At 58.2% G+C, this 67,486-nt stretch overlaps 4 protein-coding genes across 5 annotated transcripts; all 4 read left to right on the top strand.

Moving 5' to 3' along the window:
- The first annotated feature begins 9,900 nt into the window (after positions 1–9,900).
- On the top strand, positions 9,901–25,293 carry CSRP1 (cysteine and glycine rich protein 1). Its single transcript, XM_082296364.1, has 6 exons — positions 9,901–10,063; positions 16,690–16,802; positions 21,044–21,212; positions 21,583–21,709; positions 23,465–23,558; positions 23,852–25,293. Exons 2-6 carry the CDS (start codon positions 16,691–16,693, stop codon positions 23,926–23,928), a joined length of 579 nt encoding a protein of 192 aa, XP_082152490.1. The 5' UTR covers positions 9,901–10,063; position 16,690; the 3' UTR covers positions 23,929–25,293.
- Positions 25,294–29,491: 4,198 nt separating this feature from the next.
- PHLDA3 (pleckstrin homology like domain family A member 3) lies at positions 29,492–30,808 on the top strand. Its single transcript, XM_082296346.1, has 2 exons — positions 29,492–29,999; positions 30,371–30,808. Exons 1-2 carry the CDS (start codon positions 29,648–29,650, stop codon positions 30,490–30,492), a joined length of 474 nt encoding a protein of 157 aa, XP_082152472.1. The 5' UTR covers positions 29,492–29,647; the 3' UTR covers positions 30,493–30,808.
- Positions 30,809–40,139: 9,331 nt separating this feature from the next.
- TNNI1 (troponin I1, slow skeletal type) lies at positions 40,140–46,960 on the top strand. 2 transcript variants are annotated; one of them, XM_082295975.1, is made up of 8 exons: positions 40,140–40,176; positions 42,649–42,681; positions 43,490–43,531; positions 44,049–44,180; positions 44,267–44,356; positions 44,825–45,001; positions 46,256–46,366; positions 46,682–46,960. In XM_082295975.1, exons 4-7 carry the CDS (start codon positions 44,055–44,057, stop codon positions 46,361–46,363), a joined length of 501 nt encoding a protein of 166 aa, XP_082152101.1. In that variant the 5' UTR covers positions 40,140–40,176; positions 42,649–42,681; positions 43,490–43,531; positions 44,049–44,054; the 3' UTR covers positions 46,364–46,366; positions 46,682–46,960. The 2 variants fall into 2 exon arrangements, with proteins under 2 accessions (XP_082152101.1, XP_082152100.1); XM_082295974.1 differs by having other exon boundaries at positions 46,679–46,960.
- Positions 46,961–54,653: 7,693 nt separating this feature from the next.
- LAD1 (ladinin 1) lies at positions 54,654–63,931 on the top strand (the record flags this gene model as incomplete). Its single annotated transcript, XM_082296095.1, has 9 exons — positions 54,654–54,691; positions 57,784–57,924; positions 59,172–59,667; positions 60,078–60,221; positions 60,933–60,982; positions 61,777–61,849; positions 62,178–62,309; positions 62,637–62,726; positions 63,833–63,931. 9 exons carry the CDS (start codon positions 54,654–54,656, stop codon positions 63,929–63,931), a joined length of 1,263 nt encoding a protein of 420 aa, XP_082152221.1.
- Positions 63,932–67,486: the final 3,555 nt, after the last annotated feature.

Below are 67,486 nucleotides of genomic sequence, written 5' to 3'. Positions count from 1 at the left end.
CAGAGAAACTACAATAAGCCAGCAGCCTCTTTTGCCCACCCTTTGCCTCCTTTAGAAGGGACCCACGGCTCTCTGTGAATCTGCGAGTCCTCACGTAGGCAGGAACCGTTCCCATCGTGCCACTTCCTGGCTGGAACAGCTGAGACACTGATCTTCTGTACCTGTTAGCCACAGCTGATTCATTTTGTACCAAAGGACCAATTGCACACATCAGTCTCTGTCTCTTTCCTCTGCTCACTTCTTCTTCTCGTTGAAATAGATTGGAAGGCAGACTAAACAGCGCCAGTCCCTGCCTTGTTGTGTGGGTCAGTTAAAGGTGGCTAAGCTTAAGTTTGCCAAGGTCAAGTCTGTGAAGGGCCTTCCTTGGCCTTCATGTTGTTTTAAAACTTGGCAAGTGCCTCATTCTGCCTTCATGTTCTCAGGCTTGCGACTCAAAGGATGATCTCGAACTTCCTGGGAATGCTGGTGTTTGTCCCACACGGGGACACAAGTGGCTCAACCAACCTTCCCCTAAAGCTGCTGAGCCAAGTGGGGCAGCACAAAAGTTTTGCTGGCAGTGCTGTGCCTGGCTCAGTTCCCAGGTTGTTCCTGCAGCAGAGAAAGCCCCTGGAATCTGGTGTTTGTGAGGAACAGCAGCACTGATGCTGGATTGCAATGGTCAGGTGGCAACTGCTGCCCCAGCCAAAGGAGAGACAAAATTCTGTTTTCCCACTGCTGCTCAGGACAGAGGAATCTGCTGCCAGCAGGAGGACAGGATCTTTCGGGGAGGAACCAGCCAACAGCTCCAGAGGAGCCAAAAAGACTTTTCTGGCCCCGCTCCAAGCAGAGCCACAACAGCCCCAGGAAAACAACGCCAATGCCGCTGCCCCGTGGCAGCGAGTCTCCTTCCATCTGGACCCTGCCTTGTCCCAAGGACTGCACTGAGCACAGACTTGGCCCTGGTGCAGCGCCACAAGAAGCAGGACAAGCCAGGGAGGCGCTTCCCAGAGCTGGGGGAGCTTTGGGATTGTGGCCAGTCCAATCCACTTCCACTCTCAGCACAGCCAAGGTGTGCGAGCCAAGGGATGCACAAGAGTTCAGCAGGTCCAGCAAGGGCTCCAGTGGCTCTGGCCTTTCCTGCTTTGAGGAAAAGCAGCTGGAAGTTTTCACTTACCAGTAGAATTTCAAGAGCAGGAAGAATTCCCAGCTTGGCCAAGCTTTGTAAAAATGCCTCTCTGTTCTGGTGGAACATGACAGAAAAGGCACAGAAGTCCTTCACAAAGGTCACCTGTTGCATAGGAAAAAGAATTTCAGGTGTCTTGGAGTCAGACAACTCTCTGAAAGGAGGAAAGGGTTGCAATTTCTAGCAGAGGGGGAGCCCAGGGTTGGTGTGACCTTCCTGGAGAGTGGTCTTCTTCTCGTGGTGTCTCCTCCAAGCTTTGCCAACATCAACCAAGCAAAGCCACGGAACGGAAACACAGAGAAAGAAGAAATTCCTCAGCTGGCCTTGACCTCAGAAAGAAAGACGGTGATACAGAAATAAAGTTCTCTGGGATGCTGGAGCATTCTGGGAAGAAAGCAGAGCTTGAAGTCGAGGGTGTTGTCTCTGTGCTGGTCCTTTCTCCACAAGGAAATCCTGATTCACATCAAAGACATCAGAGCTTACATTGCCAGAAATATTTCTCAGAGTGAGGACTTAAATGAAGACTGAGCTGCACTGGCAAGGATTGCTGGGTTCCAGAAAGACTTCAAGGACTACAGAAGGCCTCGAGAACAGTTCTCCTTTTCCTCCTTCACCCCTCTCCTTTCAAGCCTTGGAGGAAGCTCCACGAGCACTGACTCACCAGTTCCCATCGCTGGTGGGCACCTGTAGCTCCAGCTGTTAATTGGGCCAGAACTTCCAACCAGAATTTCTGGTCTTTCTGCGGAACACACAAAAGGAACACAACTGACAGGGGCCTCTGGAAAGGCAGAACTTCCATCTTGAGAGGATCCTCCCCTGCCACAAGCCCAAGTCTCCACCCCTCTGTTCATTGCAGCCCAAGAAAGGCCAACACCAGAGCGCACAGATCCCGCAGGATCCCTCCTTCCCAGGGCACTGTGTCAGCAGTGCCTGTGTGCAGCAGAAGCAGGGCCAGAAGCCCAGAGCCCCAGGGGAAGCTGAGCTCAGGGGAGGCTCCCGAAAAGTGCAACTCCCAAGAGCCAGCCGAGACACAGCTTGTCCCGTGCAGCACCTGCCCCGCTCCCCCTGCCCTGACAACATCCCACAGCGATCCCTTTCCCTCCTGTGCAGCTGCAGCCCTGCAAAGCATCTTTCCAGGCCCCCCAGGCACGGGGGAGCAGATGAACAGGTTCCCAGCTGGCTGCAGCCACGGCCTGGTTGCCCTTCCTCGCACTCAAAGCAGCTCCCCCCTTGCAGACGCTCTGCTTTGCGCTTCTGCCCCAGCCTTGGCTTGGCACAGTCACAGCCTCTGCTCCCATGAGAGACTTCAGGACCTCCAGGACAAGAGCTCCCTTCTGGCCAAGCATTTCAGTTCCCCCATTGCTCAAGCCTCCAGAGGGACAAGAAAACCAGCCTGAACATCATCATCATCATCTAACGCGGGGTTTGGTGCTCGAGGCACCAACTCTGGCATGCCCCAGGTGAGAGGGAGTCCAGCTGTGTTACTTCCACACATTGCTGAAGCGGCTTCGAAGTCAGGAAAAGGGCTGCTTGCTTTACAGCATTCAGGACTGGCCCTGGTGTATTTTGAGCCTGGTTCTGTGGCTTGTACAATAACCCCTCACCGGTAAAGTGATCCATAGAAACCCCGGTGTTTTTTGTATCCCGAAGTAAAATCGGGAGGACCTCTCCCAGTTGCTTTCTCCAACCTTCTTCTCACATTTGAAACTCGGATGGGGAAAGGAAGCAGGAGAAAATGCTTTTGAGGTCATGTGGCACAATCACTGTACTGGTGAGAGTCATCTTAAGAAGGTTCTTAAAATACTGATTCTCCCTCCCAAATTCTTTCTGGGCTTTGCAAAGCTCTTTGAGCCCTGCAGCATCAGAAGGCTTCCATGTGGGATTATTGCCTGCTCTGTCACAGGTAACAGGAGCAGCGAAGGGATAGGACGGGGCTGAGGGGACTCCCAGGCCCGATTTCAAGATGGCGTCGGTTCTGGTGTTTTCCCCGTGGGAACCAGGAAGTTCTCCACAGGGGGCGGGGCCGGAGGACCAGGAGGAGCGGCCACGGGATGGGCGGGGATTCCTGACAGCGGGCGGGACCCAAAGTGTGGGAGGAGCCCAGCGACGTCACATCTGGGGATAGGAAAGGGTTGGGGTGGGCGGGAAAAAGGGATTGTGGGAAGAAGAAGGGGGGGAGGGGTGAACTGTGCCATGCGGTCGGCGCCATTGTTCGGACACGTGGAGTGGGGGGGCAATGGCAAACAGCATTTAGAACAGTTTTCTGGGCTTACAACTGGGGAAGAGGGTGCAGGATACGGGGTTTGGGAAGGGGTTCAGGCAGCCTGGCCAGGGCTATCCCGACAGGGTGGCTGAAAAGACCGAGAAGGGTCAGGGAGAAGGTCGCAACTCTGTGTCTGTTGGCGTATCACCCCATTCACTTTTTCCAACGAAAGGGGAAGCGGGATAAGGAGCAGGAGGGGAGGAAGGAGGGTTACAGGAAGAACTGCGGGGGGGGGGGGGGGCGTTGTGCTTTTCTTTTACTTTCCGGTGCATTTTATGCAAGTCCCAAAGGACTAGAACTAGAGGAAACAATTTTTCTCCAGAGGAGTCTCCCTTTCACTTTAAATCAGTAATCTTATCCCCCACAGCCTTCAAGAAGGCAGGAGATTTTAAATTTGTAGGAGATACTTGAGGAAGGTAAAAGAAAAGCCAGCGAACAAACTGTTTTAACAGACCCTTAGAAAATTCAAAACCACTAACTTGAAGGGATTTCACAACTTGGAGAAAAACGTCTCTTTGGGGCTGAGACAGTTTTGATCCCATCTCTCTCTCTCAGCACTTCTTCCACCCGCCACCCGCAAAATAAAAAAAGAAACAAAGTGTAAGGGACTGCGGATACTCACACAACTTGTAGAACTGAGGGGACACATGCCAGCAGCCCCCCAGTAGCCACCAGGAGAGGACCACCTGAAGGCTGCACAGGGACTTTTCCCAGGGCCTTCAGGGACAGGATGGGGGGAATTGCTTGAAGCTGAGGGAAGGCAGGTTTCAGTGAGGTCTTGGGAAGACATTCTTGCCTTGAAGAAGGCTGGGCACTGGGCCAGGTTGCCCAGAGAGGTGGTGGACTCACCAGGCCTGGAGGTGTGCAGTGGGCTGACTGTACCCACCAGAGCCGCTCTGTTTCTGCCCTCTGCATGTGGACGGGGCAGAGGAAATAGCACCAAGGATCCCTGGGAAATTCAGTTCTTGAGGAAATTTGGCGGGAGTCCATCTGGTGGGAAACAGCTCCCCACAACCTGCTGCCACGTGGGTCACTCTTCCTCAGGGTCAGGCCTTCAGGCCCCTCCTGCTCCACGGGAGCAGGCCCCTCCTGTCCCCCACGGGCTCCCAAGGCCTTGCAGCAAACCTGCTCCAGCGTGCAGGCCCCCTCCTGCACGGCTCTGCGGGTCCCTGCCAGGACCCTGCTCCAGCAGGGGCTTCCCAGGGGCTCACAGCCTCTCTCGGGCATCCCCCTGCTCCAGCGTGCGGGGCTCCTGCAGGGGCTGCAGGGGGATCTCTGCCCCCCGTGCCCTCCATGGGCTGCAGGGGCACAGCTGCCTCTGCATGGGCTGCACCACGGGCAGCGGGGCAAGCTGCACCTGGCACAGCTTGTCCTAAACTTCTGCACAGCCCCTTTCTCTGGGAAACTCTGTGCTAAATCCCAGCAGTCAGGGATTCACAAGGCAGGGCTTGGGGTGCCCTTAGCCCTAACTAAGCCCCCTGCCCACAGGCTGGTACTGCCCGTGCACCAGCACCCCCGAGTCCTTCCCCTCAGGGAACGCCACCGGCTTTGGATGAGGTCTGAACAATATTTTTGATGCCTTGATTGGTTTTGGTCACTGCTTTGGGCACCTCTGGCCCCAGCTCACTGTCCCAGGACACTCTTTGGCTGGACCTTCTGGTGTGAGCATTCCCACGTGCCCCCGTGGCAGAGCCCGGCCCATTTCAGCCGCACCGTGCGTGCAGAACTCGCTGAGTGCTTTGGAAATGAGCCTGGAGGGGGTGGAACTGCCAGGTGGAATTGGGCCTGCCTGGGGAAGCTGGAGCCGTGCAGAGCAGAGGGTGCCAGCCCTTCCCACTGCCACATCCCGCCGTGGCACAACTCGAGCTGGTGCTGGGAGCCACGGCACTGCCCGGCCGGGACGCAGGGAATTGCACAATCACAGAGCCCTTGTGGCTGGAAAAGCTCTCTGAGAGTGTCGAGTCCAACCGTGCCTCCAGCGCTGCCACGTTCAGCACTAACCCATGTCCCTGAGTGCCACATCCGCATCTGCCACGTGAAAAGGGATTTTCTTTACTGTTAGTGTAGGGAGATTTACTTGACCCTCAGTGTTTAATTTGTCTCTCAGTGCCCCAGCAAAGCCGAGACCCTTGTGCCCGAGCAGTCTGTCAGCGTCCCGTTAGGGGGAGCCTTCCCCGAGCCATCCTGCTGGATCGGAGGCTGGTTCCACTGACTTACTCCAGCATAAGGAAGGGCACTCGGCAACTCTTCCCACTTTTTGACTCCTCAGGGGCTCTTCCTCTTTATCCGAGTATATTCCCTGCTGCTGGCGACTCCAGGGAAGGACTCACTCTCAGAGTTTACAGAATAATTCTCTTTATTGATATAAAACTGTGACAGGTTACAGTTCGAGGACTGTCTGGGATAGGATCTGTCAGTGATAGGATCTGACTGCATAAACGTGTTCAAAGCAATCCCCAGACAAGCCTTAATCCCCAATTAAACATTCCGTGTGCACAGAGTACAGTTCTTACCCAATAGGTCCTGACAGGGAAGAAGGCAGGTTCAGCCCATCAACTGAGCCCCGCAGTTACCATGGAGTCTTCCCTCGCTTTGCCCCCATTCTCAACTTACTTTTTAAATTCGTCCTATTTAGGTGGAACTTGAGTGACTCAAGTCATGCAGACCTTTATGTAAAAGGTGTAAAATTCTTTTGCTTTGCTTTTAAAGGTAAAGTCACAAAGATCACCCCAGTGAGAGGTGGTTATATGGGGGGGGGGGGGGGGGTGCGAGACCTTTGGCATGGAGGGGTGTGTTAACGATACAATTAGACTTTAATGAACCATGTTCATCAGAGGAGAGCATTTTCACCCCAGTTGCTGGCTCGGCAGCAGGACATCTCCTCCTCCCTGTCCTGGCTGGCAGGTGCTCAGCAGTTTCGAAGCTCCAATCACCATCGAGTTTTCTCTAATACCCAACCTGAACCTCCCCTGGGGCAACTTGAGGTCGCTTCCTCTTGTCCTGTCCCTTGTTCCCTGGGAGAAGAGGCTGACCGTCCCCTGGCTGTAAGTCCCTAAACAGAAGACTGCTCTCCTGCATCCCTGGGCTCTGCTGGGTGCTGCTGGAGAGATGGGAAAGCTGCAGCAGGTGAGAGGCAGAGGGACAGCCCCAGGCAGCCCCAAGTTACAGAGCCCAAGAGACACCACTCTGCCACTGGGGAGACACTGGGAGGTGATCTGGGATGGGCTTTGGGCTCTCTGCACTCCCAAAAGGGGCAGAGAGTGTCCCTCTGTCACACAAGGCCAGAGTGCCAGTGCTGGCAGGAGCCAGGCCTGGGCCCCGCTCCCTCTGCAATGGGGTCCTTCACAAGCCTGGTCCCCTTCAGAGCAAAGACCAGAGATGGAGTTTGCAGCAGTGGAATTGGGGGATACAGGGATCCTTTCTGAAGCTGACAGGCAGCTTTTAATCCACCTGCTCTGCCTCTTCTGGAGAAAAGAAACAGGAGTAGGAGAGCCTCTGAAACCTGGCAGCCCCTGCCTTGCTCCTGTGGGATGGAGGCTGGAGGGGGCAGGTCTGCCCAAGTCTGCTGCAGGTTGGCATCTGCAGCACCATCTCCTGCACCCTGGATTAGGCACAGCCTCTGACCCATCTGGCAGAGGTTTCCCAGCCCCCAGGGAAAGGATGCTCATCTCCAAATGCTGCGGTGACATCAGCTCTGGGATATGTCTCCAGTGCTCTACAAGGCCTCAGGGAAACCTGTGGGAGATCCCTGGCCACCAGGAGCAGCTGCAGTGGGTGATGTTTTGGTTGACAGCTGTTTAACATGAGTGGCCAGTGTGCCCAAGTGGGCAAAGAGGCCAGTGGCATCCTGGCTTGCACCAGCCACGGTGTGGCCAGCAGGACCAGTGCCTGTCCCTCTGTGCTGGCACTGCTGAGGCACCTCCAGTCCTGGAGGAAGTCTGGGGGCCCTTATGGCAAGAGAGACATTGAGGGGCTGGAGCGTGTCCAGAGAAGGGAACGGGGCTGGGGAAGGGTCTGGAGTCCCAGGAGCGGCTGAGGGAGCTGGGGGGGCTCAGCCTGGAGAAAAGAAGGCTCTGGGGGGAGCCTCTCCTTTTCTACAACTACCTGACAGCAGGTTGGAACAAGGGGGAGGCCTGGCTCTTCTCCCAAGTAGGAGGCAACAGGACAAGAGGAAATGGCCTCAAGTTGTGCCAGGAAATTCTTAGCCCAGGGTTCACAGCAAAATTCCTGTGGAATCTGGTGCCAAAGCTTTCCAGGTCCAAAGGAAGCAGCTCCCTGCTGCACTCCGTCCTCCTCCCTTCCTGCCAGTTTCAGCTGCACAATCCCAGCAGCTGCAGCAGCCTGGGCTCCCCAGCTCCTGCCAGCAGAGTGCTGGCCCCCGGCGAGCCACGGTGCCTCAGGAGAGGAGTGGGAGTGGGAAGGGTCCCTGGGCCCCAGAGAGCTCCTCGTGCCAGCTGCCTGTTCCTCAGTGCCCACTTCCATTTGTCGAGGAGAAAAAGGCCAGCCCAGGCCAGAGAAATTCAATGGGAGCCTTTGCCAAGGGCACCCTGGCCTCCGTTGACAATCCTGTCCATGGCCACTGCCATCAGGAGCACTGGAGCATCCAGCTTCTCTCCAGCCTCACCTGCTGCAAGGGCTGGCAGATCCTCGCGGAGCACAGGGGCTCCCAGGGCAGCAGCTCAGGGTGGGAAGCTGTTTAGCCACCAGCAAAACTGTTCTGTTCTCCTGCTTCCCCTCCAGGAGCTTCCTGTGGAGCTGCTCCTGGAAAGGACAGCCTTTTGCTGGCCTCCAGGTTCGGGCAACAGAACACTGATGGATGGAATCTTCTTGGAGTCTTCCAAGACACTAAAAATGCCTAAGAAAGGGAAGATTCTTTCCCTGCCTGGTGCCACCTGGTTCCTGTCCCCGTGTGGGGTTTGCTGGGATGAGGGAGGGTGTCCCACTCCCCTCCCTGCCCTCCTCCACAGGCAGTGCCAGAGTGCCAGAGGGGGACAGATGCCGGGCGGTGTTTCCCAAGGGGAGGGAGAGCAGAAGTTTGTACCCCAGCAAGCAGCAAATCAGGCAGGGATCAGCAGACACCCAAAATCCAGCTGGGATGTGGGGTCCTGCCAGGGTGCTGAGCACGGAGCAGTGAGCAGGGTCAGACAGAACATTCAGTGTGGGGTCAGGCTGCAGGGCCCACACATGGACCACCCTTGGCTTCCAGGGTGTGAACAGTGTCCCCTGGAGCCCTGGAATTGTTTGTCACAAGGTCCTGGGCCTTCCTGAGCTCCTGTACTGCCCTGGCATAGAAACACACAGGAAAAAGGGAAAAGCAGCTTTGCAGCCCTGCAGCCACACTTTCTGTAGGCTGCTCTGGAAATGTTTGGGCTCAGAGGGACACGTGTGAGGGTACAGAGGGTCTGTGGGACATCAAGGAGGGGCAGCAGTGTCTCTGCTCCTGCAGTGCTTTGGCCTCTTCACTTCTCAGAGCTCTCCCTTCACAGGGAGCCAGACCCTCCCTATCCTCCAGCTGTGCTGGGAGTGCTTCCCCAACACCTCTGCAGCCCTTCCCGTGCAGTTTGGGGCTGGGCATATTTCTCCCCCTCTGACTGCACCCAGAGCAGCGTTGCTGGGGGGGGGGGGGGGGGGGTTCCCATGGGAACCATTGCCAGAGAGTCTCTCTTCACTCCCCTGCTCTGCAATTTGTCATGAGAGAGTCACAATCCCAGCCTGGGTTGGGTTGGAAGGCACCTGAAAGCCCATCTTGTCCCACCCCTGCCATGGGCAGGGACACCTTCCACTATCCCAGGTTACTCCGAGCCCCATCCAACCTGGCCTTGGACACTTCCAGGGCTGGGAAAGCCACAGCTTCTCTGGGCAACCTGTGCCGGAGCCTCACCACCCCTATTGTACAACAATTCTTGCTTATGTCTCATAAGCTCCATTTTGTCTGTGGAAAAGCTGCAGTAAGGTCTCCCTGGAGCCTCCTCTTCTCCAGGTGAACACCCCCAGCTCTCCCAGCCTGGCTCCAGAGCAGAGGGAGTCCCACACTCAGAGCAGCTCCGTGGCCTCCCCTGGACTCGCTGCAGCAGCTCCAGGTCCTTCCCGTGCTGGAACCCAGGGCTGGAGGCAGCTCTGCAGGTGGGGGCTCAGCTGAGGGGGCACAGGGGCAGAATCCCCCCCTGCCCTGCTGCCCACGCTGGGGGCTCAGCCCAGCACACGGGGGGGTTCTGGGCTGCCAGAGCACGTGGCCGGGGCACGCTGAGCTTCTCAGCCACCAGCACCCCCACGTCCTTCTCGCCAGGGCTGCTCTCAGTTCATTCTCCGATCTGCCCCGGAGGCTCCTTCTCCCGGAGGTGGGATGGGGGTCCCGGGCAGCGTCAGGAGGTGCCGGGCGCTGTCGGGGCCGGCCCGGCCGTGCCGTCCTCCCCAGCCCCGTGACATCAGTCCGGCCGCCGAGCGCCGCCGCCCCGCGACCCGCCCTGCCCCGCCAGCGACAAAAGCGCCGAGCGGCCGCCGGCCCCGGCGCGGCTCCCGACAGCGGCACCGGGACAGGGACCAGCATCGGCACCGGAACCGGCACGGAACCCAGCACCGGCACCGACCCCGGACTGACACCGGCACCGCCCCCGGCACCGTCCCCGGCTCGGCCGCAGGTGGGTGCGGAGCGGGGGCGCCGCCGGGTCCCGCCAGGCGCAGCGGAGCCGCCTCCCCGCTCGTTCCCGGCGCTGCCGCTCTCCCAGCCCGGCGCTACCTCCATCCCTCTCTCCCTCCCTCCATCCCCCCAGGCTGCCCCATCCCCGCCGCCCACAAGCCGGCAGCGGGGCAGATGCGCGGCTGGAGAGGGGCACAGCCCCCCCCGTGTGCCCGTGGGGTGGGCACGGGAGCGGTGGGACCCCCTGAGGCTGCTCCAGTGCCAGAGCACCGCGCACATGGCGGGATGCGGAAGCCGAATCTCTTTCATCCGATCGACTGCACTCAGTAAAGCTCATTTCCAGGGAGCCTGAGGCAGCTCAGCTGTGGGCTCAGCTCACTTCCCGGAGGAGATTTGGGCTGCCGTGCACCAGGCTGGGCACACGCTCGAGCACAGCTCCAGGTGCTGCTTTGCAGCCCTCAGAGCCCCAGCCCGTGGCAGGGGATTCAGGAGCACTGGGCAAAAGCCGTGGCTGCTGCAAAGTCCCTGGATCAGATCTTCTGTCTCCCTGTGTGAGAAGGGGCTGGTGCTAAAACAGTGTGAGGGGTGGGTGAGGCTGGCTTTGGGCGCTGCTCCTCCTGGCTCCAGAGCTTGGGGAAGGGTGAGAGGAGAAGGCCTCCAAGGAGCAAGTGTGGTCATTTGGTCTGTTCCTGCTGGAGCAGAGGAGCCTGAGCTCAGAGCTCCCCGGGCTCTGCAGCTTCCTCCCGAGGGGTAGCAGAGGGACAGCTTCAATCTCTGCTCTCTGTGAGCAGGGACAGGAGCCAGGGAAGGGCTGGAGCTGTGTCGGGAGAGGGTCAGGCTGGAGATCAGGAAAAGGTTCTTTCCCCCGAGGGTGCTGGGGCACTGCCCAGGCTCCCCAGGGAATGAATGGGCACAGCCCCAAGGCTGCCAGAGTTCCAGGAGCGTTTGGCCAAGGCTCTCTGGGATGCACAGGGTGGGATTGTTGGGGTGTCTGTGCAGGGCCAGGGGCTGGATGTGATCCTCATGGGTCAGTTCCAGCTCAGGACGTCCCATTATTCTGCTGGGGGTGAGGCTGGCAAGGTGCAGTGGTGTGGGTGAGCACTGGGCCCTGGGGAGGGTTCAGCCCTTCCCAAGGAGCTCGGGGCCGCTGCTGCACAGACAGCTCAGGGCTGTGCTGCTCCCGTGGGTCACGGGCTCTGTGCCAGCCTCTGCTGTGCCCTGCATCAGGGCCTGTCCAGCCGGGATGGCAGTGCCTGAGCGCTGCCTCAGAGCAGCTGAGCTCGGCTCCTGCTCCTGGGAGGCTGCACCAAGTGGGGAGGACGCGACCAACTGGGGCATTTCAGGGCTTTGGGGGAGCTCAGGTGAGCTGGGTCAGGTGATGGATCTTGATCCCTGTGGGAGTCAGGAGCTTTCCTAAGCGTCCCTGAAAATGCTGCTGCTTTTGTTCTGGATCCAGTTGGGATCTTCATGAAGGACCCTGCTTCCAAGGAACCTTTGTAAGCCAAGCTTGGGAGCAGTGTGTGCGTAGGCAGAGGCCCGTGGCTGTGGGAGCCATCAGGCTGGTGGCTCAGCACCGTGCTGGCCTCTCTTAGGCCTCTTTTCTCCACAGCTGACCTGAGGCTGCCTTGGCAGCAGAATAATTTGTGATTGCTGATGGAGTCAAGCCTGACTGCTCTTGGAGTCATAGAGTAGATGACCCCCATGTGAGCATCACTCTGGAGCTCAGAGCCTCCTGACTTCCTCCCCTCCTATCCCAGCAAAGCCCTCAGAGGCATCTGATGTGATCCAGCTGCATCTGCCAGGGCAGTTCTGTGATTTCTCCCTGGTACTCCCCAGCGTTTTTCCATGACTCTGCGCTCACCAGCCTCAGGTCCCTGTTCTCTTGCTCACCAGTTCAACATCACTGGGTCACACGTGACCTTCGCTTATCCTTGTTTACACTGTTGGTGGCCCATGGACTCCTCACGTTACTGCTCCTCCCAGCTCATGACACAGCAGGGGACAAGGGGACAGTTCTCGCTTGCCCCTTGTAGGGCTATTCCCACCTGTGCCCAGGTGATAGGAAAGCTGCTCTGTGACACTTCCTGTTTGCCTGGGGCAGAGTCCCCCGTGGGTCCGACTGCAGGTCCCGGTGCTGAACCCCTGGTGCCATGTCCCGGGGCTTTCCCAGGGGATGTTCCCTGGTGTGTCCCTGGGAGCTGGTTCCTCTCTGCTCTGCCCATGTCTCATCTGTTTGGGTCCCTCCTGCTTCAAATTTCTGCCCATTTTATGGTCGTGCCAGCTGCTCTGTAAACTGGAAGGCACTACTCAGACCCCCGGGCCTGGGGCTCCTGCTGTGTCCTCCTCCCCTTTGACTCTGCCAGGGCATGAATTAATTCTGCCTGCACTGCTGTGAACATCCCTAGGAGTGAATTTTGTGCAGCACTGATGGTGCTCATCTGTCATTCACTTGTTTTAATGCTCTCATTGGGAAAAAAAACACCCCTTTTTTATGGGCCAGCACGAACCTGCTGTTCCTCAGTGATCTCCAAGCACAAAGTGATTGCTCTGCAATTAATTACTGTAGAATTTTAGTAGGGCACAGACACGGGACGGTTTTCCAGCTCTTGCAGAAGTTTGGATGGTTGGGTTGACATCCTGGTGGCCTGCAGGGATGTTCCTCAGAGTGTGACGGGGTAGGACCTGCCCTGCCCTGAGTGCTCCCATGGCCATGGAGCTGCATCCACACAGCCACGGGCGCTGCTCCAGCTCCAGCAGTTCCCACCCAGCTGCTCTCAGAAGGGCAGGGTGGAGGATGGCAGCTTCCAGGGGCAGTCACAGGAACACACTGACCTTTCAACCCACTCAAAAACCATGATGACTGTGTTTCTGCTGCTTGATGGCTGCATCTGCTCACTCCTTCCCATTACAGCCAGTGATGACATCCCAAAGCACCAGTACATACTGGTTCCATACTGGTTCATGCCTGGTTGTTCAGTGTAGCTTACACTGCCTCCCAGACTGGTGCAACACAGTACCTCAGGTGAGTCTGAGCCCAGATTTCACAGAACCACAGACAGTTTGGGGTTGGAAGCTACCTCAAAGATTACCCAGTGCCACCCCCTGCCACAGGCAGGGGCACCTTCCACTATCTCAGGTTGCTCCAAGCCCCGTTCAAGCTGGTCTTGTCTGGAGAGCTGGACTGCTGCAACATCAGACTCTGGAACTGGGGTTGATCTCCAGCAAAGGTCGGCTTTGGGTGGTTCTGCACAAACCTCCCCTGTGTCTGTGCTCCTCACAGTGCAGCTGCTGCTAAAGGATGGGATCTTGGTTTCAGGGGCCTCTTCCCTTATCTGTAGTGGATGATGGAGTGGCTCCAGGGCCAAGCCCTGCTTGGCACTGAGGGTGGTGTTTGTAGGGCTCTGGACATGTTTGCTGGGAGTTGTGCTCCATGGACTGTGGAGCTGCAGGGGGGAAGGAGAATAATCTTGTTTTTTTGGCAGCCCTGGGTGGCCCCGTGCCTGTGCTCAGTGAGGTCATTGGCTGCAGGACTGTCACCTCCTGTTCCTTATTTTGCACGGGGACCAGAGTGACCTGGAGAAGTGTGACTGTGGTCACCGAGTGTTGCAACTGGGCAAAATATGCAAAGTATTCTGAAAATAATGCTGAAAGGATTGCAAACACTGTGACATATCTTAAAGTGGCCATTCCTTAGGGAATTGGGAGGATGGATCTGTCTGGATGGCAGCTGTGAGGACTTTGTTGGTCAGGTCCAGGCACCCAGAGCAGGGTTTTCTATTCCTTTTTTTGCTGCTGATGCCAGCCTATAGCACAAACTGCTCATTGGTCTCTGTGTGGCCTGCTGGGCTCTCAGCATGTGGGGGGTGTGTTGTGGACTAACAGGGAATTTTTAGCAATGTAAATCTTATCTCAGGCTTTCTCTGTGTCCAGCTGTGAGCCCTCATATGGATCCCCAAGACAAACTGATTTCCATGGTCTCTCCCCTCAGAAAACCCATCCTGGTGGGTGCTAGGAGGTTTTGCTGGGATGTGGCTTTGCTGGGGCTATGTTTGTGCTTCATGGTGAGAGTCACCTGCTCAAATCACCTGGCATCATTTAAACTGAGTGGAGGCACCTGCAGCCTTCCCATGGTGGATTGAGGAAAATCAGCAGCAAGAGGGTTTGGACCCCTCTTGTGGCAAATGTCAGATGAACTTCACCCAGCAGCAGTTTTTCTCCTCTTTTAGGCTTCCAGGCAGCTCAGGGGAAGGTGTCCCCTCTGCTAATGTCTTGGTTTGGTCAGGGGTGCCCTGATGTTCAGGACAAACAAAGCCTTTTCCTTTGCTGCTGCTGCTGCTCTGAGGGGAACAAAATGTGCTGTGGAAGCAAAGGGGAGCAGCTGGTCCCAAACCGTGGGGGACACTTGTGGATGGGCTGGCAAGAGGCTGCCCCCAAAACAAGGCCTGGGGAATCCAAGCGGTGGGGTCTGCCAGTTGTGGTGGTTGGAAAGGGCTGGGGGACCCAGAAAAATTGTAGCCAGAGATGTGTAATTCCTGATGCAGGGGCTGAAGGGGCTCGTGGGCTCCCACGCCATGTGGGGCTCAGTGGCTGGCAGGGGGTGCTGCTGGGTGTTTCTGCCCTCCAAGGAAACTCCTGAACCAGGTCACGCCCTCCTCCTAATCCAGGGGAAAAAACCAGGCTCTGGAGAGAAACGGCCTGTGTCCTTTTAAGGCAATCCAAGGGCTGGGACTGGAAGAACCAGGCTGGGAGGGATTTGGCACAGCGGGAAGCCCAGCCTGCGGGGCCTTTGGAAAAGAGACTTCCCAGCTGCTCTGATCACACCCCAAACACAGCTCCCAGGAACCAGCACAGCCTCTCCAGCCCCTGCTCCTGGCGCTCTCCACTTCTCTGTCTGTCTGTCTGTCCTGCACTGAGACCCTCTTGGCATCTTGGCATCTGGGAGCTGTGGCTGGGATAAAGTGGGGTCAGCAAGTCAGCTCTGACCCCTGTCCTGGTAACCAGGCTAGGATCAGTTTCCCTTTTCCTGACAAAATCCTCTCACACAGGGAAGATCTCGAGTACCCCATGACCTGGGAGGTGCAGGGATCTTGCTGTGCCTGTGAGCCCTTCATGCTCCCCAGCTCTGTCTGATGTTTGTACAACCCCCAGTCCTGCTGGGTTTAGCACCCACCTCCCCATCTGGGAGAGCCACTGAGACTGGAGGCCCAGGGATGGGGCCTCAGCTGCCTGAGGTGCCCCAGGGGATTGAATCTGCTGCAGGGGAGGGCTCCAAGGCTCCCGGTGTGCCCCGGCAGACCCAGGTCCCTTATCTCCACACAGCTGAGCTGAGGGAGGTGATGAGATCCTACACATGTGGTGGGCTGGCAAATCTTGTACTCTGAAGATGGGGTTTGGTTTTTGGGGACCTTGTCCTGCTGCTTTAGCTGTTCAGGGGTCAGGAAGCACATGGCAACTTCTGCTGCCTGTCCCCAGGTGAGAGCAGGATGGAGAATTACAGAGGTGTTGATGGAAAGAGGGCCCTGGAGACCTCTCAAGCTGCAGCTTGTGCCTATTGACCTTTCTTGTATCATTGGGCCTCTCCAAAAAGTGTTTTATTGTCTTTGTAGCAACCCCGGGTTGCTGTTTGATCCTCCTTAGCTTCCTCTTGGCCACACTCAATGAGCCTGGCTCCCTCAGAATCTCCTTGCAGGGCTTTATTGTGTGAGTCTTGAGGTTTATGTTAACTTGGTCTTCACAAGTGTCAAGGCCTCTTGGGACTGGAGCTTTGCTCGTGTAAGCAACCCAGTATTTTGGGGTTATCTGCAAATCCAGGGACCTCTTGATGGTGTCTCATCAGACACCATCTGCCGCAGTTCAGGAAAGAGAAACAGAAGCCTTTATAGCCTGCTGAGGAGCTGGATGGTGGCTTAGGCTGGTGCCCAGGTCTTTGCCCTGCACTGTGTTCTTGATGTCAGATTCTCCAGGCTCCGTGACTCTGCCTGCAGTCCTGGAGGAGACTGAGACACCGGAGTGCAGGGGGTGCCTGGGAGGGGTTGGCCCCGCAAGGCAGGAGCTGATGGTGCTGTGGGACACGGTGCCAGAGCCTGGGGTTTGGTGGGGTCAGGGGTCAGCCCTGACTGTCCCCTGCCCTGCAGTGGCTGAGATGGAGGAGTTGGTCAGGGCAGAGAAGCTGGGGCTGTGTCCAGGGGGGTGACAGCTGTCACTCCAGCACCAAGGTTCTGTCACAGTCCCCCGGCCGTGGCATGGGGTGATAGCAGGGCTGTGACCTGAGGAGGTGCCTGGGTAACTCCGTGAGCGCCGTCTCCCAGCATTGTCCTGCTTCCTCCCTTTTCCTGGCACTGACAGGGGCTGTGAGGTCTCATGGCTCCAGGACAGGGATTTCTGCTGCTCCTGGCACACAGGACCCATGGTCCCTGGGAGGCAGCTCGCACTGCTGGGTGCTGGCTCCCTGAGTTCTGCTGATTCTGCTCATTGCCAGCCCTGCAGTCTGGGCACCCTGCAAACACAGCAGGTGCTCTCTGCACATGGGATGTGGGAAAGCTGCTGGAGCACCGCTGCCTGCTCCAGCTGCCCCATCCCGGCCCCGCAGAGCTCTGCCCTTGTTCCTGACTGTGCTTTCCCCTGCAGGATGCCAAACTGGGGAGGAGGGAAGAAGTGTGGGGTGTGCCAGAAGGCCGTGTACTTCGCTGAGGAGGTGCAGTGTGAAGGCAACAGCTTCCACAAGTCCTGCTTCTTGTGCAGTGAGTATCACCCCTTCCCTGACCCCCTCTCTGCTTCCTGGGTGTGGGCTCCTCGGGATCTCTCCAGACCCCCTGGCGTGGCAGGAACACGGATCATCCCAGGACACAGGGGCTGTCCAAGCTGTCGGGGCTGACCTCAGCCAGCACCCATACAAAGACTTAGTCTGTCCCTACTCTAGGGAAAGGCCAGGCTGGGTCCTCTGGTCTGTGTGCAGATGTTTAGGATTGGAGCATGAGGCAGAGCCTCTCCCAGCAGTGGTGGCAGGAGGTGGCACATCCTATGCAATGCTCGGAGGTGGTGCTTTAGCCTTCTAAGTGGCTTTGCCACAAAAGGTGGTTGAGCCTGGGGAACTGGTGTGGAATCTCCTCATGTCTGAGGGATGATGGGAAGGAGATGTGGTCCTGTCCTGGCCCTTGTGCTGATGGAAAGCCTCCTGAGAAGTGCTGAAGCATCACCCCCAGCCTATCTGCAGATCCACTCTTGCTGAGGGTGTCTCTGGCATATGTTTGGACCAAACATACACAAGTGTAAAGTGCTCCTCCAGGGAGGGGCAGCAGAACAGGATCTGGCTGGGAGTGATGCAGTGCTGAGCTCCCTTCCTCTGCCCCTCTACAGGATCCTACAAATTCTGCTGGGATCCTGCTGCAAGTCCCCAGACACCCTTCCCTGCCTTTGGAGATCGCAGGGCTGGTGGTGTTACAGTGCTGAGAGCAGCTCCTTAAACCTGGGGCATCCAGAGGGGCTGCAGGACCTTTCAGGCAAAAGATGAGCACTGTCCTCAGCCTGTGTGGTACCAGATTACTGTCCCCTGTCCCTGGAGACTGCCACGTATCAGAACCAGTGATTCTCCTGTGCCCACAGGAGATAGGGCTTGGAGCAGCCTGGTCTAGTGTGAGGTGTCCCTGCCCATGGCAGGGGGTGGGACAAGATGAGTTTTAAGGTCCCTTCCCACCCAAACCTCTCTGGAATCCTGTGGACAGGAGCACACTTGCTGCCTGTGTCTGCTGATGGCTCCTTGAGATGTTGCCTCTGCCACAGAACAGCAGAAGTGCACCTCCAGAGTGGCCCCACTGAGGTTTAATGTTTCCTCAGCTGGTCCCAGTGCCCTGGTCCCAGTGTCACCATCCCATTGCAGCAGGGAGCGCAGCTGGGATCTTTTCCATAGGAGCAGCAAGCAGAGCTGGCATCTGGAAACAGGCACACCCTGGAACTGACCTCTTCCAGCAGCGAAACACCAGTGTCCTCATTGGATGGTCCCTGCCATGCTCCTGTGTCCCCCTGGCCTGGCTGCTGGATACTTCTTGTCCAGCCTGCCTGGGATGCAGCACATACAGCTGGATTCAGATGTGGGAGAGGGAGAGAGAGACTTCTGCTGTGCCTGTGCTCCCTGCAGTGTGGAGGGTGGCCAGCGTGGCCAGGAGCTCCCATATGTGGGAGTTTCCAGGCTGGAAACTTGCTTTGGCTGGTAGGGCTCCACAGGGGAGTTGTAGAGAGGCTTTTCCTGGGCAGGAAGGGGGTGGCAGGCTGGGTTCTTATGGCAGCTGCTCTGCAGAAGGAAATCCTGTTTGTTCTGTGGCCTCAGATAAGGAGGGTGGGGAATATTGCCCTCGCCCCCTATGCACACAGCTGGTTTGCCAGGAAAAGCTGCTGCCATGGGATGCTGGCACCCAGAGAGCAGGGCAGGCCTCCAGGAGCCACGAAATGAGGCTAAAGGCATTGCTTCCAGGTGGGAACACGTGGCCAGAGTGAGGAAGAAGGTCACCCTGTGTGTGTTCATGGAAGCAAGTGCCCAGGCAGCGCTCCTGGGCTCAGGGCTGCTGTCCCTGGCTTTTGTTACGCCACTCCACATGTACCCAGCAGCTCTGTCTGTCCTGGCCGTGGCTCCCCAGCTCAGGCTGTGGCTCATGTGCCAGCCCACCGTGCAGCCCACTGTTCCCAGTCCGTGCCACAGGCTGTGGGTGGTGCTCCTGAGCTCCTGCATTCCCAGCCTGTTCCCCAGTGCTGCATTTGGGCCCCATCAAGGAACTTGAAACCATTATCTTTAGGGGAGAATAACAAATACTTCAACCAGATCTGCCAAAAACATCATCTAAAAGGAGCCAAGCCTACCACAGTGCATTAGAGCTCAGGGAGCAACTTGGTGATTGACTCCTGGCCCTGATCCAGCTGCCTGGGTAGTGCAGGAGAATGAGCTGGAATGAGCCCCTTGGCCTTGGAAAGCAGAGGCAGCTCTTGCCTAATTGTTTTGTGGAGCAGCTCAGCTGCTCTTAGAAAAACAAAGGGTCCTTAACTCTGTGAGTGCAGGGCACTGGAATTTCTGCAATGCACAAACCCGGGGGCTGAGTAAAAAGTTTTTCTGTTGCCTCTCAAAGCTCTGTGAGTACATATGAGGGACTGTGAAAGCTTGGGCTGGAGCTCCAAATCCATCCAGATGCCACTGAGCTCATTCACTGCCACCCTGGGACAAAGCTCTCAACAAAGCCCTTTGAAAGGCCAGTGAAAGTGCCCAAATTCCCCTCCTGAGGGCCTGCCTGAGCAGGGTCACCCCAGGGCAATGCAGAGACCCCCACAGCAGTCCAGGAGCTTGGCAGCTTTGGAACCAGTTACCAGCTCTGGTCTCTCCCAGCTGGGATCTGTTCTCCATCCCCAGCTCCTGCTGTGGTGGGAGCGTGTAGCCAGGAGAGGACCCTGCCAGATCCTCCTTAGATGGCAGGAGATGCTTCCCTTTCCTCTCCTTGTCCCAGCAGAGGCACACAGGGTTCTCCCGGCCGTATTTAGTCATGGAAGGGCTGCCTCTGCCCCTGCTCAGTTTGTGCTGCTCTGAGGGGAGAGCTCTGCTCTGTTTGCATTCCTGTGATATTGGGAACGGCCAAGAAACTGCTCTGCTGGCCAAGAAGCTGCTGGAAGCCTCGACATTTAAGGTGTGCAAAGCAAGATGGGGGAAGCTGTGTGGCAGCTGCAGCTGGATCTGTTTGGGACTGGCTGCCAGCGCTGCAGGCTCTGCCCTGGGAGCTGGGATCCTGCACAGGGCACGTGAACACTGCAGATCACCTGGAGTTTGGGTGCTGGTGGCCTCCTGCTCCTGCTGGCTGGGCAGAGTGTCCCAGGAAGGGATGTGGCAGCCATGAGCAGAGCTGGGACAGGAGCTGGTACCTCCAGGACCTTAAGGGGGTTTATAAAAGAAAAGTAGAGTGACTTTTTACACAGGCAGATAATGACAGGGCAAGGGGAGGTGGTTTTAAATGGAAAGAGGAGCAATCTAGATTAGATATAAGGGAGAAAGTTAGATTAGATACAAGGAAGTAATTATTTACTCAGAGGGTGGTGGGGCATTGCTTCCTAGAGAAGCTGTGGCTGCTCCATCCTTGGAAGTGTTCAAGACCAGGTTGGACAGGGCTTGGAGCAGCCTGGGACAGTGGAAGGTGTCCATGGCAGAGGGTTGGAATTGGATAATCTGAATTGAAGGTCCCTTCCAACCCAAACCAGTCTGTGATTCTATGGAAACCTAAAAATCAGGAGACGGCCTGAGGCCAGCACCAAGCTCAAGCTGTGGGTGGCCTCAGCAGGGCCCCTGAGCCTGGCTGCCATCTCCTCCTGTCCCATCTTACATCCCACGTTGGACCCCCAGGGCTCAGACACCCAGCTGAGTTAGTATTCCTCACCTGAGACCCCCTCCTATGCACACCCCCAAACCAGGGCTAAGGTGTCACTTGAGCCTTCTGAGCTCTGGAGAGGTGACTGTGCCCCATGTGTGAAGCCCTTGCAGTGCCTCGGATGTGGTGATGGCCACAGGGCTGCTCTTGGTCCATCCAAACACCAGGAAAACCACATTTGCTTACATTTCTTTGCCCTGAGCGCTTCCTGCCGTGGATTTGCAGCGGACAAGGCGTGGGGCCAGGACATCCATCCCCGGGCTTGGGAATCCTGCAGTAGGAAAAATTCAGTCCCACGGTTTAAGTGCAGCTGCAGGAGAGCAGCACCCAGAGGGTTAACAGAGCTTTCCTTCCCTTGGTATCACCCTCTTGGCTTTGGTGGTTGCTTCCTTTTAAAGCCAGACACTGCTCTTGTTGTGATCCTTATCTGCCCTGGTTTGCATGTGCTCCCTGAGGCTGGATCCTGGCAAGGGCTTCCCTGCTCCTTGAAAGCCGAGCTGAGCTGTCCCTGTGAGGGCTTGTTTTCCCCAGCTAATTAGTGAGCTCTGGCAGAGCAGGCTGATGCCACACCCTGCCCTCTGTTCTAGTGGTCTGTAAGAAGAATTTGGACAGCACTACTGTGGCCGTGCATGGCGAGGAGATCTACTGCAAGTCCTGCTACGGGAAGAAGTACGGCCCCAAGGGCTACGGCTACGGGCAGGGAGCAGGGACCCTGAGCACTGACAAGGGCGAGTCCCTGGGAATCAAATACGAAGAGTGAGTCTGGGTCTTGTTTTTGACACCGGGGCTGTGGGCACTTTCTCCCCACATCTGTCCTGTGGTGCTCAGCTGTGCAGCCTGTGCTGAGCTCCCAGCACTGTCCGTGGGCTGCCCAGCCCCTCTGTCCCTCCAGGGAACCCCACTGAACCCTGTCTGGTGGGTGGGATGGGATGGGACATGTCCCCACTGCCTCAGCACGGTGCCCACCCCCTCCCAGCACACAGCCCTCGGGCTGAACTTTCCATGGGGCTCAACACATTGTTCCTAAAGTTCCCTCCTAAACTGGGCTGGGGTTTGGGATCGCGTAGTTCTTTCCTGCTCCATCTTGCCTTTGCACCCCTGATCGTGAGCTCCCTCCCACCCACAGGGGCCAGCCCCACCGACCCCCCAACCCCAACGGAGCCAGGATGGCCCAGAAGGTGGGAGGAGCTGATGGGTGCCCCCGCTGTGGCCAGGCCGTGTACGCGGCTGAGAAGGTCATCGGAGCTGGCAAGGTAAGGGGGGATGGTGGGGACGGGGCACAGGGTGCTGCATGGCAGGGACACCTTCGGAGAGGGTCTGGACCTGCCCCTTGGGCTGGGCTGCCAGGGCTAGGCTTGGGTCCAATGGCCACAGTCACCTGGAAGCCTGGCACCAAAAGGAGGTCTTGGCATGTCTGGAAGCCAGGTTGTTCAGGCTGCAGTGCTGTCACAGACGTGTAGAGGGGGGAGAAATACATTTTATATTAAATATTCACAGCAGAGGCCACAGTGGACATCCTGCTGTGGATGTGCTGGGAGGGTGAGCAGTGACATGTGCCATGGCCAGTGTCACTGTTAACTGAAAAGTGCATCCTCCTCACCTCAGTGCCACGGGTCGGGATGCTGCAGCTGGGATTTGAGGCAGGCAATGAATTCCAGTGGTCAGCACTGCCCACAGGCCGGGCAGGGTGTTGGAGCTGTGGGCATGGGTTTGGTGAATGTTCCTGGGGCTGTTCTGGTGGTGGCTGGGTCAGCTCAGGGTTTGGTGTGAAGGTCACTCTAACAGCCCTGGCACATCCCTTCACCAGGGTTCTTTGCACCCCGAGCTGTGACCTGCTCCCAGCCCAGCTCCTCTGCAGGGCCTGGGGACCCCTTCTGCCCTGCCAGCCCTGGAACCCCGGGTGAGGCCCCTGCTGGAGCTGCCCTCCCCGTGAGGTCAGGCACATGCAGAGCTTGTCAGGGACACCAGGCCAGGCTGCTTGGCTTTGTGTCGTGGGGACACGGTGGCCATGGTGGGACAACCTCACCTGACTGGTGATGAGGGGTCACTCCCTGACCTGGCTGGGCTCTGTCCTCCTGGGCCTTTGTGCTTGTCCTGCATCCCCAGAGCAGGGAGAGGAGTCAACAGAAAGGGCCCCTCAGCATCATCACCCCCCAGCTGGCTTGTGATGGACACGATGAGGGTCAGCCCAGGGTCAGAAGCTGAATTTACCCTTAAAACCATGATCTGGGCTTCCTGGTTGGCTTCTGGCCCCAGTGTTTACAGGGAACCAAAGCTGGGGAAGCAATTACATTAAAGTAGACCCAGAGAGGATTCCAGAGTGTGTATTTCATGTGCTAATGTTTGCTGGATGACTCCATCCAATACCTCCTCCTCCAGCCCCCGAATTTCGCATTTTCTTCCAAAAAAGGTTTCATGTTTTCCCAAGTGTTTATTTAAATTCCTCTGTGAGCAGCTCTGGCTACTCAAGGTCTGCCTGAAGGCTGTGAGCTCATTTATCTCCAGGGGACTGCTGGAACCGTGGGGGGTTATTTTTAAACTCTGGCTGGTTTTGGCATTGTTCCTCTCTGTTTGCTGCCTTCCTTGGAGCTGTGGTTGTGTGGGGCAGTTGTCCCATCCCTGCTGCCACCCCAGCCTAGCATCCAGCAGCTGTGGGGCTCAGCTGGACAATGGGGGGGATTTACCTTGCTGGTTAAGAGAGGACAGTCCCCAAAGAGGGGGGGATTGCTCCTTGCAAATTATTGTAGAAATTACTGCAAAAATGACTTCTGTAAGTGCAGCAAAAGGTCTCCAAAACCAGCACAGGAGCAGTGACCACACCTGGTGTTTCCTCTCTGTATCTTCCTTGTGGGGCTGGGAGGTCAGTGCTTTCCAGGGAAAAGCTTTTACCCCGTTCAGAGCTCTTTGCCAGCCCCTTTAGATCAGAAACAGAGCAGGGAGCCTGGCTGGTAACAGAGTGTGGCTGCCCTGTCCCTGGGGTGTGACCAGGCTCTGCTCCTGTCCCGCAGTCCTGGCACAAGTCCTGCTTCCGCTGTGCCAAGTGTGGCAAAAGCCTGGAGTCCACCACCCTGGCAGACAAAGATGGAGAGATCTACTGCAAAGGTGAGCCCCACCTTCCCTGCTGGCTTGTCTTGGGCTCTGAGGGGTGGGGGTGAAGGCCCCTGTGGAGGGACCCAGGGTGGGATGGAGGCTGGGGAAGGGGTGGCCCAGCAGCTGCATTCAGAGACTGGCTGTGCCAGCCACAGAGCTGGGGAATTTCCTGCTGAGCCAGGGCCTCCCAGTTTGCCCAACGAATCTGGCAAACCTTGTCCTGTCCTGCCCAGGCAGGGTGTGCCCCTTGGGGAGGACCCGCTCCTGTGCCAGGCTCACCTGTGTCTCCCTTCCATCCTCTGCAGGTTGTTACGCCAAGAACTTCGGTCCCAAGGGCTTTGGCTTCGGGCAGGGCGCCGGGGCACTGATCCACTCGCAGTGAGCTCCAGGGCTGGGCCCTGCGCTCGCCCAGGGCTCATCCTGTGCTGCCCACCCGCCCCACGCCGCAGTGAGTGCCCACTGCCACCCCCAGCCACCGCTGCTTCGCAGCACCAGCCCCTCCCGCCCTGCCCCAGCGCTCCCCAGAGCCGGGGGGGGTCCCAGCACTGTCCCCCTGGGGTCCTGCTGGGGCAGGTGGCACGGGGGGGGTCACTCCCTCGCACTGCAGCGAGGCCCCAGTGCCCAAGTCCTGCTCCGCGTTGCCCGTCCCGCCGGCCGCGTGCTCAGCCGTGACACCGAGCAAGCAATAAAACATCAGAGACATCAAAGCCCACCCAGGCCTGGCCCTGCCAGTGATTCGCTGTCTGGGGCTGAGGACAGGCCCTGGTGCCCGGAGCTGGGGAGGTGTCAGGAGGTGACAGAGGTGACGGGAGGTGTTTGCAGTCCTGTAATTACAGCACAATGCAGGAATGCGTGGTGCAGTTTGACACAGCCCAGCTGTGGCCAGCTGAGCTCTGCAGCCTGGCTGGGATGGGCTCCCTCTCTGCTCCCATCAAGAATCAGCATGGAATGGTTTGGATTGGAGGAGACCTTAAAGCTCGTCTTGTTCCACCTTCCACTAGCCCAGGTTGCTCCAAGCCCTGTCCTTGAACACTTCCAGGGATGGAGATAGCTATTCCAAAAGCAGAGGTTGATGCTGGGAGGCCCAGGACAGCCCTTCTGGGGTGTGTTGGTAGCACCATACATGTGCTCACCCTGTCAAAACCCTTATCAGTGCTTTCAGGTGGCACCTCTCCAAGCAGGCATGCCCAGCAGTGCCAAGTAATTAACAGCTTTTCACCTACTCCCTGCTTTTTTAGCAGCTTGTGGATCATTAAGCCTCCAGTTTGGCAGCTGCCCAGGTTTAATTGGTTTCCATCTAAACTCTTCACTCCCTTTCTGTGATTCTCCTGTTGGACCGGTGGGACAGACTCGGATCAGCCTTGCTGCAGCTCAGAGTTAGGGACTCCACAGGGAATTGAGTTCTGGGGTTTTTAAAGTTATAAACATTGTGGTTGAGCAAATGAGATGGGGAGTGTTCTGGGAAGCACAACAGAGGCAGAAATCCCTTTTTGGGGCAGGACTTGGGCTCCTTTATCCACTTAAGCGCTTTCTCCTGTTCATCACACCCTCGGATTTACATGGTGTTTTTGAGGCTGAGATGGGGAATAAAGTCTTTACTGTCTGCAAAAACTTCCCCCCTCTAGATTCTAGCAGGTCCCACTGCTCTGGGCTGTGCGGTGGCTGTGGTGAGAGGGGTCTGGTGGCACTTGGTGTGTGGGGCAGACAGCCCAGGCTCGGGTAGGGTTGGAAGCTGCAGCACAGGGGGCTCAGGTACCGCCCTGGTGTGGAGACCCAAACCTGCCTCCCTCACTCGGCAGAGGCCCTGCTGCTCCCCCATGGAGGTGGGGGGGTGAGGGGTCTGGAAGCTCTTGCAGAGATGGGGGGTTCAGGAAACTGCTGCAGAGGGGTGAAGGGGGGCTGCTGCAGGGATGGAGGGGTCAGGAAGCTGCTGCCTTCTCTGTGAGCGTGCAGGGAATGCTGTGCTGCTGCTGACACATCTCAGCTGGATGTGCCCTTGATGGGATCGTGTCCAGGCAGTGCTGGTTGGTCAATAAAGCTACAGTGAGTCTTTATTTAGTCCCTTCCTCACACAGCTGTAGAGGTTCTGTCAGAGAGGGGGCAGGAGCGGGAGCCCCTCTGCTCTGGAGCCAGGCTGGGAGAGCCAGGGGTGTCACCTGGGGAAAGCTCCAGGGAGAGCTCAGAGCCCCTTCCAGGGCCTAAAGGGGCTCCAGGAGAGCTGCAGAGGGACTTGGGACGAGGGCCTGGAGGGACAGGACACAGGCAATGGCTTCCCACTGCCAGAGGGCAGGGTTAGATGGGGTATTGGGAAGGAATTGTTCCCTGTGAGGGTGGGCAGGCCCTGGCACAGGGTGCCCAGAGCAGCTGGGGCTGCCCCTGGATCCCTGGCAGTGCCCAAGGCCAGGTTGAACGGGGCTTGGAGCAGCCTGGGACAGTGGAAGGTGTCCCTGCCCGTGGCAGGGAGTAGAAGGAGATAGTTTGTAATCTTTCAACCCAAACCAGTCTGTGGTTCTATGAGGTACTGATATATCACATGTGGTAGACCCCAGAGAGGCCAATTCCCCTGGAGGCCTGGTCAAAGCCAGGAGGAAATGCTGGATTTGGGTTTCAGAGGGCCACAGATGTAGGTTAGAAGGGACCAGCAGAAGTCTTGACTCCAACCACCCACTTAAGGCAGGGCTCCAAAGGTCAGGTTGATCAGAGCATTTGGTGTCCACTCAGGTATGCAAGCCCTCTGAGGGTGGAGTTCCCACCACTCTGGATGATGTCGCAGCATTGTGCCACAGAACCTTGAAAGGCGTGTTTCATCACTGAAAGGGTTCTCAGACCCTGGCACAGCTGCCCAGGGCAGTGGTGGAGTCACCATCGCTGGGGGTGTTCAGCAGACCTGTGGATGTGGCACCTGGGGACATGGGTTAGCAGTGACCATGGCAGTGCTGGGGGAACGGTTGGAACTGATGATCTTGTGACCTGGGAGGGCTTTTCCAACATTAATGATTCTGTGAATCCCTGATTTTCCTGATGTGCCCCTGTGCCTGGTGTCTCTTGTCCTTTTGCCAGTCAGGGCTGTGTTTCTCTTCTCCACAACCCTTCTCTAGACAGTGGAAAACTGAAGTTCAGTCTCCCCAGGTCCGCTTTTCTCCAGCCTGGTGGGTCTCTGCTGAGCTCCCAGCCCCAAAGGGCCCAGGTAAACCATGTCCTGGGACAGGGACCGTGCCCTGAAGGTGTGCCCTGGGTGCCACACACCTGCTGACCCTGCACTGGTCACTCAGAGTGGCTTAGGGAGTGACAGAGATCACCGCGGGGACACCAGGATGGGATCTCGGGGGCTGCACATCCCGACAGGCATGCGGGGGGCTGGAGGAGGTGGTGGGCCATGGCCCAGGAGAAGCAGGGTGGGACTAGAGGTGCTTTTTGGGAATCTCCTGCCCAAGCTGCAGTGGGACAGCTCCGACCATCTGCTACCCTCTGCTGGTCAGCGAGCACGGCAGGGCCCGGCCGGGCAGCCGGACGCGTGTGCCCACCTGTGCCCAGGTGTTGTCCAGCTCCCCCCCGAGGCAGCAGAGCCACGCTGTGCCCAGCAGCTCCCACCCCTCGGGAGCTGCAGCCTGGGAAAGGGGCTGTGGCACCCGAACCTGCCCCCGAAGGGACAAACCAGAGGTTGGCCTGTGGCCAGGCACCCTGGAGCCTGGGGGTGATGGCACCACTTGAGGGGTCAGACTGGAGCCTCCGAGCCCCATGGCCAGTGGGGACGTGACAGGGGATGTCACTGTGCCACCGAGCTCTGCGGGGATGTCACCTCGGGGCAGGGCTCAGGCCGGCAGCCCCGCGACCTGTCCTGAGGGCCCTGTGTGGATGGGATGAACCCTGGGCAGCCCATGCAGCAGAGCCTTTGGCTCGCCCACAGCCTGGCACAGCGAGTCCTGCTGGGTTTGCTGCAGGGCAGGAGCTGCCATGTGCCCCCGGGCAGCCTGGCAGGATGGGACTCCTGCCTGGTGGGTCTGGGAATGGACAGCTGGGGAGACGGGACTGGAGAAGGACGTTGTCAAAGCTCCTTCGCACACAGGGCTGCGGGAGCACCACGTTCCCTTGGTGACTGGTGCCTGGAGAAGCAGTGACTGCAGTGAGCAGAGGAGCGAGGGTCTCGGGCAGGGGTTGGCAGCCCTTGGCTCTGCCCCGGGCTGTGAGGATGGAGCCGGAGCTGGATGGTGAGCCAGAACTGCCCACGGACATCCCAGCTAACCAGAACAGCAACAGTCCCAAAGCTGCTCCCCGCGAGCTCCCAGGGCTCGGCATCCCTGGAGCTGAGCATTCCCTGTGCGTGGGAAAACAGCCTCGGTGGGGGAACCCACACTTCTGCTCCGCTCCTTCTGAAGCGCTGGGGTGCTCAGGGTGACCTCCGAGGCCGCCTGACGTCAGGAGCCCGGGTCTCCTGGGACACCCGGGATCTCTGCCAGCGTGGCGAGGTTGGCCCCAGGGAGCACGAACCAGTTCCTGGCTCCGCCAGCCGCCCTGCCCTCTTAATGAGGGATAATGAGGTGCATCTCATCAACGCTGCAGACTTGCCCCCTGGCCACGGCGGCTGCTGGCAAAGCCCCCGGCGGGACCGGGAGTGATGGAGGGGCTGGGGCAGGAGGCATTCCAGCCGGGGGCTCTGCGGGGTTGGGGTCTGCGAGGGGTGCATGAGCAGGGTGGGCCGGAAGGTGGACGCTGGGACAGCAGCTCTGTGCCAGGGAGCCAGGGGCTGATCCAGCCCCCGTGAGCGACCCCGGCACATTCCCGGGGGGATTTCTTCCCATTGCGGACCTCACCTGGGTGAAGGACCCACACCCTCAGCATTTGCAGGGGCACATCCCGTTGCCCAGCCACCTGTGGCTGTCACCCACCCTGGCAGCCCACGGCCAGCACAAGTCCCCAGATGTGCCCCCCGGCAGCCGGGCCCGGCCCGGGGAACCCCTGGATGCCAGGCGCTGGCACAGGAACAGACGGTGCTGCGGTGGCCGGGAACGAGACGGGCTGGAAAGGAGACGGTGTTTGGCTGCAGGGGAGGGAGGGTCAGGCAGGGCCAGGCTGCGCTGCCCCGGCCCCGCGGCGGCTCGTTCCCCTGCACAGGTCACGCGAGGCTGGGGGATGCTGCTCCTCGCTGTGGGACTGCCTGGGGGCTTCAAGTCCCCCTTCCGAGGGGCTTTGAGGGATGGGAGCTCTGTGTGCTGAGGGGTGGCCCAGCACCCTTGGGCAAGTAGCTGGGGGGTGGGTGGCTGTCAGGGGTTGTCCCCATGGCTGCTGTCTGTTCTCTGCTTTTGTCTCCCCTCCTGGGCTGCACTCAGGGGTCCCCCACAGCCCCTGCCTGGCTGGTGCTGCACCCACAGCCCCCTGTCCCAGCTAGCACTGCAACCCCCAGCCCCCCAAGCCCGGTAGCACTGCACTCTGTACCCCCTGCCAAGCTGGCATTTTATGCAGAGCCCCCTGTCCGGTCGGCCCTGTGCCCCACAGCCCACTGTCCCCACCAGCACTGCACCCTATAGCCCTGTGCCCGTGGGGCTGCAACCCCCAAGAGCTGCTCTTGCACCTCCAACATCTGTCCCTGCACCCCGTGCAGAAGTCCCCAAGACCTGCCCTGGCACCACTGCCACGCAGCCCCATCCCACACCCTCCCTGTTCACACGAAGACCCCGAGGCAGTGCCTGCCCTCGGGCACCCCAAAAGCTCCTCCCGGGTGAAGCGGGGCTGCGCCGGGCCTGGCCGGGCTTCGCCTGGGCGTGAAGGGAGCCTGAGCGCAGGAGGGGCCAGACGAGGCGGCAGGAATGCGAGTGGGAGAGCGGCCGGGCAAGTAGCGACAGCTCCTGGCAGCGCGGATCCCACACGCGGCTCGGGCAGGGAGCAGAGCCCCGGCACGGGGCTGGCGGCCGGAATGGGGCACCCCATGGCTCAGCCCCTCTGAGAGCCGGAGCGGAGGGTGGCGAGTCCCCGGGGGCAGCACGGCCAGCGCGGGCTCCTGGCCGCAGGGAGCGCGGCTCCGGCTGGAATCGCCCCGGCGGGGAATGCCCGGCCGGGCCGGCACGAGGCGCTGAGTGAGGATCCCGGCGGGCCGAGGAGCCGCGATGACCCCCGAGAAGGTGCTGCGGGAGGGGGTGCTGGAGAAGCGGAGCGGGGGGCTGCTGCAGCTCTGGAAGAAGAAGCGGTGCCTGCTGACGGAGAAAGGGCTGCAGCTCTTCGAGCCCAAGGGCTCAAGGCGCAAGGAGCTGAGCTTCGCCCGCATGAAGGCCGTGGAGTGCGTGGAGTGGAAGGAGCGGCACATTTACTTCACGGTGGTGATGGACGACAGCCTCGAAATCGACTTCCGCTGCGCCCAGGAGGACCCGGGCTGGAACGCCGAGATCACCATGGGGCTCGTGCGCTTCAAGAACCAGCAGGCGATGCGGGACGTGCGCGCCCGGCACAGCTGCCGAGCAGGTACCGGAGCCCCCGCGGGCCAGGGAGCAGGACCCACCCCAGGATGAGGTCCCTGGCCGCAGGTTCCCATCCCCGAGTGGTCTGGGGAATCCCAAAGGGGGTCCCATGGACCGGGGTGGGTCTGCAGCTTGATGTTCCCGTGTCCCCCTGCACTGGCTGGGACCCCCCATGGGTTTCACCTCTCTGTATCCCTGCAGAGGGACTTTCTAACATCTTCCCTCTGTCTGGGGTGGCCTGAGGGATACGGGGCCCTTTGCCGTCCTGCACGTGGGGTGGGGTGGGGATGGTGGCTGGTCCCACTCCCCAGTCCCCTCAGGATGCCCCATATCCCAGCGCTGGCCGAGCGGGTGACAGGAGCCTTCTCTCCGCAGTGGTGCAGCTGGGCGCAGCTCCGGTGGGGCAGCCCAGGGAATCGCAGCTTCCCAGGAGTCGGATGGAGATGGCCCTCGGCTCGGCAGGTGCTGGAGAGAACGGGATCCCTGCGGGCAAGTGAGGCCACCGCTGTGCAGCCCGGGGACGAGGACAGTGGCCCGGGGAGGCCGGTGCTGGCACTGGCTCCCCCTGTGCCGGGTGAAGGACAGAGGCACCGCAAGAGCTGGGCTGGCACAGCCACCTCCCCTTGGCACAACGGGGCAAAGGACACAGGCAGCGTCACCACCTGGGGCTTCAGACAAGGCAGGAGGGGACATCCCTGCCTGGGGCCCCACCACCCTTCATTGAGCTGACGTGTGCAGGGCCTCGGTGCCCTGGCGGGGACCCCAGGCCTCTCCTGCAGGACAGGGGATGGATGAGGCTGTGCCCGAAGGATCTGTGCGACAGGGAGCTCTGCCCGTGTGACAGTGACACTGGGACAGATGGATGTGGCTGGGTCCCAATTTTAAAAAGGGGCTGGAGAGCTGCTGCTGCAGCAGGGACCCCTCAGCAGGGCACTGAACTGATGGTGTGGTGACACAGCCGTGCTGCAGGACATTGTCTCACCCTGGGATGTCCTTGGGCTGTTGGGAAATGCTGGGGACCCCAATTCCCTGTACTAAAAGTGTCCCCAAACAGGACTTTCTGCTTCTTACCCTGGTGTTGCTTTGATTTGTGGAATCCCACAGGGCACGGGAGAGCACAAATCCTGCACAGAGCTTTGCCAGCATCCCCCAGTCGGGCTCCAAAGCCCGGCACTGGCACCCCGAGACTCCCTGGTCACCAATCCCGCTGCGCCCCTGTCCCCAGGGATTCCCACGGTGTGCCGGTGACGCGGGAGCAGCGCTGTGGCTTTGCAGCAGGGGAGGGATGGCCCTGCCCCGACAGGCAGCGCAGACAGCCGCGCCTGGAGCCACCAGCGCGCTCCGCAAGCCGGAGCCTGAGCCCAGCCGGGGCCGGAGGCGCTGCTGATCCTCCCGGAGATTTCCCGGCCGCGTGGGAATCACGGAGCGCGGTGTCCTGATGCCTCGGACCGCGGCAGCTGCCCCCAGCCCGTGCCCCAGCCCGCACCCCACGGGGCCCACGGGGTCCCGTCCCCGTGCCAGGGCAGCGCCGGGTGGCTTTGGGGACGGTGGCATGGCCGGAGCCTGCTCACCGTGCGGGCTCTGCTGAAACAGGCACGCGGTGGGGGCCACCCAGGGAAGGCTCCTTGGGCAACCGGTCCTCAGGGCTGCATTTACTGAGACTCCCCGGCTGGGAGTGGGGGGGCCAGGCTGGGGGGTGCCGGTGAAGCCGGACCCAAGCCCTGCACAGACGGAGCTCTGCCCCATCCCATGCCATGACAGGGACATGGGGGGCTCCAGGGATGGCGGACCCTCCACTGGACATGCTTCAGGTGTGGTGCCCTGTGTGGACAAGCCCCAGACCAGGTCCCTGCACACATTTCAGGAGGCAGTGGGGTGGTCAGGAGGGTGCTGGTGCTTACACAGCATTTCCAGGGCAAGGATCACTGTGCTGGAGTCTCCCCTAAATCCCCAGCTCCCAGAGTCAGCAGATGCTGTGAGGCTCAGTCAAAGCCCTGTGAACATCCCAAGCCTGTGCCATGGTGGATGCCAGGGTGGGGAGCACCCAATGCAAGGGGGTTCCCAAAGTCACCAGTTTTATCCAGTGTGACTCCTTTCTTTCAGTTTTTCTGCTCTCTTGCTCCCTGTAAATATTTTCTGTTTTCCAACTGCCAGCAAGGAACTGGCAAAGATGATCAAGGGATGTGTAAGCACCAGCCCTGGTTGTGGCATATCCCCAGGCACTGATGATGAGGCAGCAGGGAGGCCACAGTACCCGAAAGCTGGAGGGAAATTCAGGCAGTCAGTGGAGGGAGAGGACAATAAGAGAACACAAATCCCGTGTCAGAGTTTCAGGTCCAGGCCCAGGGAAGGTCAAGCTTTTCCATCCTCATCCCAAACCCCTCATCCAGACCAACACACATCCAGGGTCCCTGCCTGGACCCCATATCCCCCAGGGACTTTAGAGCTCCCCAAGCCTCCAGGTTTGGGATTTCCTGAGCAGACACCCACACCTGCCTGACCCACCCTCAGTGCGTGGATTCCCAGCCTGACCCTGGAGCAGGGGTTGGGGGTCAGAGCCGAGCCAGTGGCATGGGGGTGGGAGGTGTGGTGGCTTCATCTGCCCCTGGAAGGGCTGAATGTCTCGTGCAGAGGAAAAGTCACCCCAAGACTGAAAAACAGATAAACAGCCAAGAGACCTGGCCAGGGAGTGGAGTAGAGCCAGGGCCCAAGGCTGGAGCATCCCCCAGCACCAGGGACGTGGTGCCAGCACACTCCCAGGCAGCCTGGAAAGCAGGAGAGGACCCACAGGAAGCATTCCCAATGCCCCCGGAGGTGGGCAAACTGAGGCACAACAGGGGGATGGGGGTGGGTTTGTGGGTTTGTGGGGAGGGGCTGGCCAGACCCCCCCGGGGCCCCCAGGGAGAGCCCCAGAGAGGAGAGAAGTGCCCTGAGGCACCCGGAATTCAAAGGCAGGAGCCTGAAAATCTGGCTCTGCTGCTCCCAGCTCACGGTGCCCTCAGTCCATCAGCCCTCCCCACACTTCTCTGAGGGTGCCCCGGTGCTGAGGCTGCTCTGGGGGGCTGCCCTCTGCCCCCCACCCTGGGGCGGGGCTCTGCCAGCACCCACAGGGACTGGCACCCTCCCTGCAGCACCACGAGGGTGCAGTGGGTGCAGGGGACAGGAGTTTTTTCCACCTGATGACATCCCAGGTCTGGCTTTGGGATCCCTTTGGGGCTGGCTGGACACCCTGAGTGTCAGGGAGGGCAGAGGGGTCACAGTGCTGAGACAGGGAGGTGCAGCCTGATGGTGCCCATGATTTTGTCAGGTGGGACCGTGTGTGGGGCCTCCTCCACATCCAAGTGCCCTGCAGAGAGTCTGGCAGTGTCCCACTTCTCCTGGGATCATCCCTGAGCTTGTGGGTGGTTCCTCTTTGGATAAAAATGAAAGGAAAAAAAAATCCCATCTGTAACAAGGAGTATTCTGCTGTTTGGCTTTAGGGCAACTGTCCAACTTCCTCCAGATGCTCCTAAAATGATTTCATTGTTGACCATCCTTAATTACAATTCCTAAATCACTGGATTTTGGTTTGGGACCCAACACCTGCCCAGAGCTCTGCTATGTCTGTGTGTCCACGCTCCAGGGGAGCAGAGGCCGGTATGTCCCCCCACTGCTGTGGGGAGCTTGGCCATCTCCAATGAATCCTCTTGCACTGGGGTGTAGGAAGAAATAACTGTCCTTGTACCACAGATCTCGGGATGCTGAGGGCATCAGGGCAGGGGTTACACATTAATTCCCCAACCACAGGGTCCTGCTGGAGTGTCCTGGGGGGTTGAGGACTGTGGCTGAGACATTCCCCAGTAGTGGAGCTGAGGCTGTGGGAGCACACTGAAGGGCAGGGACTCATCAGGAAGAAACAAAACCAGGGCCCAGACATTGCTGGAGCTGCAGAGGGAACAACCAGCACATCCCAGCACCTGTTGGTCCCCCACCATCCCTGAGCAGGAGCCACGATGCTGCTCTGGGGGTGGGGGTGGCCCAGCCCAACCAGAAGTGGATACTGAGATGTGTCTCAGAGACAGATGGAAAAGCCTGCAAATATCCTGAAAATGTCGAAAAACTTGGACAGGGTCCCTGCCTGGGCCAGAAATTTTGGATTACTTGGAAAAGTCTTTTTTTTTTGGATGATATTTTGCCTTAGGCTGGAAACCAGCCTGGACGTTGTGATACTCAAACTGACGTCGCTGCTGAGCCACGGCTGCCACTGGCACAGAACAGCCCAAATCCCCCTCCTGGTGAGAAAAGCCCACAGGATCAGCACTGGGAAGGTCTCATGTATCACTGGCAAAGCTTAAAGTCTTCAGCGAGTGGCTCAGCTCCATTTCAATTATGTCTTTCCACTGTCCCAAAGTGGGTAATTCCTCCTTATTTAACAAAGCCTTTTCCATGTGCCAGTGGCACGAGGCAGGAGCCTGTGCTGTTCCTAAAGGGTGCTGTGGCTTTTGGGGAGCCCTCCTCAGCTTTGGCACCTTCTGCAAATATTTCAAGCCTTCCCCAAGTATTCAAGCAGAGAAAATCAAACTGTCCATGATATTTCTAGAAGTGGAAGGTGTTTTTTTATTCTGGGATAATTGTCCTGCTTTGGCATCCAGCCCCAGAGCTGCCTCCACATGGATTTGCTCTCTGTAGCCAGGTGAGGAGGGTGAGTCCATGCCCATGGATGGAGGGGCTGGTGTGGGCACAGTCCTGAGCTGCACCAGGCCCATGGGGGTGTCCAGAGCTCGGGGCTAACAGGGGGCTGTGGCTGCAGGAGCAGGGCAAGGAGCAGCACATCCTAAAGGGATGAGAAGCCTCTGCCCTAGCAGGCAGTGGGAAATGGGGATGTCCTGGTGGGGCTGATGCAATGGGGTGAAGATCAGTGGGGCAGATGAGCTGGGAGAGGTCTCTCAGCCCCATGGGGCATGTCTGGAGTCTGGCCTGGGGCTGTGCTGGTTCCCAGGCCAGGCTGTGATGATTATCCAAATTCTGGCCCCCTTTCCATCTCAGGGCATCCCTCAGCTTTGGTGGGACTTGTTCACAGATGCAGCAGGGTGAGAAAATTCCCCCCGGGGCTGCAGAAGGCCTTGGCTCTTGGAGAAGCATCCCAGGAGCTTCCACTGCACTGTCACAAATCCACAGAGGAGGTGGGACAGGTTGGAGTCCTCTGGCAGCTCAGGAGGGGTGAGAGCTGCCGGATGGTCTGCAGGAGAAACACCCACGTGGGACCATTCCTCAGGACAAGTCCCATGGCCCTTCATGACTTCATTGCCACCTGACCCTGCAGCCTTGCAATCACCTGGCTTAGGAGGTGACCTCACTGTCCTCTGATCTCTGAGCTGTCCCACAGAAGGAAAACCTTCTCCCATCCCATGGTGAGTCTGTGGACATCATCTGTCCCAGTCCAGTGACAAACCCAGTGCAGCGCTGGGCTCTGAACGTGGCAGTGGGAGGGATGGATGTGAGAGTGAGTCCCAAAGGACACCAGAGGCTCAGTCCCAAAGGACACCAGAGGCTCAGCTGTCGTTTCTAAGTCTGTCCTGGATGCTCTGGGAGCTGTTGTCTTTGTGAATTCCATCAGGGTTGATGGAACGAGGATGGTGCTTGGGAGAGGATGAGGACAGGATGGGTGGCAAGGTTGAGAGGAGGGGAAGAGATCCCTCCAGCATTGCTTCAAGTCCATTTCTTCAGGGAGATTGGCTTCATGTGGGGCAGCCGAACTGCTCACAGGGGTCAGGTACCTTGCAGTTGGAGTCCCAAGCCCTTGAGGAGCCAGGGACCATTGGGCAGCTCAGGCAGCCCCTGCCATGGGTGTGGGGCTGATGCACCAACACCCTCCAGGGACATGGAAGGTCCAGAGGGGGAAAATGCCCCCTCCATCTAAACACGTGCCAGGAGGTCCACTTGTAAAAGACTGAACACAGGTGATCTGCAGATCACAGGGACATTCAGGGACAAGCAGCTGTCCCTGGGGACCTGGTCCTGGCTGGGTCTGACCTCCCCATACAGCTCTCTGGGAATTTTCTGTTGGCATCCATCCCCTTGGTGGCAGCCCATGGGGAACCCTTCCCTTCAACCAGTGACTGCCAGTAGCAGGGGGATATTTGATTTGTAGCAGCAGCAGCAACACGTGGGCAAATCACAGAACCACAGAACAGTCTGAGTTGGAAGGGACCCACAAGGATCATGGAGTCCAACCCTTAAGTGAATGGGTGCCAAACGCCAGGCACCCACAGAAGCCGTTCGCTCACCCTCTCTCACTCTCAGCTGGGCAGAGGAGAGGGAAAAAAATTAATGAAGGGCTCATGAGTTGAGAACTGGGACAAAACAGTCTAAGGGCAAAACAGGTTCAAATTTAAAGGTATAAAGTAAATTAATTATTAACAGAGTCAGAGGAGGATAATGAAAAGTAAAATAAGCCTTTAAAACACCTTTTTCCCCCCAGCCCCTCCCTCCTTCCCACCGACAGTGCACAGAGACAGGGAGTGGGGGTTTGGTCAGTTGGTCAATTTGAGATCTTCTTCTGTTCACTCAGGGAGAGGAGCCCTCCCTCTGCTGTGCCACGGGGTCCCTCCCACGGGAGACAGTTCTCTGTGAACTCCTCCAGCGTGGCTCCACTCTCACGAGCAGCAGTCCTGCCAAACCTGCTGCAACGTGAGCCCCTCCCACGGGCACACAGTCCTCCCAAAACTGCTGCGCCGTGGGTCACTAGTCTGTGAGGTGCAGTCTTTTATGGACAGGCTGCTCTAGTTTGGAAGCCAGGGCCCTCTATCTCTGGAAGCAGGGCCCTCTCTCTCCATTTGGGTCTCCCACTGGATCCCAGCTTTCTCTGGCATCCACCCACTCTGGTGTGAGCACTTCTCCCTCGGGCTGCGGGTGGATCTCTGCATCCCCCGTGGATGCCCACGGGCTGCGGGTGGATCTCTGCATCCCCCGGGGATCCCCAGGGGCTGCGGGTGGATCTCTGCATCCCCCGGGGATCCCCAGGGGCTGCGGGTGGATCTCTGCATCCCCCGGGGATCCCCAGGGGCTGTGGGTGGATCTCTGCATCCCCCGTGGATGCCCACGGGCTGTGGGTGGATCTCTGCATCCCCCGGGGATCCCCAGGGCTGCGGGTGGATCTCTGCATCCCCCGGGGATCCCCAGGGGCTGCAGGGGCACAGCTGCTCCACCATGGTCCTCCCCGTGGCCTGCAGAGGAATCTCAGCTCCGGAGCCTGGAGCACCTCCTGCCCCTCCTTCTCCACCGCCCTTGGTGCTGCCATGTTGTTCTCCCTCACGTGTTCTCACTTCTTCTTCTTCTCTGACTAGAAGAAAAACTGCTGCTCATAGGTACTATTGCCAACAAGTTCCACCAATTCAAAGATTCCTGCAGGATCCTGCGGCACCGGGAGGTTGATCTCATCTAGGTTCTGTGCCAGGGGGTCTCTCTCCATGTTTCTGCTGCCGGCCAGGCTGCCTCGCTGCCACCGCGTGGGCAGTGCCGGCCGCCGTGGCATTGGCACCATTTAATGCCTCTCCTCATGCGGGGTGCTGAGAAGGAGAGGCCGCTGCCGCCCCTGCCCCTCTGCCCGCAGCACGGCTGGCGAGGGGCGGCCAGGCAGGCACAGCTCACCACAGGCCACACTGAGATGGCGGCAGCGCCTCGCCACCCCTGGAAAAAACTGCCCCCACACTGTTCTGATTTTCTTCTTAAATACGTCATCCAGAGGTGCTCCTAACCTCTCTAACTGGGCCAGCAGCATGGACATCTTCAGAGCCATCAGAGATCGGCTCTGCCGGACATGGTGGAAGCTTCCAGCAGCTTCTCACAGAAGCCGCTTCTGTGGCCTTCCCCTGCTACCAAAAAACCCAGCTGTGCCAAACCAACAATGGGGATCAAGCCCATGACCTGGGTGTTATCAGTACCCAGCTCTGACCAACTGACCCAATCCCAGATATATTTATATTATTTTGCTCTGAATTTGCCCCCAGCACTGCTCTTCCCTGGAGATTTCCAGGCTGATCCTTCCCACCCCCAGCAGCTAAGAATGGTGTCGAAGGCCCAGGTGGCACCTGATAAAACAACCCCTCACCTGGAGGCAGCTCCCTGGGGTTTGTGAGCCAGGGATGGGGACTCAGAACGTCCCCTCTGTGTCAGCTGGGGAGGAGGGATGGGAGACCTCGGTCCCCTGCCAGTCCCTCTGTGCAGCCCCCATGGCAGAGCCAGCGCTTTGAAACCCATGGGAAAACCCCAGATCGAGGGGTCCCATTGCCCCATCCCTCTCCTGCCCTTTCCTCCTCCTCACTCCCGGTCCCAGCAGAGGATGAAACCTGAGACTGGAGCAAATGGCATCCGAAGCAGCCCCCGCCCCATCCCCGGAGCTGCGGGAATGCGGCGCCTTTGTCACGGGCTAATTTTGGCTCCTCTGTGCTCCTAAAACAATCCCAAGGCATCCGGGAGGAAAGATGCTGGAGGCCTGGCCCCGCGGGGGCTTTTCCTTATAAAGGTCTAACGGGGTGGTTAAAGCCTCCTCCTCCTCGGGGGTGAGAGCAGATCCCCCGCGCTGGCGTTTGCAGCCAGGGAAGGGTCCTTGCAGAGGTCCCGGGGCTGGGCTGGATGCAGGGGGGCTTCTCCCCTGGCCACTGGGACTTGCTCGGTGCAATTCACACGAGGATGGCACTGCCACTGCCATTGCCACTGTCACCGATCTCCCACCAGCTTGTGGGGATCCCCAGAGCTCCCGTTGGTTTCCAGGCAGGGGGAAGGAGCCGGGAAGGCTCTGCAGGATGGGGCTGTCTGTGCTCCCCAGCATGGGAGCTGCCCCACTCCTGCAGCTGCGTGTCCCTCCCGGCCATGAAAGCCCCAGGATTAACATGCCAGGCATTGTCCCTGCTGGGCCCCACGCTGGGAATTGTTTGCTCCTAAATTTGTCCCTAAAAATATCCTGGGGAACAGGTGTTGCCTGCCCTGCAGTCCTTGCCATGCAAAGGGGCACCGCGCAAGGGGCTTTGTGGGAGCAGTGGGGACAAACAGCAGCTTTGTCACTGCTTTTCGGGAATTTCATGGGGAAAACCTCAGGGCCTGTGAGAGACTGGGATGTGCTTGAGCATCCCAAGCTGTGCTGCATGAGTGGGGCTGGTCCTTCTCCTTAAAGAGGGGACTGTGCCCTCCTTGGTCCCAACCCCACCTGGCATGAAGTGTGACCCCACATTTGCTGGTTTATGCCATCACCCCTCAGCACTGTGGCCTGGCCTGGTGACATTCACTCTGGTGGCTCAGGTGGCTCTGGTGGCTTGGGTGGCTCCCAGGAGGCCCCTTGGCCAGCGCTGTGCTGTGTGCCCCATCGTGCAGGGGTCAACACGGCAGGAGCTCCCAGGCTGTTCACACCCCCTCCCCTGCCTATTCCAGCATCTCTGAAGCTCTTTCACACCGGACAGATGCAAGGCAGAGGTGCCAGCAGGATCCACCCCATCCCCACGGCATCACCAGCACTGGTCAGCCTGAGCCTGTGTGTCCCCAACACCCCACGTGTGAGCAGGTGCTGTCCGAGCTGGGGGCACTCCAGTGCTCAAAGGGGCTCCAAGAGAGCTGGAGAGGGACTATGGACAAGGGATGGAGTGCCAGGACAAGGGGAATGGCTTCCCACTGCCAGAGGGCAGGGATAGAGGGATAGTGGGGAGAAATTCTTCCCTGTGAGGGTGGTGAGGCCATGGCACAGGGTGCCCAGAGAAGCTGTGGCTGCCCCTGGATCCCTGGAAGTGTCCAAGGCCAGGTTGGACAGGGCTTGGAGCAGCCGGGGCTAGTGGAAGGTGTCCCTGACCAGGGCAGGGGTGGACTGAATGGGCTTTAAGGCCCCTTCCCACCCAAACCATTCCGGGATGATTCCCGTGTGAACAGCCCTGGAATTCTCCAAACCAAAGCGGGGTTGTGGGTGCCCTGGGACAGGAGTGCAGTGGCACACGGGTGACCTGTGTGTGTCCCTGTGTTCCAGGCGGTGCCCCAGGTGTGAGCAGCAGTCCCAGCACTCATGGGGCTTGCAGCAGTTGCCTGCAGAGGAGGGGATTTGTGCTATTTTTACCGACCACTTGCAGGCAGGGCTGGGATTCAATATCCCCCCTCAGCCACAGCCCCAGCAGAGCGCGGCTGTCCCGAGGCCAGGCATCACCTCCCTCCTGCACAGCCAGGTAAGACAGACACTGCCACTGCCCCGTGTCCCCCTCCGTGTGTGCTGGTGGTGACATGGGCACGAGACCCCCGGCACTCGCACGTGACAGGGAGGAACCCCCAGCACGTGAATTTGCCTGAATTTCTCCCCCTCTCTGAGGTGGATCAGACATTTGTTCTGCTCTTGGAGAGGGGATTGGTGAGGCTGCAATGGGGACAAAGACTTTGGAGCTGATATTTGCCTGTTTTTTTTCCAAAAAGTGGCAAACAGGACTGTTTGGAGAGCCTTTGTCCGAGTGTTCCAGTCTGGCTTCCTGGTGTGAGGTTCAGGGTGGGAGCAGAGTGTGGAGTAGCTGGGAGAGTGCCTGTGGTCTGTCTCCAGCCTCCCAGGATGGGGGAGGATGTCAGGATTGGCTGTGTTTGGGTTTATGGGATTATTTCTTTTAAGGATTTCCATGATCCAGTGGTTCAATAAACTTTACAAGCTCTTCACAGCTGGGGCAGTGCAAACAGTGCAGAAAGAGCTTGTCCAGATCCTCTCATCCCCATCAGGGAGCGAAGTCTCCCGTGGATGTTCCAGATCCAGCTGGAGTCCAAAAGTCCTGGCACTGGGGATTGCTGGGGATGTCTCACTGGCACAGCCGAGTCCCTGCTGTTGTTTGGGAAGCCAATTTAGGACTATTTGGCCCTAAAACTTGACTGACCTTGGTAGAGGTCGTGAGCTCGAAGTGTGGCGTGGATCCCACCCCAAGGAATGCCGGGCTCTGTTCCAGCAGGGGACAATGGAAACGCTGAGGGGCTGCGCCCAACCCTCACCAGCTCCAGGGAGAGAAAGGCTTCTCTGCCACCCCTGAAATAAACTGGGGGGCAGCAGCTGGGACCCAGCCTGCTCAAGGCACCAGTGCTGCCTTGTGTCCTCTGGGATGTTTGTCACAGCATCAAAAACCTCCTCAAAGGCAGGAAACAGGATCTGTCTGAGGTGGTTTGAGGACAAAGAAATTCCTGTTCTTGGGATTTTTCCTTGTAAATCCAGGGATCTGGATTGGGAGGCTCCGGGGGAGATGATTCCTGCTGGGATTTTATGACATTTTCCCCCCACCAAACTCCACTGATTCAGGACATGTCTCTGGCTGAGCTGTGGGGGCATGGAGAGAACAGGGACAAGGGGACAGAGCCAGGAGGTGCTGAGATTTGCCTGGCACAGGCTCCATGCAAGCCTGGGAGTAGCTGTTTGAGACCAGCTTTTCATTTCCCCCAGCAGAAATCTTTGGGGTCTAAAGCAGTTTCCAAATTTCAGGGAATGAAAAAGGATCAAGGCAAAAAATCCCAGCTTGTCCATTTCACTCCTAAGGAAAAGGACTAAACCCACACCTGGGAAATGCTGTTTGAGGGGAAAAAAATTTAAAAGGATTGGTATGTCCCCCACATTTTTCAGCTGCTTGGGCTTGCAGGTTGCCCCCGCTGCTCAGCACAGGAGGGGTCAGAGCAGGGAGCAGCGTGGGATGGAGCAGCTGCCAGGGCTTGGGATCACCAGGCAAATGTAAAATAGGAAACCCTGAGTGTTTCACCTGGAATGTGGCTGCTGAAGGAACCTGCTCAGCTGTGGGCTCTGACTTAGAGAATCCCAGAATGGTTTGGGTTAGAAGGGACCGTAAAGATCCTCCAGTTCCACCCCTGCCATGGACAGGGACACCTTCCACTATCCCAGGTTGCTCCAAGCCCCGTTGAGCCTGGCCTTGGACACTGCCAGGGATCCATGGGCAGCCACAGCTGCTCTGGGCACCCTGTGCCAGGGCCTGCCCACCCTCACAGGGAGGAATTTCTTCCCAATATCCCATCTATCCCTGCCCTCTGGCAGTGGGAAGCCATTCCTGTGTCTTGTCCCTCCATCCCTTGTCCCAGAGTTTCTCTCCCACTCTCTTGGAGCCCCTTTGAGCAGTGGAAGGGGCTCTGAGGTCTCCCTGGCTCCTTCTCTTCTCCAGACTGGACACCCCCAGCCCTCTCAGCCTGGCTCCAGAGCAGAGGTGTTGCCCCTTGCTCCGGCACTCCCCGGGTGGATTTTGGCTCTCCCATCCCTGCCGTTGCCCACGGGAGCTGCGGGACAGGACTCCCTGGGCCGACACAGTGGGGGGACCCCCGAGGCACCCCATTTCTCCTGAGATTTCCAGCCTCCATCCCTTGCCCCGAGCTGGGGCAGGCGACGCAGCCGGCGGGGGAACAGCTCGGAGCTTGGGAAAAGCCCCGAGGAGCAGGAGCCCGAGCCCTGCGGGGCCGGCTGGCGGCACGCTGGAGCTTGCCCGAAATGCAGTCAGGTTTTCCCGGAGCCGGCGGCTCGTCCCGTGTTTCCCAGGGGGACGGAGGCTCGGAGCTGCTTCCCTCCGCCGACAGCACGGGGCAGCAGCGCACCTCGGCATCGCTCCTCGCTGCCTTCCGCCTTTGTGTGCACTTGGGATTCGCACCTTTGTTTCAGCTCCTTTCCCTTTCTTCGGCAGGGCACAGCACACGCCGCGATGCCAGAGCCGTGAGTAGCTGGAATCCCCTCGGACCCCATGAACCCTCGCCCGGCTGCGCTTGTCCCTTTGGGGAGGATCGGCTGGGAGACCCTGCCCTGCCCCACACCTCTGTGCCATTGCCCTTGCAAAAGCTGTCTCTAAATGCAAATTGTTCGCCCTTTCAATGTCCCAGTTCAAACCTTGGGGCTTTCCTAGATCCCAAAATGTGGATTTGAGGGTGGGCAGCCCTCTGGATTTGCCGTGAGGCTCTCTGTAGCACATTGTACAAATACACCACATTCACTGGCGAGCAGAGAAGGGAGAAACTCCTGCAGAGCTTTTCTGGAGCAGTGCCATGGGGATGTCCCAGCCCTGCAACTCGAGCAGGATCCGAGGATCCTGCCCCAGCTGCAGTGGGAGTGGGGGAATGAGGGTGACCGAACTGCAGGGACTGAGCTGGGGTTGGCACGATGGGCACAGTGCCAGCTCACCTGTCACACCTGAGTGACATTTGGGCTTTCTTAGCTGTGGCCCTGAGCTCCCACTGCATTCCCAGAGGGCACCTTCACCTCAGACCCGGCTCACGTGCTGGTGGCAGCTGTGAGATACAGAAATAAGGAACCAACTGCAACCACACGAAATGCTTTCCTTGCCTGTCCCTTCTTTTTCACTGTCATTCCTGATGCCTTGTTCCTCTCTTGTTTTTTCTGCTCCTCCTGGGCTGCTCACCTGCCTGCAGGGAGGTAAGTGCCTTTCCCTTTGGGAGAGATCTCAGTGCTGCTCTGCGTTTGCTGTGCATTTGTTTTCAAAGGGTGTTCTCTTTCCCTCCCCTTTCCCCTAGAGAAAATCCAAGATCACAGCCTCACGCAAACTCTTGTTGAAGGTGAGTCCCGAGGGCTGGAAACTCCCTGGGGTTTGTCTTGCTGGGGGAAAGGAGCCGGGTTGGAGCGCGTGGTCGGCGGGACGGGGATGAGGAACAGCACAAGGATGGGCTGTGGGGAGCAGCTCCCACCCCACCTCTCTCTTCTCACTCATGTGGGATTTGTGGTCCAAACAAACCTCCCCTTCACAGAGCTGGGGAGAGACCCCCACACCTTCAGCTCTGAAGCCTCAGCCCGTTTGAGCTCCCTGGGCTCTGGCTTGGGATAAACATTCCCTGCCCCAGCAGAGCCAACGTCAGCACCCAGCGGGACCACAGTCCCACAGCCCCCAGTGCCACGGCCCCGCCTGCCCTCAGCACCCCACACCAAAGCTGTGGGGAGGCTTTGATGTGTGTTTGGGGACAGCAGGGAGGGGGCTGGCACACAAGGCTGTCCCATCCTACAGACGCTGTGTGAGTGGCTTGGGGGGAACCAGGAGCCTGTTCAGTTCACACTTCTGCCATTTCCTTGTGCTCACAGAGTTTGATGCTGGCCAAGGCCAAGGAGGAGTGGGATCAGGAGATTGTGGACAAGCAGGCAGAGAAGGAGAGGTACCTGTCTGAGCGGGTCACCCCACTGCACACCAGTGGGCTCTCCCTGAGCCAGCTCCAGGTATTCCTCAAGCCCAAGGGTGGAGGGAGCTCCTTGGGAGCGTGGAGGGGCCTTGCTCACCGCTCTCCTGTGCCCTCGGCCCCCAGGACCTGTGCAGGGAGCTGCACGAGAAGGTGGAAATTGTGGATGAGGAGAGATACGACATTGAAGCGAAATGCAACCATAACACCCGGGAGGTAGGAGGGAGGACGGGCTGGTTCCTTCTGGAAGTTCCCTCCCAATGGCAGCTCTGGCCTCCGTGGGGATGTGTCATGGACCAGGCTGAGCTGGGATGTGGAACAGGCACCAGGGATATCTCAGGGCTGGTGTTTGCTCTGCAAGGCACCACTCAGAGCAAGGTTCATCCCTGCCCAAGGGAACTCAAACTGTCCTCGGGATCCACAGAGAGGTTCCTCACCCTCCTGGTCACTCCTGTGGGTCTGAGAGCTTCTCACAGTACAGCTGCCACCTGAGCAGGCTGGGCCCAGCCCATGGCCCAGCTCTGAGCCTGGGTGGGCAGAGCCTTGGTGGGGGTGGTCCTGCAGGAGAGGAGCAGACCCCTCCGGGGCTTGGTGCTGGCAGAGCCTCCTGCTTCCCACAGGGGCTCTTTGTACAAGACAGCCCAGCAGTGACCTCCCATTCCTCCTCCTCCCATCCCCCTGCAGATTAAAGATCTGAAAATCAAAGTTCTTGATCTCCGAGGGAAGTTCAAGCGCCCTCCCCTGCGCCGGGTCCGCGTCTCGGCCGATGCCATGCTCAGGGCTCTGCTGGGCTCCAAGCACAAGGTGTCCATGGATCTCAGGGCCAACCTGAAGTCTGTCAAGAAGGAGGACACAGAGAAGGTGGGTGACTCCTCTGGAGGCAGGAGATGGACACACTTCCTAGGGGTGCCCTTGCCCTTCTCCGGGGTGAAAGAGCCTTGTGAGGCCATTCCCATTGTGGGATGTTGTGGGACCACGTAGGACCAGTTAGACTGAGCCAGGCAGCTGGTGGATGCTAACATGAGATCTTGGGTGGTGTCCATGAGCATGTGGGGGTCTCTCACCTGGGCCCCCCTGGCACCACTGCTGAGCTGCACATGCAGAATCTGATCTCTGATCTTGTAGGGAACCAGGAGAGCTCCTGCTGGGCACAATCACACCCAGAAAACTCCCAGGGAACTCCCAAACCCAGATTAGATAAGACAGAGCAGCCCAGCACTTGGCCTGAGATAAATGGCCCAGTTCCCACCAGCTTGGCAGAGATGTGAGAGGGGAAAGTGTCAATGCCAGCGATGCCCAAACCTGCCCGGGGTGTGCAGGTGCCCCAGCACCAGGAGCTGTGCCTCATCCCCAGGGCCTTTCTGCAGAGTGGTTTTACCAGCTGGTTCCAGCTCAGCAGATTGGATGAGAATCTCAATTTTCAGCTGTTTTTCCTTTGTCCTCCCATCATGGTATAGCACTTTTCCACCCCTTTGGACAGAAAACTGTGCTGACAGCCCTGGGCACCAGGTGGAGAATGGACCTGGGTTTGTTTTAGATGTTGTGAGATGGTGTTGGGGCACAGCTTGTAATCTACGAATGCTGGGGGTTGGCAGAGCAGACACCTGGGCACGCTCCCAGAGCTGCTGTCACCTGCCCAGAGCTGCTGTCACCTCCCCTGTCTGCTCTGGAAGTGTCTGTCAGGCTCCCACTGTCACACCAACAATCCCAGTCCCCACCAAAGGCTCAGAGAAAGTGGGGGTGGGGTTTATGTGGGCTGGGAGGGCAATGCAGGAAGTGTTTTTACCGACATTTGCCCAACTGTGCTGGTGTGAACCCAAAGTCCCACATGGTTTCTTTCTCCTAAAGACATTTTTCTGGGATTATTGAGTCTTCTGGTGCATGAATGCAGCTGGGCCAGGCTTTGAGGAGGGGAGTATCCACATGGATCCAGATCTCCCTGTGGAGACCAGGCCGCTGTTTGCCACCTCCCAGCCAGCTCCTCGTGCAGGGACACGCGGCAGAGGGACAGGGACTTGGCGAGGGGCAGCTGTGTCCCCAGCTGAGGGCTCTGCGCAGGGGGAGGGATGGGGCAGGGCTGCCAGACCCTCATCCCTGGCCCCGGCTCTCCCGCAGGAACGCCCTGTGGAAGTGGGTGACTGGCGCAAGAATGTGGAAGCCATGTCGGGCATGGAGGGGAGGAAGAAGATGTTCGACGCTGCCAAGTCCCCCACGGGGCAGTGAGAGGTAGGGCCGGGTCCTGATCCCACTGTGCTCCCTCAGCCTCCTGGGCTGTGCTTGGGGAGGTGCAGAAATGCCCCCACTCCCTACAGAAAAAGGCAACCCATGCCCATGTCCCACCCCACACTTGGCTGGGGGTCTGTCCCACACCTCCCTGCTGTGGGGTCCCTGCCAGGCCCTCTCCTCCTCTCCTGGGTGCTCCCCTCCGGGTGTGCTGCCTGAGCCACCTCATCCCGTGGCCATAGCTGGCACCACCGCCAGGCTGCTGGCAGCAGCCAAAGCTGCCCCTGCTGCCCCTCTGCTGTTTCTTTCCCACAGAAGCACTGGGAAGAAGACTGTCCCACCCCTGCTGCCAGCCTTCCCTTGCTGCTCCTCCGTCCCTTCATGCCCTTCCCCGAATTCCCACTGAGCTGAAACACAAGGACAACAGTGTGGGAAGGAGACCTGAGCTTCTTCCTTCCAGCAGTGCCCTCAGCCCTGCTCCTGCACGGCATCCCCGCCGCATCAGCCGCACAGGCCATGCCGTCCCCAAGGGCCACTGGCCACCCCTCCCCTCCCAGCCCTGCAGACGCCCCAGAGGCAGCTGCTGCTCCCCCCATGCCCCATGCCTGGCAGCTCAGCCTGAGCTGTGTCACCCCAAGATGTCCCTGTGCAGCCACACGGGTATTAAAGGACGTGTCCTGGGCCGAGGTCGTGTGGGGTCATCACTGGGGGAACTCTGCCCAGGGCCAGGGCCAGGTCACCCCGCAGTGTCCCCATGCTGGCACTCAGACACCACACCCTGGGGTCACACAGGCTTTGGGCTCATCCCTTGCAGCCCCAGGCTGCTCCTCATGTCCCACCAGCTCTGCTGAGCCACCTGGCCCCATTCAGGGCCACCCTTGCTGGGCCTCAAGGGTGCAGCAGCTTCCCAACCACCAGGCTTGGTGAATGGAGCTGACTGTTCTCCAAGCCCTGCTTCTCCTCTGCTTTTGGAAACGCCTTCAGAGCTCCAGACACCAACTCCCACCACAGGCATTGGAGCTGTGGCAACTGGGACAGCTCCATTTCAAGGCTTGATTCCAGAGATGAATTCCTATTTCAGGCCAAACATCCTGTGCTCCCCCCCAGCCCAACCATTTCCTGTGTCACAGCCCCCCAGACTGCAGCTGGTCAGTGAAAGCAGCTGGGAATGTGTCAGCTCACTCCGGAGCAGGGCTGGAGGGGTGAATTAGTGAGAATTCAAACCACGTGGGGTCTCCTGGCTGGGGGCACTGCAGGAGATGCTCAGCCCACACCCACAGAGCGTTGCTCTTGGTAGGTGCAGCAGTGCCTTGTCTGTGTTCCCAGGGTATCCAGGGGAATTGCAGCATCCACAGACTCAACCCCACACCACATCAGGGTGTGTTGCAGCACCTCCATCCCTTTGGAGCAAGCCTGTAAAGTGCAGAAAATGCAATAAATGGGGAGCAAAGGACAGGTCCCAGACAGGGTTGGAAGGAAACGGCATCAAAAGTGCTGGCTCCGAGAGAGATCAACCTTCCCAGGAAAACACTGCCTTCCCTAAAGAAAGGGATGGGAAAGGGTGGCCCCATGCAGATGGCTCCTGCAGGACCTCCCACAGCAGACTCATGGCTGGCAGTGGGAGTGAGGGAGAGGCTTTGGGAGGTGGGTTTGGGTTTGGCTCCAAGACAGCTGAATTCTTCCGGCATCACATCCCTTCCTTTGGCCAATTCAGGGATGCTGAGCCGCTCACTGTCCTAGGGCACTGATGATGAGGGAGGAGACTACTGGGGACACTTCTCTAGCCCAGCCACCAGCACTCGAGCTGCCACAGCACCCTGCAGCTCCTTCATGGGGGATTCAAAACTCATATGCAAACTCTTCCCCAAATCAGGGATGGATCAGAGGAGGCTGCCACCGGAAAATGCACATTTGCTCCATTGGCTCAGTCCTTGTCCTTCCACCGGATCCTCCATCCCCTCAGCATCCTCCTGCAGGACTGGAGCAGCTGCATGGCACACAGAGCCTTTCCTGCCCATTTTTAATATTTTCAAGCTTAATTTGGCCAAGCAGCTGCAGCCTAGCAGGGTGCCAGGGCTCCTTTGTCCTCATTGCAAGCACCCCAGGACAGGCTCCAGGCAGGCCCAGCCATGGGAAGTGTCTCTGTCTTGGCACCGGTGGCTCAGCTCCCAGAGGTGACCAGAGATGGTGCCTGGTGACATCCCAGGATCTGCCATGGCCCAGCCTGCCCCAGCTGGAGGCAGAAGGTTTTGGGTAGCAGCTCACCCCTCCAAGCTCAGGGCCCAGGCAGGCAGGAGTGGTGCCAATCCTGGGATCTCTCCATGCATCCCCAGAGGGAACTCACACAGGTCCTGGCAGAGGAAGAAAGATGTGCAGGGAAAGTTAATAACCGTGACCTGACCAACTGGTAGAGCTGGAAAATGCAAGAGAGGTTTCATGGAAACAAAGCCTTCTTCAGGCCTGGAACAGAAGCAGAAAATGGCCCAGCAGGGGCTGAGAACAGTTCTCTGAGTTTAGTACAATTATGCTAATCTGGTAATTAAAAAAGGGGTGGAGTTTGTGGGGTGGGGAAGGATGGAAGGGAGATGAAAGGCAATAGGGGTGCTGGGTGCTGTGCACCAGGTCCTGGTCAATGCTGGGCACTCAGGCTGTCCCTGTCCCCATCCATGTCCTTGTGCCCAGCCTGCCCTCAGATCCTGCTCACCCAAAACTGCTGCAGAGCCAAACCGAGGGGCTCCCCAGGGTGATTGTGCAGCCCCAGCAAGGGCAGCCAGGTGTGCTCAGCAAGGTCCCAGAGCCCACATGCCCTTGTCATGGGCTACAGGTGGCTTCGTGGGGCCACCTTGTGTTTTAGATTGAGTGGGGAGAGAAAAACCCACCCCCAAAACTTTTCCCACTGCAAGGTTCCCTACGTTTTCAAGGTATAGTGCTCTCCAGTCACTGGGGCCCATTTTCATCCTTCTCTGGTGGAATACACTGACTGCCATGGGAAAACAAAGTTTTACGGATTTCAGTTTTATTAGGAACACAGAAAAAGTGTGGGGGAAAAATGCTCTTTTAGTGGGACTGGATCTCCAGGGGAAGATGCAACAGCGAGCTCTGAGCTCTCCTGGTTGGATCAGGGACTGGGATCCAAGTCTTCCTCTCCATCTCTGCTCTGGAGCTGCTCCTGTGGCCCTGGGCCAGCTGGGATCCCAGCTCTCCCCTTGGCAAAGGGAAGGGCTGAGCCCTTCATCCCGAGATGTACCTGGCTTCCCTCACCCCACAGCTCTGCAGTCCCAGGGTTGTTTCCCTCACAGGTGACAACAATCTCAGTTTCTGCTCACTGAATTAGAAAGGAACCCTCCAACACATTTTTACTGGAAATTCAGCCCAAATGGGGGACTCACAAGGCTCTTCTCAGGGAGAGAGACTGATGCTGGAGGAGTCAGTCATGTCTCTTTCTAGAGGAGCTGGAAGTCAGCCCTGTCTCCTTGAGCTGAGCAGAGTCCAGTCCCCACTGTCCTGCAGTTTGCTCCACTGCAGCCTAGACCCCTGAAAGAAAGCAAAGCACTAGAATCTTAAAATTACACAGATTTCAAATTAAATTGGACAGTAGGGGAAAAATATATCATCGAGACAGGATAGACTTCGGAAAAACATCCCTCCTTGTTGGTTGTAACGTGGTCCTTTCCAAGTTTACAGGGGCTGTGGGACCCCCTTGCTGACCAGTCATGCTCGGGGACACCTGAACTGTGCCCAAATATTTCCCTGAATATTTGCAGCTCAGCTGGAGGCTGGAACTGCAAAGGGAGGATGGGAGAAAGGTCAGTGGTGATGGGTAACCTTGGGGTGGAAGGGGGTGAAGTGTATTCCATGGCATCTGCAGGTGGCTGCAGCATCTTGCCCTGCACAGGGCTGGCACAGGCTGCAGTCCCCGAGGTGAAGAAGAAACATCACCCCTGGGACCCCTCTGGGCTCTGGGTGCAGGATCAGACCCCATGGCAGGGCCATGGCACAAGCCCCTGTCACCCCCAACTTGTCACTGCTGGTTCTGTGTGTCCCCTCTGGTAAAAACCAGGAAGGAATTTTCCCCTCCTGCAGCTGCCCAGGCTCAGGTGCTGCAGCCCCAGGGAGGAGTGGGGCTCGGGGTGAGCAGGGCATATCCCCCTTGTCCAGCTTCCCTTGCTGGGCCTGAGCCCTGTCCCTCATTGCTCACAGATTCCTCAGGCATCACAACCAATTCAGGGGTGCCCAGGGACAGGACAAGGAGCAATGGCCACAAACTCAAACAAGAAGTTCAACCTCAACATGAGGAAGAGCTTCTCTCCTTGGAGGGTGCAGAGCCCTGGAACAGCTGCCTGGGGAGGGGCTGGAGTCTCCCTCTCTGGAGACATCCCAGCCCCACCTGGATGTGTCCCTGTGTCCCCTGCTCCAGGTGACCCTGCCTGGGCAGGGGGTTGGACTGGCTGATCCCCAGAGCTCCCTTCCAGCTCCAACAACCCTGGGATTCTGTCACTCCCTGTGCTGTGAGGGTGCAGTTGTCACAGAGCTGCTGGCAGTGAGCCAGGCCTGTTCTGTCCATCACCTGAGAAGTTTGCACTGATGTCCCTTTTGGGGAATGTGCCTCGTTTGCCATCGTTAGACCCAGAGTATCCCAGGGATGGCATCTGGAGGCCAGTCTGCAGGGAATGGAATGGGAACCTGAAGGACAATGAGGCACCATGGTGGAATTTCCGAAGCAAGATTTGTCTTTATTTTTGAATAAAAAGCTAAACTCTAAAGGAAAAGAAGCCCTCTGGCAGCTGGTGCCAGGCAGTTCAGACAATGGATATTCCTTCCCAACAGAAAAGGCCGTGATCGGGCTTGGTTCAGTTTCTGAGCAAGCACCAATTCCAGAGCCTTCCTGGCTTTCTCTCACAGCAGAGCTCTCTCTGTACTATCACACAGATCTCCCCAAAGGCTGAATGCATTTTAGGGGGAAGGAGAGCCCTGGGCCATTCCAGGGCCTGCAGAGCACCATCCCAGGGATGCAGGGAGACCTCCAGCTCCTCCCAGAGCTTTTCAATGCTGGTGGGACCTCTGGGAGCTGTGGCACCACTGCAGTGCTGGGATGGAGCCGAGCAAGAGTGAAAACCCCTTTTCCTGGCCAGGGAGCCCCATGTCCCAGCCCAGGGGGGAAGCCTGGGAAGAAAGTGTTGCTCCCCCATGGCAGAGCAGCAGGGATGAGCCTCGGGAGACAGGGAGGAGCTGAGCCATGGCTGAGGGACCAGCACAGCACGAGGGCTGGAGGTGGAGGGTTCACGGCTGGGCCCTGGGAGAAGCTGAGGAATGCCGTAATTACAGCACAGTTGTGGAAACTGGGAGCTCTCCACCACCCTGCAGCCAAAGAAACAGGCTCTGCACCATGATGAGACACAGGACACTGTTCCCAAGGGAAAAACGAGCCCTGCTGAAACTGGTCCAGCTCCTTAGAGGGTATTAATGAGTTCTGCTGATCACACCAGGGGAAGCTCTGGGCTCTTCCTTGGGCAGGTGCAGCTCCCCTGGGCAGAGCAGGGAAGAAGGGTTTGGCCCTGGAGTTTCCCTGCTTAGGGCACATCCTGTGGCTCTGCTCCCTCAGCCACGAGCACAGAGCCTTTCCCTTGGGGCTGTGGGTCTGGAACAGTAGATGGGACAGTCGGAACCAGGTCTGGAACAGCAGATGGGACAGTCTGAAGTGGGTCTGGAACAGCAGATGGGACAGTCTGGAGCAGAGAGCGGGTCTGGATAAACATCAGACTGGTTCTCTGGGCATCCCTTCCCCCACAGACTCATCTCTCTGCCTGATTTCATCACCCTCAGCTCTGGGGACCTGCAGCTTGGGCTGGGCTTTGGGGATGAGCTCAGGGTGGCCTAAATAACTTTGTTAAAGGAAATCCGGTCTGACAGTGACTGTTGTTTGCTGAAGGCATCAATGAGCCTGTGGATAAGGGTGACCTGGGAGACAAGCATTTTCCTGGGGTTCCAGAAGCAAAGACCTTTAGGTCAAGCACAGTTAAGAGGGAAAGTCCAAGCAGAGCTAAATAATCAACCAGCAAAGTGGAAAACAGTAGTGAGATAACAAACTGCTGATAATTCCTCTGATTTCATCATAGCAGAGGGGAAGACTGATGATGCAGACATTGAAAAGCAGCAGCACTTGGAGTTTGGGGATAAAGTGGTAAAGGAGGTTTGGAGGGGTATAAAGTAACTCACAGGGGAAAAATCCAGCATGACTTCATCTATGAGATGAGGGGCTCTGGGCTGGCTTTGCCTCCTTGGGAGCGAAATTTTGGGATTATGGTGGACAGGGAAAGACATGAGGAACATCAGGGAAAACAGGAGCTCCATGGCAGCAAAGATCTCCAGCCATGAGAGATCAATGCTTTGTGCTGCCAAACAGCCCAGCAGGACCCATCCAGGTTAAAGGAGATTTCCAGCAGTGAGGAATAGGCCTTGGGGACTTCTTGCTGAAGGATATTTGCTCTACTGACCATTTTCCTGGGTTTGAGGGAAACGGGGCAAACCCATGGAGGAGAAACCCTCTGAGGGATCTTGAATAAAGAGGAAACTCTGTTCAGCTCCAAAGGTTTCTGAGCTGCAAATAAAGCCCCGGGAAGGGGCGAGTGTCAGCACGGGGGCGAGTGTCAGCCAAGCTCATCCTCTGCCTAATCCCCAGGCACTAAATGCCCGTCTAGAATTTCTTCAACTTAATAACAAGAGGAATCGCAGACTGGGAGGTTTTATATTCCTTTGCCGTGTAGATCCTAGCTGGGGGTGTTCTTTCACTGCCATGTTCAGTGTAATCCTTTGGAAAACCCTGCTAAGTCCTGTGCTCCAGTGCTATCCCTTGGCGATGAGTTTTGCAAGCGCCGTGCTTGCTGCGCATTAATCACAGAGCTTTTATTGCTCTAGAGGAGCTGCTGATGCTGGACTGCTATATATAGTTTGTCAGCAATTAGCAGGATGCTTGCAAGGTTATTTAAGTAATTTTTTTTCCCTTATGCCACAACTGGCTGAATTCTCTCTATATATGAAAACACGTGAAAGATGAGCGATTACTGCAAGAAGAAAGAAAAGCAGACAGCGAGCCCTGCTTGGAGCGGGCGGCTCGTTTGACAGGGCTATCTCCTAGAAATGGGATTTTAATCAGGAACCTTTGATTAAAATCGTTGCTCAGGTCATGGCACACCCCTGTGGGCTGGAGGCGTGCAGGGCCAGCCCAGCCTCACAACCAGTTCCTCGGGCTGGTGCAGGGATGGCACTCCCTGGGAGCAGGGGCTCTACTCAAGGGGTCCTGGATGACATTTCCTGCAGGGAATAGTGCCTGGCTGCCCGAGCAGTGGGAGCACTGGGGTCCTGGCCATGCTGTGGGAAAATCCAGGCTGGGACCTGGCTCTGCTGTGCCTGGCCCCCCATCCCCACTAAGACAACCCCCATTTCCCCACTGAAGGCAGTGCCCCCAGGGCTTCACACCTGCCCTTGGCAGGAGGGGCTGCCCTGTGGAAGGTTGGGGGTCTCGGGGCACATCCAGAGGCTGGGATGGGTTTGATGGACTGGGTCCAGGCATGGGATGAGCCTGGGCACACAGCTCCTCTCTGGCATAGGGCTTCAGCACACAAAAATTGGATCCCCCCATGCTCCAGCCCCCTCCCCTGAGACTCAGTGAGTGCTCACTGCTGCAGCAGAGCTCATAAGAATGGGGAGACCTTGACAGCTCCATCCAAGACATCTAGAAAGGGCTGGAAGGAGCAGGGGACCCTCCCAAGCTCTTTGGGAAGGGCTGGACTGCGCCCAGCCGGAGGTGTTTTAATGACTGTTTTGGATCCCCGGGAGCCAACCTCCTCCCACTCAGCCCCGGGTAATTCACCTCCTCCGCCGGGCTGCAGGAGTTGTTGACTGGTGGATTGTGGCTGGTAGAACAGGTTCTCAGCAGGGAGTTGTCTCCGAAACCTTGGGAGACGTGGATGGCTCGAGCCGCGGGTCCCGGCTCGGAGCCTGGCAGCGAGGAGGGCTCTGGTTTTGCGTGGCACTGCTGGGCAGGGCAGCTCTCGCCCCGCGCCGCTGGCTCACAAATCACAGCCCTGCCTGGGTCAGGTAGATAAGGAACCATGTGATGCAGCTGGTGGGGAGCGGGTGGTAGGCAGGGTAAAGGTGCACAGGGAAATAACCTTGCAGGGAGTTCCTCCCTCCCTCCTCGGGCAGCGCTGATCCCCGCGGCTCCCACGGCACCTTGGCCTGGATGCCTGCTCGGGTTCTGGGGGCTCTCTGAAACTCCCGGGAAGCAGGAATGTCCTTTAGTAGAAGGAACTGGTCCGATCTCTCCAGGTAAGTGCTGTGGATTAATGCTTAACCCTTTCCAGCGGCGCAGGGAGGGGTGAGGGTGGGCTGCTGGTGGCCGAAGGGGCTTTTGGGGAGGATGGGAAGAGGGGGCAGCTGCGCTGGGGGTGTTGTTTGTTGTTTGCAGAGGTGAATGACAGCCCCACGGAGAGCTCGGCGCTGCTGGAGTTTCTTGTGGCTGGGTAGGATCAGAGGCGTTTTTGTTTCTGCTGCCTAGGGAAGCTGAGCCCTGCACAGGAGAATTACCTGGATAAGCATTCTCGCCCCATGCTGGATACATTTTGGGTCTGTTTTGCCTTTTCTTTGGGGTACAGAGTGTCTGGGCTGTGCCTGCAGACTTGCTCTGGAGCTGGCTGGGGGCGTTTCCACTCCCCCCGTGCCCATGCAGCCCCTGGGTGCGTGTCCTGCTCTGCCCTGCGGAGACCGCAGCCCGTCCTGCGCTGAGCAAGCCCTGATTCAGCGGCAGTGACTGAGCAATCCCCGCAGCGCCGCCAGCTCCGCTCCCTCGGCCTTCCCAAAGAGTGATTCAGAGCAGGGGAGGCTCCTGGGCATCCTGGGGTGGGTTAGGGGCTCGCACGAAGCTGGAGCAAGGAGGGATCAGCCCTGACCCACTGCAGACCCCAGGGCAGCCCCGGCTGTGCAGGAGCAGTGATAGAAACTCAAACACAGCCACGCTGTCCCACAAAGCAGAGCAGGAATCCTGGTCCAAGTGGATGTGATGGCTCTGAGATTTAATTGCAAACCTCCATACTGGGTGTAAAAAAGGGGAGTTCACAGAATCCCAGAATGGTTTGGGTGGGAAGAACCTTAAAGTTCATCTTGTTCCACCCCCTGCCATAGCAGGGACACCTTCCACTAGCCCAGGGTGCTCCAAGCCCCGTCCAGCCTGGCCTTGGACACTGCCAGGGATGGGGCAGCCACAGCTTCTCTGGATACCCTGTGCCAGGGCCTGTTCCCCCTCATTGTGAAGAACTTCCTTATTTTAATTGAGACCCCACTGCTCTGAGGCCACCAGCTCTCAGCTGCCTCTGCCATGGATGGGACAGATCCAGAGGCCATTTCAGCCCTGTCCAGATCCATCTGCTCTGAGCCATGGACTTACCCCAACACCAGCCCAGCTGGGTCCTGCACCCCCTGTGCTTCACAACCCCGGAAGGCATTTCCTGAGCTCTCCTGAGATGAGGCAGCACTGAAACAGCAGAAATGTCAGAAATCTCTGCACTAATCATTGACAGGGCAGGAAAGGACAAGGCAGGGACACTTGCCAAACTTTTTTTACTCATCTCTTTGAGTTAAAAAAGGTAAGACAGCAAAAAATAAATCCCTCTTTGAAAAGAAGGGGGAAAGATTGGCAGAGCAAATCCATAGCCTGATGGGTGGATCACTTAATTACAAATAACAAGGAGCTGCCTGTGGGTAGTGCCAGGCTTTGTGCTGCCTCAGAAGAAGCCACAGTAATTCAAGGCAGGAAAATCCCATTTTCACTTTGAAGGAGCCTGTGATTGTATAAACAAAGTGGTACCTGGTCGTCATGAGGCTTTAGCCCGGCATTAGTGCTCTGTGCTGTCACTGCCTGAGGGACAGCAGTGCAGAGGCACCGGCATGTGTGTGTGTCCCCCCGGACAGCCGGGAAGCGGCCGGCTGGGACTGTGCTCGCAGGGATCGCTGCCCCGGTGCTGTGCGAGCACGGCCCTGCTGCCTCCCCACCCGGGGGTGCTCCCTGGGCACATCCCAGCCTTCGCCAGCCCCGTCTCTCCCGGTACCAAGCGTGCCATCGGAGACCGCCCGGAGCCCCCCAGCAGCGGGTCCGATTGCTCTTGGGGCTCTTGGGCTGCGGGGTCAGCGGGAGAGAAGCGGGACACTGCCCTGCCCTGTCCCCGGCCCTGAGCTCTCCGCCGGGCCCTGGCCCCCCTTCGCTCCCGTCGCGCTCCGCTGGCCCCGCCGCGCTCCCGCCTGCCCCGAGCAGGAAGAACAGAAGCCGCAAACACTCGCGGGGGGTAAAGCGGTTTAATTTATGACCGGCTGGGATTACTCAGTAACTCGCACCAGCCGCGAGTCCTCGCCGCCGCGCTCGCCGTAACGCGGCCCTACCCCTCTGACTTTCGCCAAAAGTCAAATTCATGGCAAAGCCTGAGCCTGGGTGCCGCTGGACGGAGCTGGGATGAGGTGCTGCGATGGACCCTGCGCAGGGAGGCTCTGCTGCGGGGCCGGGTGCTCCATGGGGTTCCCTGCAGTGTTTGTGGCTGATGGAGGGTGTGTTGGGGGAGAGGAACCCGGCTCTGAAAAGCTCCATCCAGCCAATAAAATTCTTTTCCAAGACAGTTCATGCACCGGCACAGAGGGTGAGCAGGTTTGGCACAGTGGAGAAAGGGTGGCAGAGCTGGTGTTTTCCAGAGAACTTTTTATTCCTAGTGGCATTTTATTAAAAAAAACAAAACCAAACCCAAACCAACTACATTTGGCTTGTGCAAAATAAAATGCTCAAAGATGATTCCAAACCTTGTCTTTTTGGCTCAGTCTGTGGTTATAAACAGTTCCTAGTCCAGGCACATGCAGGGAGGAAGAGGAGCCCTGCCAGCCCCATCCCCTGGCAGAGCCTCTCAGCAGTTGCCTCCAGCCTCTGAGACTTTTTCATCTGAGGCTTTTTGCTCTATGAAAACTAAACTGCCATCATCACAGCTTATTTTTGGGCTAAAATCTTGTGCCATAGTGGTTACCCTTCTAGTCTGTGTGATAGCTCAAGGCTCCTGGTCTGGCTGAGTTACAGGTTCAATATCCTTCCCCAGGAAGGTTTGCTTAATATAGGGATTCCTTTGAAATGAGTGCTCCCTCCAGCAGGAGAAAATAGGAGTTGGGAAGTCAAGTGCTTGCTTTGGGAAGGGCCTGCATCAGCTGGGTGGAGTGAGAGCACTTTGGGATGCTTGGCTCATGCTGGCATTGCTCTCCTCCAGCAAGGTGACTTCTGTCAGCCCCTTGGCCTTGCCCAGGGTGTTGCAGTTCCTTTCTTGTCTGGCACAGGGGCTTCAGGGTCCCCATGCAGGACACAGCCTCCCCATGTCCTGGTGTTTCCTCCCAAACAGCCTGGCCAGGCAGAGGACCCTGGAGGATGAGGAAGAGCAACAAAGAGAGCGCCGGCGAAGGCACCGGAACCTGCTGTCCTCCACATCCACGGATGAGGAACCTGCCAGCCCTGTCAAAGACACCAGCCCGGCTTCCAGCAGGTCTGTGGGGTCTGGCTGGCATTGGCCTCGCTCCTGACCCTGAGCCCTGGCAGCTGCTGCTGCAGAGGGTGGGAATCGCTCCTGATGGTGGGAAGAGCTGAGCTCCAATGACCCTTGGGAGGAGGGATGGGCTCCCCAGGAGGAGCACGGGGGGATGGCTCGGGGGGCTGTCCATGGCACAGGAGCAGGAGTGCTGGGGGAGGGCTGGTGCCAGGGCAGAGCTCAGGTGGGTGCTTGCCACGCCCAGGTGGGATCTGCAGCAGGTAAGGGGTGCCCAGCTCTGCAGGGCAGGAGAGCAGAGCAGGCAGAGCCTGGCTGGCTGTGCTGCCCCTCTGAACCTCACAGTGACGCTGTGGGACCTTGGCTGAAGTGGGGATGTGACCCAAGGGCTTTCCAGTGGTGCTTCCAAAGTTCCTGGCTGCAGGGAGCTGGGATTTGGAGGTGCTCTGGGACCAGCTGCCCTTACACAACCTGACCCACTCTCTAAATTGATCCTGGAAGTGTCCAGTATTTAAATGGTTTGTGTCCACAGTAAGACTCCCACTCCAGATGTGTTTCTGTGTTTCAGACAGGATGGAGTTAGGATGCTTGGGTTGGATATGGGGGCTGGACATGAGTAAAATGAACCAGGTGGGAAGGACAGGGAAGTGTTCCCTGGTGCTGACACAGGCTGGCCATGTGGTGATTGCAATTCAGGGGGAGGGCAAACGTTATCCCACCTCCTTCCCAATCCTGGGAGTGTGCAGACACAGCCTGCCCCTTCCCAGACCTTGTGCCTGTTTGCCTGGGGGAAGGAGCAGAAACAGCTTTTCACGGGTCATGTTGGGACTGTGGGTGGAGCTGCCAGAGCAGATTGACTTCCAACTGACACTTCCCATTTAAAGATGGTGGGAAGAGTCACAGCCACGCTTCTTATCCAGCAGCAGACCCAGCACACTGCCCTGAGCCTGGATCTCCTTGGCACAGCACTTGGTGGGTGCTGGTGTCCTGGGACAAGGCTGCAGAAATGCTTCACCTCTACGACAAAAAGGAAAAAAAAGACTTTTAATCCAAACTTTTTCTCAGACAGCTGAGCTGGGGTCATGGGGATGAATGTGGCTGCAAGCCCTGGTCTGCAGGGAGGACTCCAGGATGTTGGTGGGATTTTTATGTCCCTCCCCAGAGCCTTTTGCCTCACTTGCAGCATGAAATCTGCCCCTCTAGCCCCAGATGCTGAGGTTGTCATCCCATGTTGTCCCTGTTCCTAGACCTCCATCCCTGGTGAAGCCGCAGTCTCCGGAGGATGGGGAGGAGAGAAAGCTCCCGGAGGTGCTGAAGACACAAGAAGGGAGAAGGACAAGGTGCCTCCCGCCCGCGTCCGAAAAGCTGAGGCAGGAGAAGGAGCAGAAGGAGCAGAAGGAGCCAGGGGGGGCAGAAAACTGCCTGGAGGCAGGGCCACAGCCCCGTGGGAGGCAGGAGAGCAGCCGGGCTGCAGAGCGGGGTCAGGAGGCGGCCAAGGGCAGAGGGGACCCGCCAGGAGACAAGAACCTGGAGCCAGCCTCCGAGAGGAAGGTGGTGGTGAGGGCACGGCTCCAGGACAAAGACCAAGGAGTGTGGACTCCTCAGGGGGAGCAGAGGAAGGAGGCAAAGGAGCCGCCAGAGGTGGGGAGCTGCCGGCTCCGGGAGGTGAAGATCCTCACCAGGGTGGGAAACCGCAGCACAGAGGAGAAAACCTCGGCAGTGAGCTCATCTCCGGAGCAGCAGGTGAGCAGGAATGGATGGGGCACCAGGCCTTGGGGGGAGAGGTCCTGGGTGCCGGGAGGACCAGAGAGAGGGACAGCCCAAAAGTACCAGGAGGGAAATGGGACCTGAAGGATTTTGGGGAAGGTTTTTCTGAGAGCTGCAAACCTCAGAGAGGGTCCCACAACCTCCTTCCCCTCCCTGGCCTGTGCTGTCCTGATCACCTCTCCAGCAAGCCCCTCTGATTGCCATCATGGTGACACTGAAGAGCTGTTTGGGACTCTGTATGTCCAACTGAGACAGGAAAGGTTTGGAGGATTTTGATCTCAAACTCCCGCCTCAAACCCAGTTCCTGCCCTGACTGCTCAGCTCCTGCACCTCAGTCTTCTCTGCAGGCTCTGCGGGGATGCATCTGATACCTCCTTTTTCCTCAGCAGCCATCCAGGAACCCCTCAAAGCAGGTAATCCAGCTGTCCCTGCCCCGAGATGAACCTGCAGAAAAGCCAGACCCTTCTCCAACTCACGTCACCTTCAGCAGCTCCATCCGACGGACCAGCCCAAGAACCGTCTCCTTTCGGGTAAGAGCTAAAGCAGGTGGGGAAAGAATTCCAGTGGAGGATGGGGGGAAGGAATGATTGCTTTGGCCTCTGGATTATGTGGGCAGAGCCTGTTCCCAGAAGTGTGTTCAAAATTTACCCTTGGTCTGGGCACTGCAGTTCTGCTTCCCTCTTCCCCCTGTTTTCCGTCTCCGTGTCTGACCGAAGGTGTGTGGGGATGAACATGTTCAGTTCATACACCTTGTGCTGGCCAAGAGAAAACTCATGGGAAGTGATGAGAGAACAGGGAGCTCATTGTCCTCAGAATTTCCAGAGCCACAGGAATTACCATCCACCTTCCAGCCTTTCCAGTCTTATCTGAAAGCACAGGATAAAAATAACATCCATCCTCCCTCTCATCCCATGTTACAGTCTGAGAATATATTCCATTTCAAAACAGATCTCTGGAATAAAGTGATTGGAGAGGCTGGGAAAACCAAGAACTGTCGAGATCCTCCCTGCTATGAGTCAGGGCTGACTGGTTATGCTTGATTGACTTCCATGAGGCTTTATTGGGAATAAAACTGTTATCACTGTAAAGTGTCTTTAGTCTGGGGAGCTTTGAGATATGAGATAAGCTCTGGTGTGGGTGCAAATGGAGCTTTCCTGGGGGAGATCAGGGAGATAGTGTCTCCCATGCTTATCTTGGATAACCACAGTTCACTGCAGGATCTCCTCTCCTTGTGTTTCCAGATCATCTCCAGGAAGCAGAAAGAAGAGAGCCAAAGCCCTCTCACCAGGAGGTCAGCACCTCTCATCGTGTTGCTTTGGTCCTGCTGGGCAGGAATAGCCTTCCTTTGTTTTCCAAGGGAGGAGGAGGTGATGGGGCCTGACAGGCCTGGCACAGATCTGCACAGATCTGCTGGACATTGGTCCCTGGGGTGCTGGGCTGGTCGGGCAGCGATGCTTGGCAGAGGACAGGACAATGTCCAACATGCAGCTTGCATCCAAATGAGATCCTGGAATCACAGAACAGTTTGGGTTCCAAGGGACCCTAAATATTTCATTCCAACCCCTGCCACGGGCAGGAACATCCTCCACTCTCCCAGGTTGCTCCAATATCCCCCAGCAAGCCCCCACTGTCTCCTGAGTCATGTAGTTCCATGTTGGTGCTCGTGTCTGCACAGGTGCAGCACCATGATGGGGTTCATCCATGGGGACATCAAAACGGGTCCATGAGCAACCTGACCTGGCTTTGGTGACCAGACCAAGGGATCCTCCATACCCCCATGGGCAGGTGCATGCTGTAGGCAGGGCCACGCTGACATTGGGGGCGATGCAGTTCAGAGCTGGCAGAGCTGAACCCAGGGCAGGCCGAGATATTTCAGTGTTCAGTATGGCCCTGGAAAGGTGGTGACACCCAGAGATCTCAGTCCCCAGCAGGGAATGAACTGCTTGGTTCACCAGGCACATAGATGCAGGAGTGCCTGGGTGGGACGGGGCCTTCTCCTGCCAAGTGCAGCCCCCCAGGACCATGGGCTGAGTCCCAGGAGATCCTGAGGGGGCTGGTTTCAACTCTTCCTTTCTCCTTCACCAGTGCGAGTCTGAGGATCCCAAGCAGCAACAGCACCATTGGGGAGAAGCTGGAAAAGTACAACTCGGCTGTGCAGGTACCAAAGGCCCTTAGCAGAGCCAGGCTGGGGTGGGAGGGATGTGTAGGGAGACAGGGAGGGGAGGAACTGAGCTGCACCAAATACCAGAGCTGGTGGGGATGGAGGAGATGGTGCCAGGCAGGAAAAGGGATTGGCCTCAGGGTTTTAGGAGCAGGGACCCTTGGAGGGAGTCTGGGGATGCTGCGTGGTGCACTGGGGGAAGCAGTGCTGCTGATGGGCGGGGGGAGCATACCCCAAGGGGCTCAGGGTGTGACCCAGAAGCTGGACTTTGCTTTTCACTCCTCGGGGTGCAGCACAGCCCTGCTGACTCCCCTCTCTCTCCCAGCGCTCGGAGGGGGTGAAATCCTCCGTGCCAGTCCAGAAGAGTCGCCTGCTCTCCTCGGAGGGGGTGGCGAGCAAACGCAACTTCTTCGAGGGAAGCGCTCCCAGCAAGGCGGAGCCCGCGGCTCCCAGGAAGGTGAGGCAGGAGCTGCGCTGGGCCGGGGCTTCCCAGCGGGTCCTGGGCTGGGGCAGGCACTGGCTTCGGGGAAAACCTTCCCCTCTGCGGATACCAGGCTCAGAGCTGGGTGCCAGGGCTGGGTCTGGACACAGGAACTGCCCCGGCGCTCTGTGGGCTCCTGCCGAGAGCTGGAATTTGAGGAGCTGGGATGGAGCCAACGTGTGGGCTGGGCTCTGCGTGTTGCAGCTCCGCTCAGTCTCCCCGTGCCCTGGGGACTGGGCCGGGTTACATTCGTGCAGGGGGAGAGCTACTGCTGTAACCCTGGTGTCCCTGCCTGTGCCACAGGACAACCTGAAGATCCCGGGATCGGTGACATCCCGCATTAATCTGTGGATCAGCCGAGCTCAGGAGCCTGTCAAGGAGGAAAACAGCAAGGTACCAGCTTGTGTCAACCTCAAGTGAGAGCCCTGAGACCAGGCAGTCTCACAGGACATGGTGCTGCACCTGGGGGTGGGGTTGAAGGGTGGATGAACCCTTGGCTGAGCCTATTAAAGGGTTTGAGAGTAGTTTAGCCAGGTTTGGAGGTCTCAGAGCTGCAGGGCCACCATGATGAGATATCAAGGCTCTACTTGTTGCTGTGTCCTGACTGTGAGCCCAAAATTCCTAAGACACATGATTCAGGCCTTGGTGGGGTGAGGAGGGAGCAGGAGCAAGCTGGGTGCATGTCCCAGGACATGCGGGGGTGCCTGAGCCTGCCACCCCAGCCTGATCCCATCTCTGCCATCCCACCACCTCTGGCTGGATGAGCAGCTCTGCCTGGAGACCAATGGGAGAGGAGCTGTGTGCTCGGTCCTTCGGGTCTGAGGGGCTTGGAGACCTGTGTGTGCTTGGAGAGGTCCTGGTGCATGAGGGGTCTGGGGTCATCTGCACCCCAAAAATAGGGGGTCTTGTGGCTGTGGGTGCAAAGTGCCCAGCTAAGGGGACTCAGAGGTCATCACTTGGCCATGGTGGCTACTTGCTGGACGTGCAGGAGAGGGACAGGAGAGCCTTTGGCCCCAGGGTGGTTTGGTGTTCTTGGAAAGGAGGGTCTCAGCAGGTCCTGGGCAGGTCTCACTGCTCACAGCAGGGAGGGCTTTGGCCACTGCTCCTGGCAGAGCCTCCTGCAGCCACCTGGGCCAGGAGGTGCAGCTCCAGCCCAGCCCTGCAGCCAGGGAAGGTGGGTCCAGGCTGGGCTGGGAGATCAGCACTGCCCAGATGTGTCTGTGCCAGGCAGCTGTGCCAGCAAAGGGTTTGCTCCTGGGGTCCCTCCTGGGGAAAGCCTGCAGCTCCTTGATCAGTTTCCCTTTAGCAGCACCTGCTCCACTGCTGTGCCTGGAGCTGCACTTGGCCTTGAGGGCCTCCCAGGTGCAGGATCCCTAAGCTGGCTGGTTTTACCAGGACAATGTGTGCTTCAAGGTGTGGATAAAGTCAGGCCAAGGCAACACTGCACACAATGCATGGGGAATACCTTCTCCTGTCACTTGTGACTCTCCTGCTTGCAGGAAATCCGGAGAATCAACAGCGTGGCAAAGCGAGATGTCTGGATAAAGCAGCCTGGAGACACCTCTGGAGACACCAAGGTAGCTATGGAGCTGCTCTGAAACCTGGTGCATCCTCTGAGGCAGGGGCAGAGCCAGGATATGGGGGAGAGGGGATGTGGGGGTCATCAGGACCCCGTGACTTGGGGGAGTCAGCAGGAGAGGACAACTGAAGGCATCTGTAAGGGAGAGAAGGACTCTGGTCTGGGAGGAGAAGGGAAGTGGCCTGTGATGGGATTTAGGGGATGCCTGCCTGCCCCATGCCCTGCTGGGGACAGCCACAGTCCTGGTTAAAGCAGCTGCCTCTGGGGGGGTTGCAGCCTCAGGCACAGCCTCAGTGGTTCCCACTTTCTTTTCCAGTTGCAATAATACCAGCTGTGCTATCAGACCATGTGGGAAAAACTGGTTTGCTCCGAAGATCAAAGCCAGCCCTACCCAACCGTCCAGCAGCCACTGCCACGAGTCCCCTGTGCCACACGTGACCTGGGTGCAGCCCAGGTCATGGGGTCCTCTGCTTGTGGGATGGGAAGGAAGAAGCCTGGAAGAGTCTCCCTGTGCCCCCAATCCCCACTCACTGCCTGTCTGGGGGTGTCCAGGCCTGCAGGCTCCCTGCAGATGCTGAAGGCAAACTCCTGCCTTGTTTGCCCACCACATTTTGCTGTTCTGTTCCTGTTTGCTGTCCTCTGCCTGTGCTCCGGAACTGCCCTGGCAAAGGGGATCCCCCACACGGCTCCCTGGCAGCTGGAAGATGTCAGTGGGGCAAGAACCTGCCTGGCCAAGGGAGTTCCAGCTGCACATCCATGGACCACATCCGTCCCTGCTGCCTGGGGCAGGTGGGGCAGGCGGGTGTCACCCCCCTGCCAGGCTGTCACTGCCAGAGTGACCTGACCAAAGGCCAATGTTTGTGAAGTCACACAAGTGCTCGGAGATGCCTCATGGGAGAAGGCGGGACTTGGCCCTGGTGTTTCCCTCGACACGCAGCTCAACCAGAGACTTGTCCTTGTCCCTGCCATCCCCTGCCCCTACAAGCAGTGACCCTTCACTCAGTCATCCAGGGAGGGTGGGCTGGCCCTGGCCATGGCCATGGCCCTGTTCTGGGGCTTTCATGGAGCTGAGTGCCCAGTGCTGGGCCCCATTTCCCTCTTGCCTTTCTTCCTGAGCCCTTTGCTGTGCAGCCCCTGATCCTGCATTCCCGGGGCTGCTGAGCCCACCCAGCAGGGATGGGGGATGCTCTCTTGAGGCCTTCAGAGTGGCTCTAGGGTGCCATGGGCAAAGGGCTCAAATCCTCCTATTGGGGCCATTCTTTGGTTTGGGTTGTGCCTTGAGCAACCACTGCAGTGACAAATCTGGTGTGGGAATCTGCTGCTGCCCCTGGAGCTGATCCTTCTTCTTGGGCTTGGGAGAGGACTTGGGTTTCTCTGTGCTTTTTTTTCTAGTAAAAGTTGCTCTTTCTAAGACACTCCTTGTCACCTACTGCTGGGCTGGGACTGGAAACTGTTGCCTTCCCTTCTCCCGACAAGGGGAAAATAGGGAAAAACCCGAAACAAATGTGTCCTGGGGGGTTAAAAACAGACTCTTCCCTCCTCGCTGCAGCATCCCGAGCTCGGAGCAGCCGGCTGAGGGAGCCGGGTGGGAGCTGCCGGGCAGGGTCTGCTCCTGCACTGCTGACAGCGCTGCCTTATCAGCGTCCCGGCCCGGTGACAGCTGGGCTGGCTTGTGTCAGCCCCTCGGGCACTCACGTATCTCGGTCCGGAGGGTTTAAAATAGCAAATCTCTGAGGCCGCACAATAGCTTGGGCTTATATGGGCTCCTGGGGGGGAAGGGGGAGCGGCGGAGGGGGCCAGGGCCGCGGCTGCCGAAATAGCAGCTCACAAGTGTTGCATTCCTCGCTGGGCGCCGGGCACATTCCTGCGGCGCTGCCCGCCCCGGGGTGGGCGCTGGAGCCCCCTTAAAGCCTCCTGCCCCAAAGAGCCTTTCCCAGACCCCGCCGGCTCCCCCGCGCTCCCCGGCATCACCGCGCACAGGTACGGCTGGGCCGCGCCCGCCCCTCCGGGGTGGGATGCGCTGGGTCCAGACCCGGCAGGGCTCAGGGGCTTCCCCGGCCGCGCTCGCTGAGTGTTTTATGCCATGGAGGCATTGCCACGCATAAAGCATCAGCACCCTCTCCAGCGGGCTGTATTTGCAATTTGTCTTTCGAACCACCTCGATGGGTGCCCAGGTGGCTCAGATGGATTTTGGCTGCCCTAGTTTGGGGGAATCTCCCAGGTCCCCGTGCCCTGTGTCTCTGCAGGGGACAGCAGGGACGTGATGCCCACGGCCGGCCTGGCCCTGGCTCTCTGGCAGCCCAGGGGGTGGGTTAGGGATGGGATGCTCCTGTGCCTGGTCTGACCCTGCCAAGCAGGACTGGAGGAGGGACATGACCCGTTCCTGGAGCAAACGGTGGGAAAGGAGAGCTCCATGTCTGCCTGGAGGAGAGCAGAGACTGAGGACTGTGGAGGATTAACTCAGCCCCAGAGCTGTGAGCAGCCAGCCCTGAGCTAAAGGAGAGGGAGATTTCAAGGAGTGTGAGGAATATCTGGACTGTTTAATACACAGCAAATTCTGGGAGATTTTCTGTTGTCAGTGCAATGTTTTCTCTTTAGCTCTATTACACCTGCTGGGTTCTCCTAATTCTACCAAATCAAGATTTCCGAGCTTTAATGGAAAGGTTTATGTGTTTCTGTGCAGAGGATGCATAAATACTTCCTTGAGCCACTTTTTCTCTTGTGTACCCTCTTAACAGTCTCAGATTTGTTGCTGTTCCCTCAGCTCTGTGGGATCCAGCAGTATCTGAGGGAGGAGGGCGATGGGGAAGGAAGAGGCTTTCATGCTGTCCGGAGCGGGGACCCTCCTCTCCCGTGTCATGAGTTGATGATGTGGAGCCTTGGGTGCTCAGAGGCCACACAAATGATTTGGCCAAACTCGAGGCATCAGGACCATGCTGAGCTTGGGGGAAGAGTGAGAACTGATGTTTGTGGGGAAGCAGAGATCCCAGGGATGGTGCTGGAGGGGGTGCTTGGAGCCATTACAGGAAAGGGAACAGTGATGGCAGGAGCAGGCAGTGACCCTGAGGCAGAGGGAGCCGAGTTCTGACTTTATTTGTCTCCAAAAAGCACCGTGTGAGTCAGAGTGAGATTAGAGACCCTCTCGAGGCGTTGCTATGCTGAGGTTCTCCTCCTGGAATGCCCCTTTCCCATGCCTGAGCATTCCAACCCTGGATCCAGCATCTTGAATAAGCACTCCTGAGGCCTGTCCTACCCATCCTGGGTAATAAATGCTCAACAGATGTAGCCAGGAGCAGTTGTTCCCAGACTCTGGGCAGCAGGAGCAGGGAAGCCTTGCTGCTCTAGGAACAGGTGGTTCAGCACATGGAAGTTATTTCCAGAGCTGCCTTGCGTCGTCCTGTGGCATCTCAGCCCTGCTGAGGGCTGGCACGAGCAGGGGACAGGGCTGGGCTGGGCTTGGGGCTGGGGCTCTGGGCTGCTCCAGGATGCCTGGGGATGGGGCTGGTGGGTGCAGATCTCACACTGCAGTGCTGGGTGAAGGTCAGATGAGGGGAGATGATGAGTGAAGTCCTCC

The sequence above is a fragment of the Coloeus monedula genome (assembly GCF_965178545.1).
Source record: "Coloeus monedula genome assembly, chromosome: 23".
Classification (NCBI taxonomy): Eukaryota; Metazoa; Chordata; class Aves; order Passeriformes; family Corvidae; genus Coloeus; species Coloeus monedula.
This window is presented reverse-complemented; position numbering and strand designations above follow the sequence as displayed.

Coding starts and splice junctions, on each gene's coding strand:
- PHLDA3 (XM_082296346.1), top strand. CDS start 29,648: ATGACCCCCGAGAAGGTGCTGCGGGAGGGGGTGCTGGAGAAGCGGAGC. Junction 30,000..30,370: donor CCGGCACAGCTGCCGAGCAG/GTACCGGAGCCC, acceptor TTCTCTCCGCAG/TGGTGCAGCTGGGCGCAGCT.
- CSRP1 (XM_082296364.1), top strand. CDS start 16,691: ATGCCAAACTGGGGAGGAGGGAAGAAGTGTGGGGTGTGCCAGAAGGCC. Junction 16,803..21,043: donor CAAGTCCTGCTTCTTGTGCA/GTGAGTATCACC, acceptor CCTCTGTTCTAG/TGGTCTGTAAGAAGAATTTG. Junction 21,213..21,582: donor CTGGGAATCAAATACGAAGA/GTGAGTCTGGGT, acceptor TCCCACCCACAG/GGGCCAGCCCCACCGACCCC.
- TNNI1 (XM_082295975.1), top strand. CDS start 44,055: ATGCTGGCCAAGGCCAAGGAGGAGTGGGATCAGGAGATTGTGGACAAG. Junction 44,357..44,824: donor GCAACCATAACACCCGGGAG/GTAGGAGGGAGG, acceptor ATCCCCCTGCAG/ATTAAAGATCTGAAAATCAA. Junction 45,002..46,255: donor AGAAGGAGGACACAGAGAAG/GTGGGTGACTCC, acceptor GCTCTCCCGCAG/GAACGCCCTGTGGAAGTGGG.